This window comes from Lithobates pipiens, unplaced genomic scaffold (assembly GCF_037356315.1).
Source record: "Lithobates pipiens isolate NorthernLeopardFrog02 unplaced genomic scaffold, aLitPip1_a1.2 Scaffold_8, whole genome shotgun sequence".
Lineage (NCBI taxonomy): Eukaryota > Metazoa > Chordata > Amphibia > Anura > Ranidae > Lithobates > Lithobates pipiens.
This window is the reverse complement of record NW_027507903.1, coordinates 675909759-675981847: the sequence shown is the minus strand read 5'-3', so window position 1 is coordinate 675981847 and position 72089 is coordinate 675909759. Positions and strand designations below refer to the sequence as shown.

Here is a 72089-nt window from a genome sequence, read left to right as displayed (position 1 = left end):
ACTGACCTCTGTACACTGCCCTACATACTACTGACCTCTGTACACTGATCTACATACTACTGACCTCTGTACACTGCTCTACATACTACTTATGTCTGTACACTGCCCTACATCCTACTGACCTCTGTACACTGCTCTACATACTACTGACCTCTGTACACTGCTCTATATACTACTGATCTCTGTACACTGCCCTACATCCTACTGACCTCTGTACACTGCCCTACATCCTACTGACCTCTGTACACTGCTCTACATCCTACTGACCTCTGTACACTGCCCTACATACTACTGATCTCTGTACACTGCCCTACATCCTACTAACCTCTGTACACTGCTCTACATACTACTGACCTATGTACACTGTTCTACACACTACTGACCTCTGTACACTGCCTTACATCCTACTGACCTCTGTACACTGCCCTACATCCTACTGACCTCTGTATACTGCTGTACATAATCCTGAACTCTGTACACTGCTCTAGCTGCTAGAAGACATGTACAGCCCCCTGTTAACAAAATCACTGTATTGCCAGCCCTATTGCTGTCCTTTTAGCAGAGTGAAATCCCATCCCCCCGTTTTACTTACCTGAGCCCCTTCATCTCTTCGGCAGGAACGTGCTCTCCCTCTCTTCACAGGGCAAAGCAACTTGTCCTCATGATTATGGGGACAGGGGCCTCTTCCTCATATTCATGCAGTGGTGGCTATGGGCATCTGTGAAGGGTGACTTTTTGCAATCTGGAAGCCCCTTAAAATAAAGGGGACTCCAGATATCTTCCCCTCCCTAAGTGAATGAGTAAGAGGTACATACAGTAGTACCCCTAATTATCCATTCACATTAACCACTTGCGCTATAACCAAAAGACAGCTACAACAAGAAAAAAGGGAGGCCAAAAGAGGGCTGGGGAATCACCAACCCCCGGGACTTTAACAGTATCAAATCAAAGAGTATTTGCAGAGAAAAAATCTTAATGTATAAAATATTACAATTTTATTCAAGCTACCGTATATACTCGAGTATAAGCCGAGATTTTCAGCCTCTTTTTTGAGGCTGAAAGTGCCCCCCTCGGCTTATACTCGAGTCATCGCTGTCTGCCCGCTCGATCAGCGTGTCGAGCAGACAGACAGCGGCCATTCTATTCAAAAGCCGCGCCTCCGGCTCCGCCTTCGCCTGTGATAGGCGGAACACTGAATTTCCCAGCAGCCTGTGTTCCGCCTATCACGGACATCGTATCATCCTCGTACTACGGACGAGGATGATACGACGTCTGTGATAGGCGGAACACAGGCTGCTGGGAAATTCAGTGTTCCGCCTATCACAGGCGAAGGCGGCGGCGCAGCTTTTGAACTTTACAATGGCCGCCGACGAAGAGGGCACGGGACAGCACGGCACGGGACGGGACGGGACGGGGGCAAGGCAAGGCACGACACGGGACGGATGCAAGGAGGCAAGGCACGGCACGGGACGGAGGCAAGGAGGCAAGGCACGGGACGGAGGCTCGGGACAAAGGTAGGCTGGACACACACACACACACACACACACACACACACACACACACATGGATGGAGACACACACAGGGATGGATGGATGGAGACACACACACACAGGGATGGATGGATGGATGGATGGAGACACACACACACAGGGATGGATGGATGGATGGATGGAGACACACACACACAGGGATGGATGGATGGATGGACACACACACACACAGGGATGGATGGACGGACACACAGGGATGGACGGACACACAGGGATGGACGGACACACAGGGATGGACGGACACACAGGGATGGACGGACACACACACAGGGATGGACAGGCATGTCTCACCCTCGGCTTATACACGAGTCAATAAGTTTGCCAGTTTTTTTGGGGGTAAATTGGGGGCCTCGGCTTATATTCGGGTCGGCCTATACTCGAGTATATACGGTATACACAATTTTAGACATTCATAAAAACGATGATTTGACATCAATTTTCCAGAAAGAGCATATTCATATTTAATCCCATTTTTCACCAAACAATATTATGTTATATGCTATATTATGTGGACTGTGACTTTGACCTACTTTGGAAATTTACATAATCTCTGTTAGTAATTTTCATTGATTCAACATCACTATCATGGTAATTCATCATATTCATGACACATTCATTTTAATTTTAATTCTCATAATTGGCCCTTTTTTGTTAAAGGGTCCAATTGGAGTTCCCTTATTCTTTTATATCTTCTGAATGTTTTATTTCTCTCTGCAGATTCCCATTAGGCGTCAAACTTCACCCTGATTTGTGCGTTTTTTCGCTATAACAAATATAGATTTTTTAACACTGTCTTATATTGACTTTTGTCTAAGACTTCGAATTCTTTGGAGCATTGGCAATTCCGGTGAGATACTTATTTATTGTAATCCATAATCCAATTATTCAAAATATATTATGTATCTGTTTTTATAATTCGACTTATGTAAAGACTATTTATATCAATTCATTGTCATTTACTTTATTGACTGTTGTTATTCTATGCACTAATTGATAGTAACATTCATTCTTTATTATCTATTACTTTAGCTCTGTTGGCTGCTCAATCAGTTTTTCCTGAAGAAGCCCACTCTGGGCGAAACATGTCGAGAATGATTGCAGCTTGCCTTTTCTTCACTCCTCTTGTTTGGTGAAAAATGGGATTAAATATGAATATGCTCTTTCTGGCAAATTGATGTCAAATCATCGTTTTTATGAATGTCTAAAATTGTGTATAGCTTGAATAAAATTGTAATATTTTATACATTAAGATTTTTTCTCTGCAAATACTCTTTGATTTGATACCGTTAAAGTCCCAGGGGTTGGTGATTCCCCAGCCCTCTTTTGGCCTCCCTTTTTTCTTGTTGTATTCATTAACATGGGGACGTGGTATCTTTAATCTGTTAAGATTCCCTCTCTCTCAAAATTTTTTTTCTCTTAACCACTTGCCGACCGCCTCACGCCGATGTACGTCATCAGAATGGCACGGGCAGGCATAAGCACATATATGTACGTCCTTTGCCTCCCGCGGGTCGGGGGCCCGATCGGGCCCCCGCCCGGTGCCTGCGGCGGTCGGTTTTCGTTCGGGAGCGATCCCGGACGAGGGGACGGCCATTCATTCATGGCCACCCCCTCGCGATCGCTCCCGACGAATGGAAATCCCCGGTGACATCACTTCCTCTCCTGTAATGTAAACACAGGAGAGGAAGTGATGTATTCTCTCCTCCGTGTCGGTATTTTTCGTTCCGACACGGAGGAGAGCGGATCAGTGAGTTGCACCAACACATCCCACACACAGTAGAACATGCCAGGCACACTCACACCCCCCCTTTACCCCCCGATCACCCCCCCAATTACCCCTGCCCCCCAGTCACAGTGACACCAATGTCATTTTTTTTTTTTTTTTTTTTTTTTTTGCATTGGTGTCATTTGTGACTGTAATAACTGTTAGGGCAGTTAGGGTTAGCCCCCTTTAGTTCTAATGTACCCCCCTAACCCCCCCAATAAAGGTTTAACCCCGTGATCACCCCCCGTCGCCAGTGTCACTAAGGCTGGGTTCACATTGCAGCGGTTTATGAGAACGAATGTGATTCGCACCGCACTGCAGTGCAAATCACATCCGATCTCTGTGCGATTCGAGTTCAGCCATTCGCCGCACCCGCCGCACCCGCCACACCCGCCGCACCCGCCGCAAATTCGCACGGGACCCTTTTTTTGGCCCGCAGCAGAATCGGATCGCATGGGTGTTCACACCATGCGATCCGAGTTTGCAGATCGCACTGCGATATGCGAACTGATCTGGGGGTGTCAGTAACATTTCACTGACACTCCCAGCAGTTCGCATAGGGCAGTGTGAACTGCCGCCGGGAGGCATGCGATGCGGGAACCCGCCGCGGATTCGCGGCGTTTCCGCATCGCTCCAGTGTGAACCCAGCCTAATAAGCGATCATTTTTCTGATCGCCGTATTAGTGTCACAGGTGACGCTAGTTAGGCAGGTAGGTATTTAGGTTCGCCGCAGCTTTTTATAGCGCTAGGGACCCCCATATACTACCGCATAAAGCCCCCTGATTGCCCCCTAGTTAACCCTTTCACCAGTGATCACCATATAACTGTTACAGGTGACGCTGGTTGGTTAGTTATTTTTTTATAGTTTCAGGGCACCCGCCATTTATTACCTAATAAAGGTTTAACCCCCTGATCACCCGGCAGGTGTCATTTGTGACTAATAACTGTTAGGGCAGTTAGGGTTAGCCCCCTTTAGTTCTAAGGTACCCCCCTAACCCCCCCAATAAAGGTTTAACCCCGTGATCACCCCCCGTCGCCAGTGTCACTAAGGCTGGGTTCACATTGCAGCGGTTTATGAGAACGGATGTGATTCGCACCGCACTGCAGTGCAAATCACATCCGATCTCTGTGCGATTCGAGTTCAGCTATACAGATAGTATGGCTGAATTCGTGTCGCACCCGCCGCAAACTCGCACGGGACCCTTTTTTTGGTCCGCAGCAGAATCGGATCGCATGGGTGTTCACACCATGCGATCCAAGTTTGCAGATCGCACTGCGATATGCGAACTGATCTGGGGGTGTCATTAACATTTCACTGACACTCCCAGCAGTTCGCATAGGGCAGTGTGAACTGCCGCCGGGAGGCATGCGATGCGGGAACCCGCCGCGCATTCGTGGCGTTCCCGCATCGCTCCAGTGTGAACCCAGCCTAATAAGCGATCGTTTTTCTGATCGCTGTATTAGTGTCACAGGTGACGCTAGTTAGGCAGGTAGGTATTTAGGTTCGCCGCAGCTTTTTATAGCGCCAGGGACCCCCATATACTACCGCATAAAGCCCCCTGATTGCCCCCTAGTTAACCCTTTCACCAGTGATCACCATATAACTGTTACAGGTGACGCTGGTTGGTTAGTTATTTTTTTATAGTTTCAGGGCACCCGCCATTTATTACCTAGTCTCACTAGTGTACCCCTAAATTTAGGGGTGTCTACTTTCTAAAATGGGGTCATTTGGGGGGGGGGGGTTTGTGCCATCTTGGCATTTTATGGCCTTCAAAACTGTAACGCCCTTAGAAAGCCTGAAGGCGGTGCTTGGTTTTTGGGGCCCCGTACGCGGCTAGGCTCCCAAAAAGTCCCACATATGTGGTATCCCCGTACTCAGGAGAAGCAGCAGAATTTATTTTGGGGTGTCATTTCACATATGCCCATGGCATGCGTGAGCAATATATCATTTAGTGACAACTTTGTGAAAAAAAAAAAAAGTTTGTAATTTTCCCGCAACTTGTGGCAAAATATAAAATATTCCATGGACTCAACATGCCTCTCAGCAAATAGCTTGGGGTGTCTACTTTCTAAAATGGGGTCATTTGTGGGGGTTTTGTGCCATCTTGGCATTTTATGGCCTTCAAAACTGTAATAGGTAGTGAGAAGTGAACTCAAAAAATTACGCCCTTAGAAAGCCTGAAGGCGGTGCTTGGTTTTCGGGGCCCCGTACGCGGCTAGGCTCCCAAAAAGTCCCACATATGTGGTATCCCCGTACTCAGGAGAAGCAGCAGAATTTATTTTGGGGTGTCATTTCACATATGCCCATGGCATGCATGAGCAATATATCATTTAGTGACAACTTTGTGAAAAAAAAAAAAAAAAAAAAAAAGTTTGTAATTTTCCCGCAACTTGTGGCAAAATATAAAATATTCCATGGACTCAACATGCCTCTCAGCAAATAGCTTGGGGTGTCTACTTTCTAAAATGGGGTCATTTGTGGGGGTTTTGTGCCATCTTGGCATTTTATGGCCTTCAAAACTGTAATAGGTAGTGAGGCGTGAAATCAAAAATTGACGCCCTTAGAAAGCCTGAAGGCGGTGCTTGGTTTTCGGGGCCCTGTACGCGGCTAGGCTCCCAAAAAGTCCCACATATGTGGTATCCCCGTACTCAGGAGAAGCAGCAGAATTTATTTTGGGGTGTCATTTCACATACGCCCATAGCATGTGTGAGCAATATATCATTTAGTGACAACTTTGTGTAAAAAAAAAAAAAAAATTTTTTTTTTGTCATTATTCAATCGCTTGAGGCAAAAAAATAAAATATTCAATGGGCTCAACATGCCTCTTATCAATTTCCTTAGGGGGTCTACTTTCCAAAATGGGGTCATTTGGGGGGGTTTTGTACTGCCCTGTCATTTTAGCACCTCAAGAAATGAGATAGGCAGTCGTAAACTAAAAGCTGCGTAAATTCCAGAAAACGTACCTTAGTTTGTAGATGTGACAACTTTTGCGCAAACCAATAAATATACAATTATTGACTTTTTTTTTACCAAAGACATGTGGCTGAATACATTTTGTCCTAAATGTATGACTAAAATTGAGTTTATTGGATTTTTCTAATAACAAAAAGTAGAAAATATCATTTTTTTTCAAAATTTGCGGTCTTTTTACGTTTATATCGCAAAAAATAAAAATCGCAGAGGCAATCAAATACCATCAAAAGAAAGCTCTATTTGTGGGAAGAAAAGGACGCAAATTTTGTTTGGGTACAACATTGCATGACCGCGCAATTACCAGTTAAAGCAGCGCAGTGCCAAAGTGTAAAAAGACCTCTGGTCATTTACCAGCAAAATGGTCCGGTCTGAAAGTGGTTAATGTCTGTTAAACTTTGGGTGTTATCCACCCTTCACCTTAGTAGAGAGTGGGACTCTTTCAGTTAACTTCTTTTACTGTATTATGATCTACATATATATAATAACTTGATTAACAGATACAATTTGATTTATATATATGCATGATTATCTATATACCTGTTTACAGACCTACTGTGGTTTTTTTTTTTTTTCTCTTTCAGTATGGCTCAATATTGTGGAAGCGCCTTTGCCGGCTTAATGGACTCCTTTCAACAGTCTCAAAATGCCACAATGGGGGGTCTGTCGATGGATCGTTTCTTTCAAAGACTCCAGCGAATGCTGGAAAAAAAATCTCGCATTTATTGGAACAAACAATATTTCCTCAAATACATAGATGATCACATGACTCCTTGGGGTTTGAGGATTCAAATTTTCCCTACCATTCATAAATTGGAAGCAGACATTAAGATGCAGTGGGAAGCAAATTTACAACACTGCTCAACAGTTATGATGCAATTACTCTGCACCCACTACTCCCTGGAGTTGGGAATAGTGGACGCAGAAATTAAGAAATGATATGAGGAGAATCAGTCTATCACTAATGAAACACTTTTTATTGAACGGGAAAATACATTAAGAATCAATTTAGTATGTCGCAGATCTTTTGAAAACCAAAGAAAATAAATTTATGAGGGATAAACTGGCTTATGATAATCATCAAGCCTACAATTGGACACCACGCAATAAACCAAAGAAAACTTTGTTTCCCAAAAGATCTTCTAATTCAAAATCTGGTAGGTCCGATTTTTCGGACTCGGACACATCATCTCAATCATCTGTTTCTGTTTCCTTTTCACAGGCTACGGAGCAATCCGGTACATCTCGTCAACATGTACCCCATATTCACAATCGCACGAACGGCACTGGAAAAGATCTAAGTGGCAAGCCAAGGCCTATTCAGAATCGCATGCCTATGAACACCCGTGCCGCACTCGCTAAATCGACCGGTAACGTGAAAACACACACTTCACTTGACACATCTATCGGTACACTTGATTCGGCGCTATCTGCGACTCCGCCCGATAGAACCGCGGCTACCGCTGACCTGGGTTTTCGTACAGCTCCAATATTTACTCAACCGGTACACGATCCAAAAAAAGACCTAATGGGGACTGTCCCCAAACAACCCAAAGCCATCTTGAAATAATTAACTTATCCTCTACTCCCTTAACAAATGCCCAAACTTCTGTACTGCAATTAGGATTAACTTTTTGTCCTACTCAAAATATTGATAAGTTTGAATTAGTAAAGGATCTTAATCTTTTCGCTCGCAAATTGACTTTCCGTGTCCTTTATGATCAATCAGGACCATCCAATTCTTTACCACAACATTCCACTTTTCCACCTTCCACTCCGGTACCTACCCTTAAAGATATTAAGGCTATGGAAGATCTGATGGAACTGTGGATGGAGGGACACATCGATGAGACAGATCTAGAGGAGGCGGATACTTTAGCCCGTGATGGCTCTGACCCACACCGTCTCACTTTACCATCTCCCTTGTTAGCTGCACCACGCCCTAAAGATTATAGACCCAAGTCAACTAAGTTCCCTTCTCTGCAAGGGAACCCTAATATATGGGCCTTTACGCAGCAGGTAACAAATGAGATCTGTAAAACTCAATGGTTGCCCTCAAAAAAATCCAATTTATCTATCCAACAGAAGGCAGCTTTGACTGCTTTACAAAATCAGTCCCATCTAATTATTAAACCCTCTGATAAGGGAGGTAATTTGGTGGTCATGGACACAGTCCAATATTAACAAATGGTTAATAATATACTTCTTAATAAGGAGTGGTATAGAAGAATCCCAGAGAGTCATGTAAATTACATCATCATTCAATTTCGAAAATTAATTGGAACATTTTACCATCAGGGAGTTATAAATAAAAAAACATGGGAATATTTAAATGTAATTGATCCAAAGACCCCTACTCTATATGCGTTACCGAAAATCCACAAAAACGCCAAAAATCCACCAGGTCGCCCCATAGTCTCGGGCAATGGGTGCCTCACTGAACCCGCTAGTGCTCTTGTGGATGATTACCTTCGCCCTTTTGTGGAGAGTTTATCCTCTTATTTACAAGATACTAGAGATCTACTTAGAGCACTAGACGGAATGTGTATTCCTGAGAACTCTTTGCTCGTCACTCTCGATGTGGAGGCCCTCTACAACTCTATACCTAATGACCTTGGTTTAAGAGTTGTTGAGGGCTTCCTTTCCGAGACTGGTGAGGTACAAACCAACTACAATCAGTTGGTTTTAAAATTGCTTTCTTTCATTTTGAACAACAACATTTTCATTTTTGGGGGCTCCCACTACCTCCAGGTGCAGGGGGTGGCTATGGGGACCAAATGTGCCCCCTCCTATGGTAACCTGTACCTGGAGGGGTGGGAGCGCCACATTTTCCATCGTGAGGACTTAGCTGAATATCTCTGCCAGATTCCGGTCTGGCGCAGGTATATAGACGATATTTTCCTCATTTGGACAGGAACTGAAGTTGAGCTATCCAATTTTATGGAAGCGCTCAAAATTAATACTTATAATTTGAAATTCACTATGGAAAAAAGCAAGACGTCCATTACTGGACTTTCTGGACATTCAAATTTACGCCAATGAGAAAGGGGAAATTGGCTCTACTCTTTTCAGGAAACCCTCGGCTGCGAACACCGTCTTGCATGCTTCTAGTTCGCACCCAAAACCATTGGTGACCAGTATTCCCTATGGACAATATCTCCGTCTCAAACGTAATTGCAGCAGCGCAGCTGATTTTGAACATGAGGCCAAACAACTAAAAAAGCGCTTACAGCAGCGTGGTTACAGCAATAAGTGTTTGAAAAAAGCTTATGCTAGAGCCAATAAACATGTTAGATCCTCTCTTCTACATGACAACAAACCTATCCAATTAAATGAAGGAGTGAGATTGATCACTCGCTACTGCACTCAGCATTCCCAGATACGTGAGATTTTAAGTAAATACTGGCATCTTTTATTGGGTGACCCAAAGACTTCAAAATTCTTAAAGGCTTATCCAGAAATAACCTTTAGGAAATCGCGATCAATTAGAGACACACTGGTCAGGAGCCATTATGTACCTCCAACCTCTATACCTTCTAAATTAACTTTGGGGTCCAGGCCGTGCCATAAATGTAGTTTCTGTCGGCACATTTTTGCCTCTGACTCAATTTTGTTACGGAATGGTCGAGTGTATAAACCCAAATTCTCTGTCACTTGTATATCGGTGGGCATCGTATACATTATGATGTGTGAATGCGGTGCCTACTATGTAGGCAAGACAAAGAGGCCTTTCTTTCACCGCATCAGGGACCATGTTTCCCTGGTGCGTGGAAAGAAAATGGAGACCCCCATCAGTCGCCATATGGGCCTCTTCCATAACTTTGACGACACCAAAATGCATTTTTTTTGCTCTGGAACACGTCGGTCCAGGTGACAGAGGGGGCAACTATAATCAGATTCTTCTGCAATGAGAGGCCCTCTGGTTCTTTGACCTTAGGGCCACAGATGCACCGGGCCTCAATGAAGCCTTTAGTTTCAAACCCTTTTTATAAGGGTTTTTTTTTTTTGTGTCTTCATGTTTTTGTCTGTAAATCTCTCCGAACTTGCCAACAGCTCCACCCACTAAAAGATTTTTGAATAAAACTATTCTATCAATTACTCAACCTGCAACTGGAAGTTTGCCGCCTATATTTTGAACTGGGTCTCTGTATGGGCGCCCCGGGGAACTAGAAATATTTCTGTTGTGACCTGTCAATCAATCAGCGTCTCAACCCTTTAGGTTCCCCTTATCAATGGGACTGTGTTTGGGCTGTTCACTGTTCTCTTGTATTTTATTTATTTATTACTCCTTTTTTCATCAACATTTGTTTTCATTATAGCTATAGTTCCAGGTTTACAATTTTTGCTGGCTATTCATATGCTTGACTTATATTTCTTCTAACAAGTATTTTTTGACATGACAATGATATTCTTTGGCTTTGTTGCCAAGATGCAAACCAGTGTTTGCGAGCGGCTTTTTTGCTTTGATTGCCTTCATCTATTCAGTACTCCGGTGAATAGTCATAGGTAATGAACATGTATAATATGTTATTTGAGATATGCATTTTTTCATGTTGGCCGCATTTTATTGATCTGTTTGATTTAGGCAGGTTACTGGCTCCCTATTAGGAGCCCAAGAACAGGCGTACGATAACATTACTCCTTTGGAGATATGTGCCTTTCACATTGGTGACATCTGCTCCCTATCAATTTGCCTGTCTTGAGTAGATCATTTGCCTTTTTGTAAATGGCCGCTCTGGCTTCGCACGCCGTGCGGAACACTGCTGTGTAACCGTACGAGCTTATTGTCCTGTAGTTTCCAAAATGGCCACCGAAGCTTCGGCACGCAATGCGTCCTATGCACGGAGCCGCGACGCGATGTCCGCGCATGCGCACTTCTCTCTAATCGCAAGAAGACCGGAACGAGCCCTTTCTTCCTCCTGTTTTGTTTCCGCCCGCAGCTCGGCAGTGACGTCAGACGCCGCCGAGCTGGAGAGGCATAAAACCTTTCATTTCCATCAGTTGCCTCTTGGCAATTGATGGAACTGGATGCATAGTTTGCACACATTAGACAGCCAACTATGGGTAAGCTGACTCTCTATATCTTTAGTCATGGCTCTACGAACCAACCCATATTAGTGGGTTTTATTTGATGCTTTTCTCTTTTGATAATACTATTTACTTCTCTGATATATTGGACTCCTTTCCTAATAGCATTTTTTTATTTTTATTTCAGCTTTAACTACTACGTCTATTTCCAACTATATTATATGTTCAACCTTTATTGACTGTGTCTGTTGTGAATCATACAGGGTGGAAGAACGGAGGTATGTGGAGGTATGTTAGCAGTACTGTATGAACTACCCAGCAGCTCCCAAGGGAGTAGTGCACTACAAAAGGGAGGAATTTTGGGACTTTAATTGAGGGTACCTCATGTTAAAGTACAGTACATTATTTATTTACTACAATCTAGAATATATCAAAACAAAAAGGGTATATTTTAAAACCGGCCTATCATATACCTCTCTGCGCCAAACTAAGACCTTCACACACTCCCTCAATATATATATATATGTATATGCACCAATCTATATGGTGCACCCACATATATAAAAACAAAGATTTTACTATATGCAGATGCCTGCAATAATAATACTTATAAAACCACAGTAAACTAAATAATGACTGCTAAGTGTATTAAAACCTAACAGTCCGGACAAAAATAGCAGCCGTTAAAAAGTTAACATACAAATACATAAAAAAGTAATACAAACAATTCATCAAGATAAATCTGAGAATATCCGCATTAAAACAGCGCTCTGTAGAAAGTCCTTTACAGAAATAGCAATGTACGAGCAATCACTAAAAAGTTCTTAATGTGCAGATAAGGTGTCTATAGTGATCTAATCAGCATTGCACGGTGATCAAAGTGCTGTCGACCTTTCTTCCACCATAAACCGGGAGTGCGTCACCACATGCGATGCGTACCCCCTAGGGGGTTAAACTCACCAGACACTGCTGAAAACACAAGCCTTAAGGAGTAGTCACTTCCTTGAGTATGGTAATATATCACCTTAGCGTTGCAGTTCCAAACAGTCCTCCAAGTTTGCCATAAAAATAAAACAAAGTGTGCACATAGCATAATACTGTTTTATTTTTTAAAAGATTCGCACAAAATAATAAAATCACCCATTTAAATATCTGCGTACATTGTTTAAAACATCATCAGCATTTCAAAATTGTGTACTTCACCGATTATTCAGATCCCCGAGCCATCCACAAGTGTTCCTCTGTGTACACTGTGCATCACTTCCTGGTCTGTGGTCAGCGGTGGAGCGCACACCTCACTTCCGGTAGCGTCGTGTAGGCCACGCCCTGACGCGTTTCGTCACTTCCGACTTCAACAGAGGGCGTGGCTACACGACGCCGACGGCCAATATATATTCAACAGTCTCACACCCTGTCAACCAATCACGTAGCCCTGCACTATCCAGCCCACATGACGCTGCACATCGTCATGGTAACCGGACGCGGCCAGCTCGGTTCTCAATACAGGGGAGAGATAATTGAATGAACACAAACGATCGCCGAACTACTGGCGACCTCCTTAGCAGAACAGGCAAAATGAACATTACGCCAAAAACAATACATGAAAGAAAGAAACATAGACCTCCTAATTAAAATTACCCTTAATATACACATAAATAAAAATATAAATACAAAATTACATAGTACAGGAAGATAGTGAACTACCCATTAGATCCTCACATGATCCATGTATGTTTGTGTAATATGTGAGCAAGGACCTATATACACATACAAGGTCCATAAGCTGTCTCCCTAAGAAATACATCCTATTTAGAAAAAGCTAGTGTGTATGTCATGTGCATCATCCAAAATATACCTATACTTATACATGTATATATCGCTAATGCATACACTAAATGCACCCCATATAACGCTGAAGTTATAGTGGCAATGAGCAAAGAGTTGTGAATATATACCATATATCCACCACCTCCGAGATTTTTATCTCTATGAGGTGTCATTTCGGTTGAAGGGAGCTTCTTACTAAAATAAAATCACAGGCGAGAACCGACGCAAAAACCTAAAATTATTTAAAATATATAAAAAATATTAAAAATATTCAAAATAACGTAAATATTGTGAGTCAGCACATATTTGAACATGATCCTTCTATAATAGCCTTTATAATAGTATTAGTCAACTCATGTCAAAAATTTAATCATTAGTAGTGTATCAGCCATAGAGTGATTATAATTACCAAACCACTATATGTCTATAGTATTTATATATAAAATTGGTACAGATATGCAATGATGCAAACATCAAAGACCGTACCGTGAATGTCTTCATTACTCCATACACTATATCACCTACATAAGCATCTACCTAGATACTACTTAAAGGATTACTACTTAAAACATTAAAATGTTTAAATATTAAGAGGAAGGGATCGTAAACCAGACAATTTAATAATCACTAATGAAACAATTAATATCTAGGTCCACATTTAACCCCTTTGGTGTTAAAGTGTCAATCAAATATATCCATTCCGTTTCACGTTTGGATAACTCTCGTACCATATTTACCCCTCTCCAGGAGGGTTTCATATGTTCTACACCCCAAAATCTGAGTCCAGAAGGATCCTGATTATGGTAAAGCTTAAAGTGTAGGGATACATTATGATCCTTAAAACCCAGTTTAATATTAGCCACATGTTCCGCTATTCTTATCCTTAGAAGTCTTTTAGTCCGGCCTATATAGATCAACCCACATGGGCATTGTAAAGCATACACAACATACGATGTATTACAGGTAATAAACCCTTTGATTGTAAATTCTTTATTATTCTCTGTTGCTAAAAAGCGTTCCATTGCTCTTATTGGTGTGTTTACTTCTTTACACGCCCTGCAACGTCTACAAGCAAAAAACCCTTCTTTTTCCCACAAAGTGGGAGGATGAGTAGGTGGGTCAATCACTTTTTTAACTATCTTATCAGCATAGTTAGGGGCTCTTCTATATATAAACCCGGGTTTTGCAGGTAGCACTGGTTGTAATGTTTTGTCCATCAAAAGGATGTGCCAGTGTGATAAAAAGATATTCTCCACCTCCCTATATTGTGAGTGGTACCCTGATATAAAATTCCAATCGTGACTGTTGGAGGTGTGATTGCCCTTATTATTATTACTCAAGAGATTATCTCTTGATGTGGATGCTACTCCTTCAATCACTTTGTCCAGTTGTTTATCACTATAGCCCTTTTCTAGGAATTTTTCTTTAATCCTATTCGCCTGGGAGAAGAAATCATTATCATTGGAGCAGTTCCTTCTGATTCTGGTCATTTGACCTTTAGGGATATTCTTTAACCAGACCGGGTGATGCCCACTCTGTATCGGTAAATAACTTCCACTCGCCTGTTGCCATACATAGATGGAATTTGTCTGAAAATCACCCAAATCCCTATGGAATTTCTTAATTTTCTTTCTTTGTGTGTCTTTGTCTACTTTCTCCAATTTCTTTTTAATACGTGTATTAAAATCTATCAATTGTTGTGAGTCTTTGATAGGTTCTAATTGTGTTTTTAACTCATTAATTCTCGCCTCTAGTTTCGCCATCTTCCTATGTTTCCTTTTTAAAACTAAATCCTGCAATCTAAAACCACTATACTTGGTCACAGCGGATGTCGCGTCTTTATATACTATCATCCAACATGATGATGCTATTTTGGCCCTTAATTGGGCGCTTAGTCGGAGAGATGATCTAAAACATAATCAAAAAATCTTTTTGAGAAATGCTCTTGATTTCTGTTTAGGTCATAACTATTTCTGGTATGGCGGAAAGTTCTACTCCCAAAAACGCGGCGTCGCAATGGGCGCTAAGTTCGCACCTAGTATAGCGAACCTTTTTATGGGAGAGTGGGAAGACAAGAAAATCTTTTCTGTTAAGAGACAAGAGTTATTGATATACAGACGTTATATAGATGACCTGATCTTTATCTGGTCTGGAACAAGATCTTCCCTTACTGACTTCCTGGCCGAATTGAATAATAATACTAGTCACATTAAATTGACTAGTGAAATAAGCACTGAAAGTATCAATTTTTTGGATGTTAACATCTACAGACATGGAGAAAGACTTGGTACCAAGGCTTATTTCAAACCTACAGACGCAAATAGTTATTTACCGATACAGAGTGGGCATCACCCGGTCTGGTTAAAGAATATCCCTAAAGGTCAAATGACCAGAATCAGAAGGAACTGCTCCAATGATAATGATTTCTTCTCCCAGGCGAATAGGATTAAAGAAAAATTCCTAGAAAAGGGCTATAGTGATAAACAACTGGACAAAGTGATTGAAGGAGTAGCATCCACATCAAGAGATAATCTCTTGAGTAATAATAATAAGGGCAATCACACCTCCAACAGTCACGATTGGAATTTTATATCAGGGTACCACTCACAATATAGGGAGGTGGAGAATATCTTTTTATCACACTGGCACATCCTTTTGATGGACAAAACATTACAACCAGTGCTACCTGCAAAACCCGGGTTTATATATAGAAGAGCCCCTAACTATGCTGATAAGATAGTTAAAAAAGTGATTGACCCACCTACTCATCCTCCCACTTTGTGGGAAAAAGAAGGGTTTTTTGCTTGTAGACGTTGCAGGGCGTGTAAAGAAGTAAACACACCAATAAGAGCAATGGAACGCTTTTTAGCAACAGAGAATAATAAAGAATTTACAATCAAAGGGTTTATTACCTGTAATACATCGTATGTTGTGTATGCTTTACAATGCCCATGTGGGTTGATCTATATAGGCCGGACTAAAAGACTTCTAAGGATAAGAATAGCGGAACATGTGGCTAATATTAAACTGGGTTTTAAGGATCATAATGTATCCCTACACTTTAAGCTTTACCATAATCAGGATCCTTCTGGACTCAGATTTTGGGGTGTAGAACATATGAAACCCTCCTGGAGAGGGGTAAATATGGTACGAGAGTTATCCAAACGTGAAACGGAATGGATATATTTGATTGACACTTTAACACCAAAGGGGTTAAATGTGGACCTAGATATTAATTGTTTCATTAGTGATTATTAAATTGTCTGGTTTACGATCCCTTCCTCTTAATATTTAAACATTTTAATGTTTTAAGTAGTAATCCTTTAAGTAGTATCTAGGTAGATGCTTATGTAGGTGATATAGTGTATGGAGTAATGAAGACATTCACGGTACGGTCTTTGATGTTTGCATCATTGCATATCTGTACCAATTTTATATATAAATACTATAGACATATAGTGGTTTGGTAATTATAATCACTCTATGGCTGATACACTACTAATGATTAAATTTTTGACATGAGTTGACTAATACTATTATAAAGGCTATTATAGAAGGATCATGTTCAAATATGTGCTGACTCACAATATTTACGTTATTTTGAATATTTTTAATATTTTTTATATATTTTAAATAATTTTAGGTTTTTGCGTCGGTTCTCGCCTGTGATTTTATTTTAGTAAGAAGCTCCCTTCAACCGAAATGACACCTCATAGAGATAAAAATCTCGGAGGTGGTGGATATATGGTATATATTCACAACTCTTTGCTCATTGCCACTATAACTTCAGCGTTATATGGGGTGCATTTAGTGTATGCATTAGCGATATATACATGTATAAGTATAGGTATATTTTGGATGATGCACATGACATACACACTAGCTTTTTCTAAATAGGATGTATTTCTTAGGGAGACAGCTTATGGACCTTGTATGTGTATATAGGTCCTTGCTCACATATTACACAAACATACATGGATCATGTGAGGATCTAATGGGTAGTTCACTATCTTCCTGTACTATGTAATTTTGTATTTATATTTTTATTTATGTGTATATTAAGGGTAATTTTAATTAGGAGGTCTATGTTTCTTTCTTTCATGTATTGTTTTTGGCGTAATGTTCATTTTGCCTGTTCTGCTAAGGAGGTCGCCAGTAGTTCGGCGATCGTTTGTGTTCATTCAATTATCTCTCCCCTGTATTGAGAACCGAGCTGGCCGCGTCCGGTTACCATGACGATGTGCAGCGTCATGTGGGCTGGATAGTGCAGGGCTACGTGATTGGTTGACAGGGTGTGAGACTGTTGAATATATATTGGCCGTCGGCGTCGTGTAGCCACGCCCTCTGTTGAAGTCGGAAGTGACGAAACGCGTCAGGGCGTGGCCTACACGACGCTACCGGAAGTGAGGTGTGCGCTCCACCGCTGACCACAGACCAGGAAGTGATGCACAGTGTACACAGAGGAACACTTGTGGATGGCTCGGGGATCTGAATAATCGGTGAAGTACACAATTTTGAAATGCTGATGATGTTTTAAACAATGTACGCAGATATTTAAATGGGTGATTTTATTATTTTGTGCGAATCTTTTAAAAAATAAAACAGTATTATGCTATGTGCACACTTTGTTTTATTTTTATGGCAAACTTGGAGGACTGTTTGGAACTGCAACGCTAAGGTGATATATTACCATACTCAAGGAAGTGACTACTCCTTAAGGCTTGTGTTTTCAGCAGTGTCTGGTGAGTTTAACCCCCTAGGGGGTACGCATCGCATGTGGTGACGCACTCCCGGTTTATGGTGGAAGAAAGGTCGACAGCACTTTGATCACCGTGCAATGCTGATTAGATCACTATAGACACCTTATCTGCACATTAAGAACTTTTTAGTGATTGCTCGTACATTGCTATTTCTGTAAAGGACTTTCTACAGAGCGCTGTTTTAATGCGGATATTCTCAGATTTATCTTGATGAATTGTTTGTATTACTTTTTTATGAATCTAGAATATATATCAGATATTTTGTATCAAATAGATAGGTAGTCACCAGACTTACACTAAATATGCTGCTCATAGCATGCAATACAAATAAAAAGTAGACATGGCATAGTTATATGTGTAAAGTTGTAAAAGTAATGGGGCAAAAATGTCTATGTGTTCCCGCAAAGGGACTACATGAGGGAGTGTATGTGAAATAAAACCAAGTAAGGGGAAAAAAACATAACAAAAAACAAAAAACATAGCAAAAGTGGATGGCTGATCTCCCAGCAAAGAGGATAACCTGTGTGTGGGATCAGGATGTGCTTCCTTCTGATGGAATCAAGCAAATGAATCACCAACTGCTCCAAGGCTACTATATACTCTCTTTCCCAGGGAGAGGCTCCATTAGCGTCATGCCTGATTGGCCAAGTCCGCACAAGAGAGGTGGGGAGAGTATTCCCAGCTGCATGTGGAGGTACCATCAGAAGTGGGTCCCCACCCCTCTCGTGCGTGGCTAAGGATGGAAAAAAAAGATGTTAAATCAACATCAATGACACCACTGGTTGCGGCATCGAAGCTTGACTCTGATGAGCAGGAGGCCAAACCTTGCCTCCACCTAGGGGTGGGGGGGTGAGCTGCTACACAGCACAACCCCGAAGACAGAGAAAAAAACATGCAAACCCCCTAAAACAAAGCTGAACCGGACAAGGGGTTGGGAAGTGGTATCATACTACATCATACTACATCATACTGCAACAAACTTGAATCACTTTATCTGATGATCTGCTCACTTTACAAATATAACCTCCACTTTTTTCTCTAGTTTACAACCAGATTTGCCGACATTTAGAAGAGTAGCTCCATGAACCATATCATCCACAATTGATTTATTAACTACTTGCTGACCGTGCTATATCTTAATGACGGCTACAGCACTGCCGGCCGACCAGTTCTGGGAGGGTGTCCTATGATGTCCTTCCGTGATCGTGCCCACCAAGCACTTGCTGCGACGCATGTGCGGCGCGTTCTGTGATCAAGGATTGGGGTAAATCGGCGTCTCTTTACTACGTGATTAGCTGTGTCCAATCACAGCTGATCATGATGTAAACACAAGCCGATTATTGGCATTCCTTTCCTCACACTGACAGCATGAGAAGAGGATAGTCGATAATTGGCTTGTGTGCAAGGGACATATACACTGATAATCAAGGAATTGATTATCAGAGTCCTGATTATCAGTGCAGTCCCAACAGTGCCCACCAGTGCCGCCTATCAGTGCCCAACAGTGCTGCATCTCAGTGCCCATCAATGCTGCCTCTCAGTGCCTTCAGTGCCACATATTCGTGCCGCTTCATCAGTGTCCATCAGTGAAGGAGAAAAATTACCCATTTGCAAAATTTTATAACAAACTTTTATTGTTTAAGAAAAAAATGAAAACCCCAGTGCTGAATAAATTCCACCAAAAGAAAGCTCTATATATTAGACATGTGCAATTCGTTTAGTTCCAAATTTGTTTTTTAACAAATTTTGACAAATTCAGTAATTCAGAAATATCTGAATTAACAATTTTTTTATTCATAAATTCGTAAATTAGAAAATTCGTAAATTAGAAAATTGGAAAATCTGAAATATATATATTTATATATATATATATATCTGAGTGCAGGCCATTGCTGATGTACGTTTTCAAATACAATTTCAGGCAGGCAAGCGATTCCGTGATCTGCAGTGCATTAAATATATATACATTCTCCAACATATATATATCCACTGCATTCTAGACTAGCCAAGCCTATATCTGACTGCAGGTGATTTCTGGTAAACATTTTCAAATACACTTTCAGGCAGGCAAGTGATTCCGTGATCCACAGTGCATTAAATATATGACAGTCTCCGACATATATGAATCCACTGCAGTCCAGTCTAGCAAAGCTTATATCTGACTGCAGGCCATTGCTGGTGTACGTTTTTAAATACACTTTCAGGCTGACAGGCAAGTGACTCAGTGACTCGCAGATCATTAAATATATATACAGTCTCCAACATATATATAGCCACTGCATTCCAGTCTAGCCAAGCCTTTATCTGACTTCAGGCCATTGCTGGTGTATGTTTTCAAATACACTTTCAGGCAGGCAGGCAGGCAAGTGATTCAGTGATCCGCAGTGCATTATATATATATATATATACAGTCTCCAACATATATATATATATATATATATATATATATATATATATATATATATATCCACTGCATTCTAGTCTAGCCAAGCCTATATCTGAGTGCAGGCCATTGCTTGTGTACATTTTCAAATACACTTCCAGGCAGGCAGGGAAGTGATTCAGTGATCTGCTGTGCATTAAATATATATACAGTCTCCAACATATATATATATATATATCCACTGCATTCTAGTGTAGCCAAGCCTATATCTGACTGCAGGTCATTGCTGGTGTACATTTTCAAATACACTTTCAGACAGGCAGGCAGTTGATTCAGTGATCTGCAGTGCATCATATATATATACTGTATATACTGTCTCCTACATATATATCCACTGCATTCTAGTCTAACCAAGCCTATACCTGACTACAGGCCATTCTTGGTATATGTATTAAAATACACTTTCAGGCAGGCAGGCCAGGCAGGTGATTCAGTGATTTGCAGTGCATAAAGATATATATATATATATATATATATATATATATATATATATATATATACAGTCCCCTACATATATATCCATTGCATTCACGTCTAACCAAGCCTATTATCACAGTCCCTACCGTGTCTTTTAGACGGCCAGGCATGGTCGCGCCCCAAGTGGCTCTGGGTGGTATTGAACTAATGACTGTTTGTTCTTGCTCCGGTTTCTTTACCCCTGAGCCACCCCTCAGTTCTATTCTGCCTGCTTTCCAGCCATGCCTAGTTTTGCATAAAGTACTGTGGGCAATTCTGTTTGTACCTGTCACTCTTGGATCAGCTGTGGTAGGTTACCTAATCAGCTGGGTATAAAACACTGCCTCACTCTGAGGGCTTGGTCAGTTCATTTTCTCTTTTCACCAAAGGTTCCTATGTTTTTGTGTTCAAAGTTACAGTGTTCCAAGACTGACCCCGGCTTCTGACCCTGGCTTGTATTTCGTTTATGCTGACTTCTGGAATCCCGGACAACGGCTTTACTTCGACGATCTCTTGGCTTTTCCTGTCAAGCCCCCGTGCACAGATTCACAGCCCAGGTAGCTTATCTCTTTTTTACCGTGGGATGTGTGTATTTGCAAGGGTGAGCGTACATCTCTGCACCACGGACTCCAACCTAGGTAAGCCCTCACACCTATACCTGACTACAGGCCATTCCTGGTGTACGTTTTCAATGAAACTTTCAGGCAGGCAGGTGATTCAGTGATCTGCAGTGCATACATATATGTAAATATATACAGTCTCCTACATATATATATACACTTCATTCTAGTCTAGCCAAGCCTATACCTATACCTATAGGCCATTCCTGGTGTATGTTTTCAATGACACTTTCAAGCAGGTGATTCAGTGATCTGCAGTGCATAAAGATATATATATATATATATATATATATATATATATATATATATATATATATATATATATATATATACACAAGTCTCCTACATATATAGCCACTGCATTCTAGTCTAGCCAAGCCTATACCTGACTGCAGGCCATTCCTGGTGTATGTTTTCAATGACACTTTCAAGCAGGTGATTCAGTGATCTGCAGTGCATAAAGATATACATATATATATATATATATATATATATATATATATATATATATATATATATATATATATATATACACAAGTCTCCTACATATATAGCCACCTCATTCTAGTCTAGCCAAGCCTATACCTGACTGCAGGACATTCCTGGTGTAAATTTTCTAGTAAACTTCAGGCAGTGTTTTGCTAATCCAATTTTACAGCATGTCAGGAAGGCCACCAAGGAAAGGCAAATGCTCACAGGCCACTAAAAGAGGGCAAGCAGGCTCTGTGTCTGCAGCCAACAGTGCTGGTCATGGACACTGTGCATCCTCAGCACATGGCTGTGGGGAACACTTGTCTTTTTTTTGACAGCTGGCTGTGTTAAGCCACAACATGCAGAAGAGTTGGTAGAGTGGATCACAAAGCCACAATGCAGCTGCCAAAGCGGCCTATTCCATCGGCTCAATGGCATCAGTCACTCCTTCGCTAGCCCCACCATCATGTCCTGAGGAGTCCCCCGAACTGTTTGACCACAGTGTCGGGTACATGCTGCAGGAGGATGCGCAGCATTTTGAAGGCTCCGATGATGGTACCCAGGTTGAGGATGAAGGCAGTAATGTGAGCCCAGAGAGAGGGGGTGCCCAAGAAGGACAAGAAACTGGCAGTCATGTTCCCCCCAGATGCAGCATACTGCCAGGATTGCTCCAGTGGCGAGGAGGGATGGGATGATGACGTTACTGACTCTACATGGGTGCCTGATAGAAGAGAGGAGGAGGAGGAACATGTCTAATGAGGCAGGATGCCCTCCAGGGGCCAGCTTAAGGACTGCCTCACACCACAGAGCTCTGCATGTGCAGGGCGCTGCTGACTCAGCATGTTTTTTCAAAAGTTCTTTGGTGTGGGCCCTTTTTGAGATGTGTGCAGCAGATCGCACCGTTGCTGTTTGCAATATATAAAGAATTGTGGTTCGGTCCGCGCAGTGGAACTGTTATAGTACAGAAACAATAAAAGTCTAAAGTTCAGCCAGAACTGCCGCCCATACTTCCTACGGCTCAAAGGTGGAGTAAAAAATGAAAAAAAGTGTGATATAGTAGGTCTTGGCGCTGCTCCTTATAGCTGGTAAAAATGTATTATATCCTCTGTAAATGATAATCTTATACGAGGGAAAGAAAAGTCCCCTAAATTCAATTAGGTAAGATCACTTGGACAAAACTACTGACTCTGGGACTGTATATGTCTTTATCTTACTCCTATAATAAAAAAAATAATAAAAATATATACTCTAAAGTGAACGTATTCTTGTTTTTATTTGTGTGTTAGAGACTCGGCCTATATTTAACTGTTACCCATATGGTCTTCTAAAACCTTTCCCCTATTTCGGCCTAATAATGACACCAAATACTCCTTCGTTTTCGAAAGGAAAAAAAAAACTTTTTGACATTAATCTGTGTTAGAACCTCTGAAGTTTTTTATGTGAAACCCCAATTTTTATTTTTTTCATATTTAAATGTGCCCTTTATGTTGGTTAAATGATTTGTACTGCTAAATATCTCCAAATAAACCAAGTGGTCCTAAAACCTGCCAAAATCTGATTGATGAAATTAACAAACCTTGTGAAAAAATTATAACTATATTAGGGCTGTGTAAATTAAAGATGAATTCCTCGATTAATTGTTAATTTTTTGATTGATCAAAATACTCACCTCTCCACAGGCTTCCGGGTCTTCAGGGAGTTCCATCGGACATCCTGTGACGTCACGGACCAGACTCCTCCCCCTTCCCCAAGTGCCTCCATCTGCTAACGAAGGGAAGGGAGGAGGAGTCTGGTGACGTTGAAGTCCTGATTGAATGTAACGCGTACGGGGGAGGAGCTACGCATGACGCCACCCGCTGCTACCCTACGGAACTAACGCGATTGTCGCCTTTACATGCTGTGATTTTATCACCTTTATGTGAGTAGTTTTGTGTTTGAACACAAAAATGAAATCTTATACTTAAGCGGTGAGCACTCAGATCTTTTCTTTCTACCCATGACCCGGCGTCCTTGCTGAGATCTAAGGAGACGTGAGAGAGGGTTTATGGTCCGTGTTAACCCTTTTGATACCCGCTTGCATGGCCACCTGTTTGCACAGGGGTCCGTGCCATAAGGTGAGAGTGATTAGTTAGACCGGAGGTGGAGGGACTGTCACGCTACTGTGGGAAAAAAAAAAATTACGTCAGTGCTACAGTTTGAATTTAAAACGTATTTGTGTGAACTGTGAAGTTAAGTCATGGATTGTGGAAACTAACTAGTGTCAGGTGATTGTATATAGTGTATACCACATTTACCACTGACTAATGCAGAGTTGCAATGCAAGGAGATCAGCTAGTAGTTGGATCTGTATGTGCGTTGTAACTAATCGAAATTAGTCGATGAATCGATTTAAAAAAAAAAAATTGATTAATCGAACACAAAATTTTTAATCAGTAACAGTCCTAAAATATATATATAATTACAGCCGTGAATTAGTGTCACCTCTGCTACTCTATCTCCATATATATATAAAATGACAAATGCTTCGATATAATGGACAAAGTGACTGCGTGCCTCCATGAAAAAACACAGCTGATGTTTCAACACTTACATAAATATACCATATACAAAACCATAAAGTGACTAGTGCTCACACAAATGTGACTGGTGCTCTATGTAATAAACAAACAAAAAGTGACTTAGTGCTCTAAGAATAGTCCCATAAGCAAAAAAAAAAACAGCTTCTTGGGGAGGATTCTTTCACATATGAATGGTGCGTGGTGATGTGATCCGTGCTCCTATTGCCAATACACTCACCGGGAACCTCTAAGCCCTCCCGGGGTATTGCACAGTCACAGTATGTGCCACTGTGTAGCAATTCAAGGACTCCCAGACTTCGATGCAATGGCGCTATTAGGTATTGATCTCATATATTCACCACATAAAAGAGAAGGGAATGGTCATTGTATAATTCCGTTTTAAAATCCAAATTTTTATTGTAACAAATAGTCTACTCACATTTCCATGAGAAATATACAAGCGAAAACCAAACATACACGCTGTGTCAGCGAAAAACCGGAAGTGACACAATTATTAATTATTAATTTGTTCCATTCCATTTATTTAGATGCAGCATTCGTTATTTCAGATAATTCGTAACTTTGGATCAATTTGTTATGTTCAATAACAGACACATTTTAAAGGAGATTCCAATACCTATAATTTTATAGTTAGTTACATAGTAGGTGAGGTTGAAAAAAAGTCCATCAAGTCCAACCTATGTGTATGACTATATGTCAGTATTACATTGTATATCTCTGTATGTTGCGGTCATTCAGGTGCTTACCTAATAGTTTCTTGAAACTTATCAATGCTCCCCGCTGAGACCACTGCCTGTGGAAGGGAATTCCACATCCTTGACGCTCTTACAGTAAAAAGCCCTCTACGTAGTTTAAGGTTAAACCTCTTTTCTTCTAATTTTAATGAGTGGCCACAAGTCTTGTTAAACTGCCTTCTGTGAAAAAGGTTTTTATCCGTATTGTGGGGTCCCCAGTATGGTATTTGTAAATTGAAATCATATCCCCTCTCAAGCATCAGTCCAGAGCTCACAACTTTTCCTCATAACTAATATTCTCCAGACACTTTATTAGATTTGTTGCCCTTCTTTGTACTCGCTCCATTTCCAGCACATCCTTCCTGAGGACTGGTGCCCAGAACTGGACGACATACTCCAGGTGCGGCCGGACCAGCGCGGGAGAATTATTGTTTTATCTCTGGAGTTGATCCCCTTTTTAATGCCAATATGCTGTTTGCTTTGTTAGCAGCAGCTTGGCATTGTATGTCATTGCTGAGCCCATCATCTACTAGGACTCCCAGGTCCTTTTCCATTCTAGATTCCATCAGAGGTTCTCCCCCCAGTGTATAGATAGCATTCATATTTTGGGCACCCAAATGCATTATTTTACATTTTTCTACATTGAACCTCATTTGCCATGTAGTTGCCCACCCCATTAATTTGTTTAGACCTTTTTGCAAGGTTTCCACATCCTGAGGAGAAGTTATTGCCCTGCTTAGCTTAGTATTGTCCACAAATTCAGAGATTGAACTATTTACCCCATCCCCATCCTCCAGGTCGTTTATGAATAAATTAAATAGGATTGGTCCCAGCACAGAACCCTGTGGGACCCCACTACCCACCCCTGACCATTCAGAGTACTCCCCATTTATCACCACTCTCTGAACTCGCCAGTGTAGCCAGTTTTCAATCCATGTACTCACCCTATGGTCCATGCCAACAGACCTTATTTTGTACAGTAAACGTTTATGGGGAACTGTGTCAAATGTTTTTGCAAAATCCAGATACACCACGTCTATGGGCCTTCCTTTATCTAGATGGCAACTCACCTCCTCATAGAAGGTTAGTAGATTGATTTGGCAAGAATGATTCTTAATGAATCCATGCTGATTACTGCTAATGATACCGTTCTCATTACTAAAATTTTGTATAAAGTCCCTTATCATCCCCTCCAAGAGTTTACATACTATTGATGTTAGGCTAACTGGTCTGTAATTCCCAGTTATGTATGTTGGGCCCTTTTTAAATATTGGTGCTACATTGGCTTTTCTCCAATCAGCTGGTACCATTCCAGTCAGTAGACTGTCAGTAAAAATTAGGAACAATGGTCTGGCAATTACTTGACTGAGTTCCCCAAGTACCCTTGGGTGCAAGCCATCTAGTTTCGGTGATTTATTAATGTTAAGTTTCTCAAGTCTAATTTTAATTCTGTCCTCTGTTGATCATGGAGGTGCTTCCTGTGATGTGTCATGAGGATAAACAGTGCAGTTTTGGTTACTGAAGCCCCCAATTCCCTCGTGAAGACTGAGGAGAAGAATAAATTCAATACCTTTGCCATCTCCTCATTCTTTGTAACCAGATGTCCTTCCTCATTCTTTATGGGGCCACTATGGTCTGTCCTCCCTTTTTTACTGTTTACATACTTAAAGAATTTCTTGGTATTTTTTCATTGCTCTCCTCAGCTATGTGTCTTTCATGTTCTATCTTAGCCTTTCTTATTGCACCCTTACATTTCTTGTTGAATTTTTTATAAAGTCTGAATGCTGATGATGATCCCTCAACCTTGTATTTTTTGAAGGCCTTCTCCTTTGTTTTGCTTTTATATGCATTTTTACATTGGAGTTAAGCCATCCAGGACTTTTGTTTGCTCTTTTAAATTATTATTATTATTAGTTAGTTATTATTTCGAATTTTGGGATTTTCGTTCTTTCGAATCTTCGTATTTTCTTTCTTATTTTTGTATTTTTGAATCTTTCAAATTTACAAATTTAAAAAATTACAAATTGCGATCATAATGAATGACCCAAAAAAACTACAAAAAAAAAGAGAAAAACAAACACATTTTTGGAATATTTATGTGAAAAAAATATATATAAAAATGTTATATGTGTACAGTGTTGCATGACTGCACAATTGTCATTTAAAGTGTGACAGTGCCGAAAATTGGCCTGGGCAGGAAGGGGGTAAAAGTGCCCAGTATAGAAGTGGTTAAAGTAAGCACTGGCAAAAATGTAGAATAGTGACCCTGCTACAATGGGTGAAATCTCATCTTTGCCATGACAGACTCACATTCGGAGCACCTAAGATAACACCCACATGGAATGCTGAGCCTCCATGGTTGAAAGAACGGAAATCTATTAGATTAATTGTGGTTGGGTTAGATGACACTGGACCTCCTCCAGCCAAGAAATTAAGAAGACTCTTTTTGACTCTCTGTAGCTTCTAAAGCACCTCACAGTGTGCGGTGAAATGTAGGACCCTATAAAACTGTGCAAGACTAAAGAAAAGGTTGGAGTACAGCTTGAAATCTGCAGATTGGACACTCTGAGATCCTCCCATTCTAGAAGAATAACAAGTCCCAGCATATCCTGCAGCAATATTTTATGCAGTAGTAGATTCTTTGTGATGGAGAAGGAGAAAAGGCGGACAGAGATATCAGTGTCCTTTGAAGTCCATCAGTGCAGATCAGAAGATGATCTTCTTCTCACAGACATATGAGTTGTTCAGGGAACAATGAACATCATTCCAATCATTACTCACTAGCCTTAACACAGCACAGTCTTCCCCTCCTCCGTAAGCATGACCCTTAAAATCATCAGGCTGACCCTTCCCCCAGAACCTGAAGGACAAAAGAGACAATAGTGATTAGACCAAGGCAGAAACTGAGCAGAACTGGGACCTAAGAAATGCTTTAAAATGTGATTTTCAAATTGTGAGCCCAACAATTGTGATGGATTGTAAGAGAGCTGACCACATGTTACAATTTAATCGTACAATCCACTGAGGTTAGATCAGTTGGGGCCAACCACACGTGAGGATTTATTTCCCTCACCTCGTTCCCTAATTGGCTATGTGAGGAGTAGGGATGAGCCAATGGTTTGGCCTGGACCTAGGCTGTTACCCCCTGTACACACGGGCGGACATTCTGCAAACCAAATCTGTCGGATTTTGTCCGTCGGATTTTGCCTGCCGGATCTTGTCAGAAACTGTTGCATACACACGGTCGGACTAAGTTGTCGAAAAATCCGATCATTCAGAACGTGATGACGTAATTTCGTTACGATGGGACTACATTCAGGCTAGTAGCCAATAGCTTTGATGTAGGAATTTGATCTGAGCATGCGTGGCACTTGGTCCGATCAAAATTCTCTACACATGATCGGAGTATGTCCGATCGAACCAGTTGGTCGGAAAATATTTCCAACATGTTGGAAAATTGGGTCCGACGGAATCAGTCCGATGCATACCACACACAGTCGGATTATCCAACAACATGGTCCGATAGGACACATTCCGACGGATTCCCCGACCATGTGTACAAGGGCTAAGGCCGCGTACACACGCGCGGACTGTTCGCCCAACCTTGTTCGTCAAACAGTTTCGGCAAACAGTCCGCTCAAAATTTGCATGAGCGGACTTGCCCACACACGAGCGGACTGTTTCAGCGAACTGTTTGCCAAACAGTTCGCTCAACTTTTGAAATGAACGGACTCGCCCACGTAAGGCGGAGCCAAGTCCACCCATTTCGAGCGCGTGTACAGGTAGGCGGGGCCCGCGAAGGAGACGTCGCGGGATCCGCCGCCTGGAATGGGCTTAAAGGGGAACCCCAACGCCGGAAAAAATCGGCGTGGGGGTTCCCCCAAAGTCCACAACAGACCCTTGTCCGAGCACGCTACCTGGCCGGCCAGGAAAGGGGGGCGAGCGAGCGCGCCCCCCCTCCTGAGCCGTACCAGGCCGCGTGCCCTCAACATGGGGGGTGCCTTGGGGAAGGGGGGGCCGCGCGGCCCCCCCACCCCAAAGCACCTTGTCCCCATGTTGATGAGGACAAGGGCCTCTTCCCGACAACCCTGGCCGTTGGTTGTCGGGGTTTGCGGGCGGGGGGCTTATCGGAATCCGGGAGCCCCCTTTAATAAGGGGGCCCCCGGATACCGGCCCCCCACCCTATGTGAATGAGTATGGGGTACAATGTACCCCTACCCATTCACCTGTGAAATAAAGTACAAAAAAAAAACACAACACAGGGAAAAAATATTTTATTGCACAGCTCCGGGGGTCTTCCGTCTTCGGGGGTCTTCTCGCCGGACTCCTCCGCTATCTTCGTGTAGCTCTTTTACTAGCGGAGGAGCCCGGCTTTCTTCCTCCCCACCGCCGGCCTCTTCTCCCGACTTTGGGGGTCTTGTCCCCCTCTTCGGTTCTTCTGCCGGGCCACCGCGCCTTCTTATAGCTCTTTTACAGGCGGTGGCCCGGTCTTCTGTCGCCGCTGCCTTCCGTTCTTCTGTCGCCGCCTTCGGTTCTTCTGCCGGGCCACCGCGCCTTCTTGTAGCTCTTTTACAGGCGGTGGCCCGGTCGTCTGTCGCCGCTGTCGCCGTCGCCCCCTTCCGTTCTTGTTCTTCTTCTTGTTCTTCTTCTTCTTCCCCAGGAGATGTTGACACGTCGCTCTCTCCGGCCGGAATGCCAGAGCCGCGCTGTGCGGTCACTTATATAGTGACAATGGGGCGGTGTCACATGGTATATGTCACATGGGTTGGTCACATGGGTTGATGTCACCATGTGACCAACCCATGTGACATATACCATGTGACACCGCCCCATTGTCACTATATAAGTGGCAGCGGAGCGTGTCTCTGGCATTCCGGCCGGAGAGCTCGTCGAGTCAACATCTCCAGGAGAAGAAGAAGAAGAACAAGAACGGAAGGCGGCGGCGGCGACAGCGGCGACAGAAGACCGGGCCACCGCCTGTAAAAGAGCTACAAGAAGGCGCGGTGGCCCGGCAGAAGAACCGAAGGCGGCGACAGAAGAACGGAAGGCAGCGGCGACAGAAGACCGGGCCACCGCCTGTAAAAGAGCTATAAGAAGGCGCGGTGGCCCCCTTCCCCAAGGCACCCCCCATGTTGAGGGCACGCGGCCTGGTACGGCTCAGGAGGGGAGGCGCGCTCGCTCGCCCCCCTTTCCTGGCCGGCCGGGTAGCGTGCTCGGACAAGGGTCTGTTGTGGACTTTGGGGGAACCCCCACGCCGATTTTTTTCGGCGTTGGGGTTCCCCTTTAAGCCCATTCCAGGCGGCGGAGCCCGCGACGTCTCCTTCGCGGGCCCCGCCTACCTGTACACGCGCTCGAAATGGGCGGACTTTCCGAGCGGGAACAGTTTGCTCATTTCGAAAGTGGCCTACACACGGGTGGACTGTTCGCTCAAACACAGTTTCAGCGGACAGTTTTTCGGAATTTCCGAAAGACTTTGTCCGTCCAACTGTCCGCTGAAACTGTCCGCTGAAAGCCCACACACGGGCGGACTGTCCGCCCAAACACTGTTCAGCGGACAAGGTTGGGCGAACAGTCCGCCCGTGTGTACGCGGCCTTAGAGTGTTTCAAAGAATGCCCAAACTTTTGCAGGTTTGGCCCCCTGTTCGGTGGGAGGTGAGCATCATCTATAGAAGTGGTATTTCTACCACTTCTATATATATATTAGCTTCCTGCTGTCAGTGGTTCCTAAAGAAGCAGGAAGTGGTGAAACCTTTGTGTCCCTAGAAACCACCTCTGACACATTACTTACATGGGCGGGAATCTCTGGGTACTTAAGCAAAGGGACGGGGATAGCAGCAACATCGCTGCCCAAATATGGTCACTGGTCAATGATGTCATTACTCTCCCCACGCCTTCCCATATATAGCTGATGACAGCATGAGGAGCTGTTATTTGGTGAGCAGTACCATTGGGAATGGCAATATGCACTGGGTGAAGTTTTTAATTCCAGCAATTTGGCAGGTTTTGGGCATCATGATTGATTATAGATTTACAATGATGGACTCTTGCTTTTTTGTTTTGTTTTTTTCTTTTTGGGGGGACGTGGTGGTAAAAAAAGGACTTGTGGATTTGTGGATGTCTTTAATTCTACTGTATGTACCCATTCACATGGATGGAGGGCAGTATGGGTAGGCCCCAATATTTTTAACGGTGTCCTCTAGACTCTGATAAGCCCCACTAACTCATAGATCATGCATACATTAAGGCTTTCTGTATGAAAAAGTGTTGTAAAGCGCTAGGTGGAGTGAATTTAAGTCTCAACAATGCACTTCAGCTCATGGATTAGCCACCTTTTCAGATCATTTTGCCAGATCTTAAATTTAGGAATGTGTGAGAAGGATTCTTAAATTTGAGGTTTCGGTGTCTTACATTGGAGTGTTGTTATAAGGAGTTCCATCCACCCATTTCCAGGTTCCATGCAAATCCGTTAGACCGAGCCACGTAAATCTCTTGTTTGCAATCCCACTCAGAAAATTCTTAAGAAAGACAAAAGATAGAAGTTGTGTGAATATTAAATAATATGCATATATACTTTTCAGCCAATTTGACGGGCACCAGGAGGAAACCAACTTAAAGAAACTCTGCTGCCCGGCTGTCATTGGCTTGTTTTGGCTACAGCTTTAATACCTGCATCTGAGCGTTCCTGTGCTCCAGCATTCACAACATTTCAGTGGTATCCAGACTGTCATCTGACCATCCACAGGGCCAATACCTACCACAGGTACCTGTGCCACTCCTCATCCGGCTACACACTGTCATTAACTCCAGGGGGTATTGGACAGGAGATGTAAGGGAAGCCCTTGTCAGATGTAAATATAAATGTATTTAAGATACAGTAGTTACCAATATGGGGCCCTTTGAGTAAGTGGGGCTGTTCTGCAACACCCATTAATGTTACAAGAAAAGATGGCTGTCCCCACAGCTCTGAGCTCTTATCATAGAGACTATGAAGGAGTATGAAGAGTCATTTATGAGGATCAGTGACTATGAAACGCCAGATTGGACTTACTCTCCAATAGGGATGAGCCGAACACCCCCCGGTTCGGTTCGCACCAGAACTTTCGAACGGACCGAAAATTAGTGCGAACTTTAGAACCCCAATGAAGTCTATGGGACTCGAACGTTTAAAATAAAAAGTGCTAATTTTAATGGCTATTAAAGTGAAAAAAAAATGTTAAATATTCCTTTAAATATGGTGCCTGGGGGGTGTCTATAGTATGCCTGTGAAGTGGCACGTGTTTCCCGCGTTTAGAACAGTCCCTGCACAAAATGACAATTAACGGAAAAAAAGTCATTTAAAACTGCTTGCAGTTTTAATGTTATATCTGGTTCCAGCAATATGGATGAAAATCCTTGAGAAAAATGGCATGGGTAGCCCCCCCCCCCCCCCGCCTATTACCAGCCCCTTTGGGTCTTGTATGGATATTAAGGGGAACCCTGTACCCAAATTAAAAAAAGGAAAGGTGTGGGGCCCCCAGGCCCTATATACTCAAAACAGCAGTATACAGGCGGTGCAAACAAGACAGGGACTGTGTAGGTTTGTTGTGTTAAGTAGAATCTGTTTGTAATTTTGAACTGGTACATTTTGAAAGTGGAGCTCCAGTCAAAAAATCTATTTTTAAGCTTTTTGGAAAACATGGGAAGGGTTATCACCCCTGTATAATTTTTTTTGCCGTCCATCTTTTTTCGTCTCACTTCCTGTTGTCTCCCTCTGTTTGCAAGCAGGAGACGTTTGTAAGTTGGATGTTTGAAAGTAAGGGCCTGCCCTATATGCTCTGCAGAAATGGGGGCCTAAGGTGTTGGTGTTGCCACAACACTGTAAGCCCTCAAAGTGACCCTTTTTGGGGAGCGCTGGAGTTCCCTGCTGGGAACGATTATATCAAGAATTGTAATTACATGCCATTGTTGAACAGTGGTAGAAAAATTGGGCCTTTGGTCGTTGTGGTGGTGGTGCTGGTGCCACGACACTATAAATCCTCAGTTACTCTTGCTGGGTGCAGGAAAGGGCCCTGCTGTGAAATATTATATCAAGAATTGTAATTACATGCCCCTGTTAAACAGGGGCTGAAAAATAGGGCCTTAGGCACTGGTTGCTGGTGCCACGACACTGCAACCTCTCCCATATACTCTAGTTGTAGTACAGGAATGAGCCCTGCTGCAAAGAATTGCATCAAAAATTGTAATTACATGCCCCTGTTAAACAGGGGCTGAAAAATTGGGCCTATACACTGCAACCTCTACCATATACTCTAGGTGGAGTGCAGAAATGAGCCCTGCTGCAAAGCATTGCATCAAAAATTGTATTACATGCCCCTGTTAAACAGAGGCTGAAAAATTGGGCCTTAGGCACTGGTGCTGGTGCCAAGACACTGCAACCTCTCCCATATACTCTAGTTGAAGTGCAGGAATGAGCCCTGCTGCAAAGCATTGCATCAAAAATTGTATTATATGCCCCTGTTAAACAGAGGGTGAAAAATTGGGCCTTAGGCACTGGTGCTGGTGCCACGACACTGCAACCTCTGCCATATACTCTAGTTGGAGTGCAGGAATGAGCCCTGCTGCAAAGCATTGCATCAAAAATTGTAATTACACGTCCCTGTTAAACAGGGGCTGAAAAATTGGGCTGGTGGCACTGGTGCTGGTGCCACGACACTGCAACCTCTCCCATATACTCTATTTGGAGTGCAGGAATTAGCCCTGCTGAAAAGTATTGCATCAAAAAATGTAATTACATGCCCCTGTTAAACAGGGGCTGAAAAATTGGGCTGGTGGCATCACCCAGAACCAAAAATGTTCTTCCAAGATATCAGCGGGATCATTGAGGAGGAAGAGGATAGTCAGTCAACATAACAGGACAGTCACTCAGCATCAGCATAGGCAGTCTTGAAGGGATGTGACATTTAAAAAAAAAATATTCAGTTTCATCAGCTTCAGGTGCTTGGTAGCTGGCGGTGATTAGGGATGAGCTTCGTGTTCGAGTCGAACGTACGTACGACTCGAACATTGGCTGTTCGTCCGTTCGGCGAAATCCGAACTCTTGGTCCGTTCGCATCAAAATTCGTGTGGCGCTCACGGCCCACAATGCACTGCGATGGCGCAGTGCATTGCTGGCTCATGATTGGCCAAGCATGCACTGTGACCCCGCATGCTTGGCCAATCGCAGCGCCAGCAGCGAGGAGAGCCATGATTGGCCACAGGCTTAGCTCAGGCTGTGTAGTGCACGCCCCACACTATATAAGGCCGCCTTTGAGGCGGCCTCGTGTAGTGTGTTGGCATCTGAAGCAGTGGGTGTTCTGTGTACCTTCAACACAGTTACACACCGATCGTTTTTGGCTGATTTCCTATCTTGCTCTTGTGTAGTGGTTATTGTCTGTGCCCTGACCGCAGTATACACCACTATATTCACCTCACCTATATAGCTAGTGATCTATCTTTTATAATAGAGCTTGCAGTCAGTAGTGTCAGGAGAGTGCGTGCTGTCTGCGTGCTCTGTACCCAGTACATACCGCTATAATCCACCTACATAGCTGTTCTCTATTTGAGCCCAATTGCCATCTGCAGGAGTTATTGGAAGTTGTGTGTGCCTCCAGCACAGCACAGTATACATCTGTATATACCCCTTTATCTCTGCTGTTTTCTGGTTATTGTCTGCGTGCCCTGACCGCAGTATACACCGCAATATTCACCTCAGCCTAAGGCCCAATTTTTCTTCCCCTGTTTAACAGGGGCGTTTAAGTACAATTTTTGATGCAATGCTTTGCAGCAGGGCTAATTCCAGCAAAAAAACTAGAGTATATGGAAGAGGTTGCAGTGTGGTGGCACCAGCAGCAGTGCCTAAGGCCAAATTTTTCTGCCCCTGTTTAACAGGGACATGTAATTACAATTCTTGATATAATATTTCACAGGAGGGCCCCTTCCTGTGCCCACCCAGAGTAACGGTGAGGACTTATAGTGTTGTGGCACCAGCACCACAACCACCAAAGGTAAATTTTTCTACCACTGTTCAACAATGGCATGTAATTACAATTCTTGATATAATCGTTCACAGCAGGGCGCTCCAGCGCCCACCAAGAGTCACTTTCAGGGCTTACAATGTTGTGGCAAAACCAACACCTTGTTCCGCCATTTCTGCAGAGCATATAGGGCAGGCCCCTACTTTCAAACATCCAACTTACAAACATCTCCTACTTGCAAACGGAAGGAGACAGCAGCAAGTGAGATGAAAAAAGATGGACGACAAAACAAATTATACAGGGGTGATAACCCTTCCCTATGTTTTCCAAAAAGCTTAAAAATAGTTTTTTTGACTGGAGCTACACTTTAAAAATGTACCAGTTGAAATTACAAACAGATTCAACTTAACACAACAAACCTACACAGTCCCTGTCTTGTTTGCACCGCCTGTATACTGCTGTTCTGAGTATATAGGGCCTGGGGGCCACACGCATTTCCTTTTTTTAATATGGGTACAGGGTTCCCCTTAATATGCGTACAAGACCCAAATAGGCTGGTAATGGGCAGGGAGGGCTACCCATGCCATTTTTCTCAATGATTTTCAACCATATTGCAGGAACCAGATATAACATTAAAACCGCAAGCAGTTTTAAATGGTGTTATTTCCGTTTAATGTCATTTTGTGCAGGGACTGTTCTAAACACGGGAAACACGTGGCACTTCACAGACATACTACAGACACCCCCCAGGCACCATATTTAAAGGAATATTTCACTTTTTTTTTCACTTTCATTGTCAGTAAAATCAGTGCTCCCGCCAAAACGGCCATTTTTAAAAACATTTTAGGCATTGACCCATGTCCCCTGGGGCAGGAGGCAGGTCCCCAAACCCTTTTTAGGACAGTATCTTGCATATTAGCCGTTAAAATTAGCACTTTCCATTTTGAACGTTCGAGTCCCATAGACTTCAATGGGGTTCTAACGTTCGTAACGAACATGGGGTCCGTTAGAAAGTTCTGGTACGAACCGAACCGGGGGGTGTTTGGCTCATCCCTAGCGGTGATCCAAGAATGATTCATCTTTATGAAGGTCAGCCGATCAACCGAGTCAGTGGACAGGTGCACCCTGTGATCAGTTACAAAGCCACCAGCAGCACTGAAGGTGCATTCTGAAAGAACGCTTGATGCAGGACAGGCCAGTAGCTCAATTGCATACTGTGCAAGCTCTGACCAGTGATCCATCCTCAAGACCCAGTAAGCCAGAGGATTTTCGGTGGGAAAGGTGTCCAAGTCTGACCTTGCCCCTAGGTATTCATGCTCCTGTAAATCAGACGCTGGCGATGGTTGCTGGAACCGATCATACCTTGGGGCTGCGGACTAAAAAATTGTCTGAACGCATCGGTCAGACAGCCACCTTCTCCACCACTCCTTCTGTGACTGACTGGAGGCTCAGCAAAATGTTGTCCAGGACCAGGAGTTTGTAACCTCCCAGTCTCTGGGAACGCGTTACACAGACCTTTCTGCAAGGCCTCCCGGAGATGTCTCATCCTCTGCTCCCTCTGCGATGGCAAGATAAGGTCGGCAACCTTACCCTTGTACCGTGGATCAAGGAGAGTGGCCAGCCAGTAATGGTCCCTCTCCTTGATCCGAAGAATACGAGGATCCTTCCGCAGGCTTTGCAGGATCAGGGAGGCCATGCAGCGTAGGTTAGCTGAGGCATTCGGTCTGGAGTCCTCTGGGTCACTAAGGACAACATGATCTGCAGCCACCTCCTCCCAGCCAATGATTTTCAGCCACATAGAAGTCCACAGGTTTCTTGGGAGTGTAAATCGTCCCTAAAAGACTGCTGCTGCTGATGCTGAGTGCGAGGCTCCACCTCCATGCTGACAAAATCCTCCTCCTCCTCCTCTTCCTGTGTGATGGGTGGGACAGCAGGAACACTGTCTAGATAAAGGGGGCCTTGAGAGGCAAGGAAGTCCTCCTCTTCCTGCCTCTGTTCTGCCTCAAGTGGCCTGTCCATTATTCCACGCAGCGTATGCTCCAACAGGTGGACAAGAGGTACAGTGTCACTGATGCATGCACTGTCACTGCTCACCATCCTTGTGGCCTCCTCAAATAGTGACAGGACAGTGCATGCATCCCTGATCATGCCCCACTGGCGTGGTGAAAAAAAAAACAAGCTCCCCTGACCCTGTCCTGGTGCCGTAGTTGCACAGGTACTCAATGATGGCCCTCTGCTGCGTGCGCAGCCGCAGCAGCATGGCCAACGTTGAGTTCCACCTGGTGGGCATGTCACATATAAGGCGGTTCTTGGGCAGGTTCAACTCCTTTTGGAGCTCAGCCAGCCAAGCACTGGCATTAAATGATCGACGGAAATGAACACAAAGTTTCCTGGCCCACCTCAGGACATCCTGTAAGCCTGTGTACCTGCCCAAGAACGGCTTCACCACCAGGTTAAGGACGTGAGCCACACAGGGCACATTGGTCAGTTGTCCTTGTCCGAGGGCGGAGAGGAGGTTGGTGCCATTGTTGCAAACCACCGAGCCGGAATTGCCTTTCGTAAGAAAAAGTGGCGTTTGGGGACCTGCCACTGAGGAATTGCACATTGCAAAAACTCACGGAAAGGGGCGGAGTTTACCAACTGAAAAGGCAGCAGTTGAAGTGCTAGCAATTTAGCCAAGCTAGCATTCAACCACTGGGCATGTGGATGGCTGGGAGTGAACATCTTTTAACGGTCCAGCAGCTGGGGCAGGGAAATTTGCCTGCTACAATCAGACGTGGGTGTACTGCTAGCAGAGTGCCTGCAAATACTTGGCTGTGACACACCTAATTCCACACCTTCATTCCTCTCAGTGCAGGTTTCAGAGAGGACTGATCCTGCCTGCAGCCAATTATGGCTCTCCTCACTGCCGGTGCTGTGATTGGCCAAGCAATGCGGGGTCACAGTGCATGCTTGGCCAATCATGAGCCAGCAATGCACTGTGATGATAAGTGCATTGTGGGCTGTGAGCGCCACGCAAATTTGGAGCGAATGGCCCATAACATTCGGTATTCGCCGAACGTGTGAACAGCCAGTGTTCGACTCGAACACCAAGCTCATCCCTAGTGGAAAACCTGTAGCCGTGTCCAGCATTACCAAAACGCAGTGTCCTTGTGGGATCAAGAGATGGAGAAAATGTGATCTGTCCCAGGGAGCTCGTTAAGGCGGTTTATTATTATTATTATACAGGATTTATATAGCGCCGACAGTTTACGCAGCGCTTTACAACATTGGTTTATATTCCTCATTGAGGTAAGAGCTCATTGAGGAAGATCACATATAGTAGAATCATTCATTACAAGAATTGTTTTTCACGAGATTTGTAGATCATACGGATTTTGTCACATTGTTTGAAAAGGACTTTCTTTCACAGCAATTGAACAATCGTTATCATTATAATTTTTGTGCATTTTTTGATGGATTTTGTCACAGTAATCATTTCAGTGTAATCCAATTATAGGAAGTTGCGCTGATCACTATTACATTTATACCCATTTTTTGTGCACTGTCTACACTAATGGTCTAGCAGCAACTTTCACATATATTCTATTCACTTATATTTGATTTTATTTGTTTGTTCACTTAGTGGCGCGAGGGATTACACTATTTTTCCAGTGAAGTGAACAGCCTCAGATGATACACAGAGATGAAACAAATCCTCCTACATACGTTTTACATGTATATCTGCTGTCTTTCCTGTTATATATTCTTTAAAAAGTGCATATTGTGTTTCAAATCTTTCTTCCTGTTTCAGCAGTAGGAGGGGAGTCTGGACATACTCTGTGTGTGAGCTGATTGGAGGAGAGGTATCCCCCCTCCACATAGGCAGGGACAATGAAACTTGCAAATATGCAGTCTGAATAGACAACTCTCTGCTAATCTATCCCTAAGCTCCCTTGTGACACAAATTTTAGGCTGCTTTTATCTTGTGTGTTGGAGAACTTGTCAAAAGTTCTCATGCTGATAACAGAGGAACGGAGCAGCAGAAAGACACTGCACTTAGAGCTTTGGAGAGAGATAAGTAAACACTGCAGATATATGTGCCCAGGTCAGATTTCATGAATGGGGTTTACAACCAGTTTAAACACTTAAGGACCGACCCCACATACATATACTGCGGCAGGGCGGCCCTTAAGTGCAAAATCACTTACCTGTACGTGATTCCTTGGATCGGCTCTGGGGCGCGTGCGTGTGCCGCTGGAGCCGTGCTCCCGCTGTGATTGGACACAGCAGGAGCCAATCAGCGGGTCCAGAGGCTGCGGCGGCTTCCGGTCACCCGTGATTGTTGAAGAGGGGCAGAGCGGCGGTCTGCTTATGAAAAGACGGCAGGCCGCCATTCTGTCAGAGAGGAAGAGAGAGATCTTGTGCTCCGGCTAATCAGGAACACAGATGCCTCTTTTCCTCCAGTCAGTCCATCCCCCACACAGTTAGAAATTATTCCCTAGGAGCACACTTAACCCTTTGATCGCCCCTGATGCTAGCCCCTTCCCTGGCAGTGTCATTTATACAGTGACAGTGCATTTTTTTTAGAACTGATCACTGTATTGGTGTCACTGGTTCCCAAAAAGTGGTGGCAGATTTGTCCTCCACAATGTCGCAATCCTGCTAAAAATCGCTGATCGCTGCCATTATTAGTAAAAGCAATAAAAAATAAATAAAAAGTCCATAAATATATCCCAAAGTTTGTGGATGCTGTAACTTTAGCACAAACCAGTCGATATACGCTTTTTGGGATTTTTTTTTTTTAAACCAAATATACCGTATGTATCGGGGTATAACACGCAGCGGCGTATAACATGCACCCCAAGTTTAGGAGGGCATTTTAAGGAAAAAAGTTTTAGGAGGGAAGTTTAAGGAAAAAAAAACTTACATTTAAATGCCAGTCAATGCAGCCTTATCAGTGTGCATCTGCAGCCTTGTCCATCATTGCAGAATGATCAGTGTCATTTGCAGCTTGCCCCACGCTGTTTGCAGCTTTGCAGTGTCATTTGCAGCTTGGCCATGTTTAAATTTCCCGCTGCCGAGACAGACCGAGCGAGCGCCGCCGAAAAATACCGAGCCGACTTGCTCGGCTCCGCTCGTAGTCCCGCCTCCCTGCTGTTTCTCTAGCGAGCGCTGCCGAAAAAGACCGAGCCGCCTGTACTGTGTATTCGGCTGGGCTCCGCTCGCAGTCCCGCCCAGTATGGGCGGGACTGCAAGCCGAGCCGAGCCGAGTACACAGTACAGTTGGCTCGGTCTTTTTCGGCAGCGCTCGCTAGAGAAACAGCAGGGAGGCGGGACTACGAGCGGAGCCGAGCAATCGGCTCGGTATTTTTCGGCGGCGCTCGGTATTTTTCGGCGGCACTCGGAATTTTTCGGCCGCCCACGGTATTTTTCGGCCGCGCACGGTATTTTTCGGCTGCGCTCGGTATTTTTGACTCGCAGACAGTGGGGATCGGCGTATAACACGCACCCACAACTTTCCCCCGATTTTAAGGGGGAAAAAGTGCGTGTTATACGCCGATAAATACGGTATGTAGCAGAGTACAAATTGGCCTAAATTGATGAAGAAATTTGATTATTTACTTCTTTTTTATTGGATGTGTTTTATAGCAGAAAGTAAAAATATATATATCTTTTTTTTTTTTCAAAATTGACGCTATTTTTTTTGGTTTCGCAAAAAATAAAAACCACAGAGGTGATCAAATACCACCAAAAGAAAGCTCTATTTGTGGGAAAATATTGAGTACAGTGTTGCATGTCCACACAATTGCCAGTTAAAGCCATGCAGTGCCGTATCGCAAAAATGGCCTGGTCAGGAAGGGAGGAGTAAAACCTTCCGGAGCTGAAGTGGTTAAGTATTTTTCCACTTTTAAACCCTTTATTTTACTGTTATTTATGTCTATTTTTTTTAAACATATTTTCTGTAAATATTTTAATAAATTATCAAATATTTTTTACATTATTACCATTTATTTAAATATTGTAATTTTTTTTCTGCACCTCTTTTTTTTATTTTCGCTGAAGAAATGTTTAAAAATCAGCGAAGGAGAAAAACCCCCTCGCTCATCAAAACAATCCCTATATTTCTCCACAAAATAAATAATCAAATAAAGTGATAAATAAACAATCAGGTAATAAAGGAGGCAGCTATTACCTGAAAATGCACTCATTAAACTGTAAAAAAATGTTTAAAAATCATGAAGCTGGACCACTGAATAATTAGAAATGAAATAACATTGTCTCTGTGAAGAATCTATAGCAGTGTGAACTCTGTTACATTCCTGTCTGGATGAGGCAGCAAGCAATAAATACTTTTTTTTTTTTTTTTAGATGTCAGAGTTACACCAACAGATTCTTTAAAAGGTGCAGGTTTCTGTTAAAACACATAGCGGTGTGTGAGCAGAGGTTTAATTATTCAGTAAACCTTCCTCAGTCATAATCACTCTCAGTCTGCCACTGCTTAAATTGTTGTCCTGCAAACTGAAAAATCTCTTCACAGGGTGAGGCTGTGAGCATAATAATCAAATACTGCTGGCAGTGATGTGATCGGACAGTGGAACTATCACAGTTGGACATGTCTATCTGTTCAGCATTCATACCATCTCTCCCTCGCTATTAATGACTATCAGGTGGGCCTCCCTCTCCTCACAGTCTTTCTTGGAGACGTTCCATGGTCGTGAGTCTGAAGACAAGTAGTAACAGCTGATTCCATACCGCCTCCATTCCTCATTGCATAATGGATCATAAAATCCTGAGGGAGCAAGAAAGAGGATTATGATGAGGGTCATGCTAGATTGTCATGGTTATTACCGGACCATTCAGCCAAGAGGGTAAAATTATAATAAAAGGAAATCACAGATAAAAGACATCACATCCCTGAGTCAGACCCTGGAGTCTTATATGTCTCAGAAATGCCATCAATGAGATCTCCCCGTTAGCCCTTGTACACACGGTCGGAGAATCCGTCGGAATGTGTCCTATCGGACCGTGTCGTCGGATAATCCGACTGTGTGTGGTATGCATCGGATTGATTCCGTCGGAATATCAGTCGGACCCAATTTTCCAACATGTTGGAAATATTTCCCAACCAACTGGGCCGGTCGGACATACTCCGATCATGTGCAGAGAATTTTGATCGGACCAAGTGCCACGCATGCTCAGATCAAATTCCTACATCAAAGCTATTGGCTACTAGCCTGAATGTAGTCCCGTCGTAACGAAATTACGTCATCACGTTCTGAAAGATCGGATTTTTCGCCAACTTTGTCCGACCGCGTGTATGCAACAGTTTCAGACAAGATCCGACGGACAAAATGCGACGGGCAAAATCCGACGCATTTGTTGTGGAAATCTCCGACCGTGTGTACAGGGGCCTAGAATTATTGGCTCTGATCCTGCACATCCGGGAGTTTTTTGTCTCCACCCAACTTTATGTGTCACAACTTTTCTTACATTCTCCATGATATAAAATACATACAAATTCCATCAGAAATACTGGGGGACCATTAAAATGGGCACAGCAGGCAGACTTAGGAACTCAGAGCAGGAAATGGTGGGACTCACCTATAATGATCACTGCAGGTCTACATACCAATAAACTCAGCACCGTGATGGTGGGAATTTCTCATAATGGACAACATAGGTTTTACAAATCTGGGAATTAACTGCAGTAGTGGTGGGAACTCCTCATAATGGGCAAATCAGTTGCTCAGACCCAGGTACTCATAAAAGGGTGTAGCAGAGCGTTCCAGAGAGAAGTCTTGTTCGGGGTTTATACATCTCGCAGTCTCCTTTCATACACATTCGGGGATTTTTGATCCATGGTCCAGTTACGGATCTTAGTCCTCTCCCCCAGGCCAATTTAAAGTCACCTGAGACAGACAACCAGTTTGGCCTAGGAACCTTAGCCCTTGTACACACGGTCGGAAATTCCGACAACCAAATCCGTCGGATTTTGTCCGAAACTGTTGCATAAACACGGTCAAAGTTGTCGGAAAATCCGATCGTTCAGAATGTGATGACGTTATTTCGTTACGACGGGACTATGATCAGGCTAGTAGCCAATAGCTTTGGTGTAGGAATTTGATCTGAGCATGCGTGGCACTTTGTCCGATCGGAATTCTCTACAAACGATCGGACAAAGTTCACGTTGTCGGAAAATTTTACAGCCAAGCTGGAAAACGTGGTCTGTCGGATATTCCGACGGAAACAGTCTGATGGAGCCCACACATGGTCGGATTATCCGACAACACGGTCTGATCGGACATTTTCCGTCGGAATGTCGGACCGTGTGTACAAGGGCTTAGACAACTTCTGTCTAGGAGAGCAAAAGGTTGGTAAAAGCTATTAAGCTGCGTATGTGGAAGCTGACAAGCTGTAGGCTTTCTCGGCCTGGTAGTTGGGACCTGTAAATATTGTGTAATTAGTGCTGAGACACGGCTAGGTTTTTGTTCGGCTATTTTTGTTCCTATTTGTTTTTTTGGAACACTATACAGCACCTGTATATAGACTTGTATATATCACAGATAAACATTGCAGTGTTTGTCACTACCTCATTGGATTTGGTATCTGTGCCTAAAAGACTGCTCATCCCAGGGAGCTTTGTACCTGATACCTGTCCCCCAGGTTAAATATGGTGGAGACTGCGACCAGCATTAGTAAGTTACTACTTAAAGGGCCAGTACCTAAAGTGACTAAACACGGAATCCTCAAACAAATGGTGCTATCCAATGCTGCACAACAGCAAACTAAATCTATTATACAGGAGCAATCATAGAGGCTGTTTGAACAGCTAGCCACTGAAGCAAGAGCAGATAGGTAAACCCTTACTAAGGTTGTGGAGACTCTAGCACAGTGATCACCTGCTAAAATTGATGACGTTGGAGACAAGCCCTCAGTCATCCATGTATGTCGATTTCTTTCCAAGATGACTGAAGATGATGATCCAGAGGCCTTTTTGCTAACATTTGAACGCATCGCTGAAAGAGAACGTAGGCCTAAAACCCAGTGGGCAGGTCTGGTCACCCCCTTGCTTTCTGGAGAATAGCAGAAGGCCTACTATGATCTGGAGTCGGCAGAAGCAGGAGACTATGAGAAGGTCAAGCAGGAAATATTGGTGCGACTCGGTGTCACATTGGCAGTTCGAGCACAGCAGGTCCACAGCTGGTTCTTCCAAGACGAGAGGTCCCCAAGATTGAAGATGTTCGACCTAATCCACCTGGTGGGGAAACCGGGCAGTGTCCCTGTCTGGGCCACAAATAGTGGAGCGTGTAGCCATGGCCCGATTCCTGAGATCACTACCAGTTCCCCTGCAGAAGTGGGTGAGTCAAGGAGACCCCAAGTCGGCAAACAACCTGGTGGAGCTCGTGGAGAGATACTTTGCTGCAGAGAGCCTGGTCACCCCCCCCTACAGCCACACAAACTTTCCACCCAAAGCCACGGTCTCACCAGGCAACAGGTAAGAATGTTCCAGGGGGAGTGGGTGGTAAGCATGGCAAGGAGATGGGGGGGGGGGGGGGGAGAATTTTTGGTGCCAGAGTTGAAGTTTGATGTCCCAAACAAGGGAAGCCATGGCCTGTCAGCAAATCAAATTGGGTCAACATCAGGTGTTTCCATTGCCAGGAACTGGGACATGTTGCAACAAACTGTCCATTGACAGATGAACTTATGCAGTGTGATGTATATTATAGAAGGCAGTCTATGTTTTCTGCTGTTTCATGCGCTGCAGTGCCAAGTGTAGGAAGACACATGTGCCAAATGACTATAAATTATAAGCCTATTATGGCATTTCTGGACTCTGGAAATCTAGTGACTTTGGTTAAAGCTAAGATGGTCGAAAAAAAAGTTTCTGTGATCTGTGTACATGGGGATACCTGGGAGTATCCTACAGCCACTGTAAACTTTAAAACTGACTTTGGTACAGTGACACATCCTGTCGGACTTGTGCCCCACTTGGTGCATGAAGACATCATTGGTAGGGAATGCCCTAAGTTTTCAGAACTCTGGGATCGTACCAACTCGGTCACAGTAACTGACTCAGTAGCAGAGGCAGAACTCCTGGACAGCACTGACAATGTGGGTTCAAGAGACTTCTCTCAGGGTTCCCTGTGTCTTCCTTTCTCAATTATGGCAGGAGAACTGGAGGAGCCTGAGGAAGTCCCCACAAGCAGTGAAAGTGGACAGCCGTCTGCTGACTCTGAGGCTACATTAGAGTTTGCTGACCTTAATGTGCACAAGGAAAACTTTGGTACCGAGCAGAGAAAAATCCCTACCCTTGCCAGGGCCTGGGAAAATGTAATAGTAATTATGATATACCTGTTGAACCAGGGGGCAGGCCCTGTTTTCCTTATTTCAGCAGAAATTAGGTTGACCGCACGCTCCACTATTTGTGGCCCAGACAGGGACACTGCCTGGTTTCCCCACCAGGTGGATTAGGTCGAACATCTTCAATCTTGGGGACCTCTCGTCTTGAAAGAAACAGCTGTGGACCTGCTGTGCTCGAACTGCCAATGTGACACGAGTCGCACCAATATTTCCTGCTTGACCTTCTCATAGTCTCCTGCTTCTGCCGACTCCAGATCATAGTAGGCCTTCTGCTATTCTCCAGAAAGCAAGGGGGTGACCAGACCTGCCCACTGGGTTTTAGGCCTACATTCCCTCTCAGCGATGCGTTCAAATGTATGGTGCATGCAAAAAAAGATGACATTTTTGAACAATTGGTAGTCCCTAAGCCATACAGACAGGTGATGTTGGAACTTGTCCATGGGCACTTGCTAAGAGGTCATTTAGGGTTTGAGAAAACCACGGAAAGGGTGTTGCGCAGGTTTTACTGGCTTGGGATACAGAAAGATATTGAGAATTATTGTCAATCCTGTTCTGTGTGTCAAATGTCAGCCCCACTACCCCACTTCCAAAGTCCTTTAGTGCCCTTACTAGGGATGAGCTTTGAGTTCGAGTTGAACTCCTGTTCGACTCGAAAATTGCCTGTTCGCCGAACAGTGAACAATTTGGAGTGTTCGTGGCAAATTCGAAAAGCCGCGGAACACCCTGTAAAAGTCTATGGGAGCAATCTAAAGTGCTAATTTTAAAGGCTAATATGCAAGTTATTGTCATAAAAAGTGTTTTGGGAACCTGGGTCCTGCCCCAGGGGATATGGATCAATGCAAAAATACGTTTTAAAAAACTGTAGTTTTTTCAGGAGCAGTGATTTTAATAATGCTTAAAGTGAAACAATAAAAGTGTAATATTCCTTTAAATTTCGTACCTGGGGGGTGTGTATAGTATGCCTGTAAAGGGGCGCATGTTTCCTGTGTTTAAAACTGTCCCTGCACAAAGTATAATTTCTGCAGGAAAAAAAGTAATTTAAAATCACTCGCGGCTATAATAAATTGTCGGCTCCCCGTAATACAGAGAAGTCATTGATTAAAAAAAAAAAAAGCGTGGGGTTCCCCCAAATTCAATTACTAGGCCCTTCAGGTCTAGTATGGATTTTAAGGGGAACTCCAAGCCAAATTTTAAAAAAAATGGCGTGGAGGTCCTCCCAAAAATCCATACCAGACCCTTTATCTGAGCACGCAACCTGGCAGGCCGCAGGAAAAGAAGGGGGACGAGAGAGCGCCCCTCCTCCTGAACCGTACCAGGCCACATGCCCTCAACATTGGGAGGATGCTTTGGGGGTCTGTGACCCCTCAAAGCACCATGTCCCCATGTTGATGAGGACAAGGGCCTCATCCCCACAACCCTGGCTGATGGGTGTGGGGGTCTGCAGGCGGGGGGCTTATCAGAATCTGGAAGCCCCCTTTAACAAGGGGACCCCCAGATCCTGGCCCCCCCCAGGACTTTTCCCAATGGTGTGTGTTTTTTAACAATTTTTTTACACTTTCTTTGTGAAATGGTAGGGGTACTTTTGTACCCCCTTACCATTTCAAACAGGGAGGGCGGGATCTGGGGGTCCCCTTGTTAAAGGGGGCTTCCAGATTCTGATAAGCCCCCCGCCCACAGACCCCCACTACCCCCGGCCAGGGATGTGGGGATGAGGCCCTTGTCCCCATCAACATAGGGAAATGGTGCTTTGAGGGGTCACAGACCCCCAAAGCATCCTCCCAATATTGAGGGCATGTGGTCTGGTATGGTTCAGGAGGAGGGCGCTCTCTCGTCCCCCACCTCTTTTCCTGCGGCCTGCCAGGTTGCGTGCTCGGATAAAGGGTCTGGTATGGATATTTGGGGGGGGACCCCACGTCATTTTTTTTTTGACACAGGGTTCCCCTTAATATCCATACCAGACCTGAAGGGCCTGGTAATTTAATTTGGGGGAACACCACGCTTTTAAAAAAAAAAAAATGGTTTAATGATTTTCAATGACTGTTCATTATAGCTGCAAGTGCTTTTAAATTACTTTTTTTTCCTGCAGAAATTGCACTTTGTGCAGGGACAGTTCTAAGCACGGGAAACATGCGTCCCTTTACAGGCATACTATACACACCCCCCAGGTACGAAACTATACACACCCCCCAGGTACGAATTTTTTTCTGTGCTTTTACCTGCATTTTATTTTATTTTTTTAATTGGTAACAGTCTCTAATTTAAGAACCCAGAAATGTAGCTGGAACTCTCACTTATGCCGCGTACACATGATCAGACTATCCGGCGGACTTAGTCTGGCGGACAAACTGCCGGAAAGTCTGCCAAATTTTCCGAACGAGCGGACCTGCCCACACATTTTGAAATGAATGGTCTTGCCCACACACGGAGGAAATTTTGAACACGGCTCCAGGTAGCCGGGACTAGCGAAGGAAGCCTTCGGCGGCGAGATTGACGCATCGCTGGCCCCGTCACCTGGTATGGACTTAAAGGGGAAGCCCTACGCCGAAAAAACGGTGTGGGGGTCCTCCCAAGGTCCATATAAGACCATTATCCGAGCACGCAGCCCGGCTGGTCAGGAAAGGGGTGGGGACAAGCGAGCGCTCCCCCCCTCCTGAGCCGTACCAGGCCGCGTGCCCTCAACATGGGGGTGCTTTGGGGAAGGGGGGGCCGCGCGGCTGCCCCACCCCAAAGCACCTTGTCCCCATGTTGATTAGGACAAGGGCCTCTTCCTGACAACCCTGGCCGTTGGTTGTCAGGGTGTGCGGGCAGGGGGCTTATTGAAATCTGGGAGCCCCCTTTAATAAGGGGGCCCCAGGATACCGGTCCCCCACCCTATGTGAATGAGTATGGGGTACAATGTATCCCTACCCTTTCACCTGTGAAAAAAATGTAAATAAAACACAACACACAAGGGTTAAAAATAATTTAACGCTCGCTCGTCCCCACCCCCTTTCCTGACCGGCCGGGTAGCATGCTCGGATAAGGGTCTGATATGGACCCGGGGGGGGGGGGGAACCCCCAAGCCGTTTTTTCATTTTTTCATTTTTTCCAGGTGACGGGGCCAGCTACTTGTCAATCTCGCCGCCTGAGGCGGCGACATTGACTTCCTTCACTAGTCCCGTCTACCTGGAGCCACGCTCAAAATGAATGGACATTCATTTCAAAAGTACGGCGGACTAGCACACACACAGCCGTATTGTCCGGCGGACTGCGAGTCCGGCAGACAGTTTTTGAGTCAAAACTACTTTCTAAGTCCGCCGGACTTTTGGGTAAAAAAAAGTCCGCCGGATAGTTTGATCGTGTGTACACAGCATTAGAGGAGGCTCAGCTTCCTTTCTGCACTGGCGTTACAGCATTGGAATGCAATTGTTTCAAGGTGAGAATCACCCCCACACAACCCCCCTGAAACAGGGTTCCACATATCATTTTGAGTTTGAATATTTTAGGAAATGTTTTCTTGTCCCTTTCTGTGGTGTACAACATACAATTATAAATTATTGGTGATTTTATATTTATCTGGAAATACATAGGTGCAGCCCTCAGTGGATCATTTGTGGGCCCTTGAAGAAATTGTGGATGAAATAATTTAGGATAAACATACTTTTCATGTTCTGGAGATCTTCGACCACTTTCTCCCGCAACTCCATAATCCTCTGATTGTGGCTGGAGTTAAAAGCTGAATAATCTGAAATACACAGAAGAGGAAATAACTTACTTCCTTTATACCAGAGGTCTCTAAACTATGGCCTGCTGCAAGATTTAATCTGGCCCGTAGCTAGAGTTTGCGGTCCCTCACATGCCTACAGTCTTCATTTCTTACCAACATCCACCCATCCCGGTCCCCGGTGCAGGTTCTCTCGGCTGCACTGGACTGCAGTTGCTAGGACTGCTTGTGTCCTAATAACCAATCAAATGCTAGTATTCACAGCAGGAGCACACTTCCTCCATCTAGACCTGCTCCCCCTGCGGCTACAGCCACACTCCTGGCCCTCTAGGCTCCCAGTCATGCTATAAGCATGTGAGATAAGGGTGGACTCTAAAGTACGGGAGACTCTGATGGTCATCCTGATGTAAGGAAGGACTCCAATGGGGACCCTTATGTAAGAGGGAATTCTGATGGAAAATGGACTATAATGGGAACTTTTTAAAAAAAAAAAAAGCCTGCGGCGTGTGAAACACACCCAAAAACTCCACCTGGTGCCAAAAAAAGTGCACAAACATAGAGTGACACAAAATGTGCAACGGGTGTTACACTGATCCTCCCTGGGAAGGACCTTACCCTGATCCCCCGGGGTGTGAGGTACTTCACTGGGTCCATCTGGCCAAAACCAGATGGACCCCCTTTCTCTGGAAGGTCTGCCGAAACAGACCCACCCAAGTACTCAGTTGGACTCCCACCAAAGGGTGACCCCATGAGAGAGGGCAAACCAAGCCAGAAGGCCATGTCTACCCTCTCCCAAGACTTTCAGGGTAGGCCCAAGGACCCACACCCTACTCATCACACTGTGACAAACGTGTAACATCAAACAAAAAATACAAAAGAGTTACAAACACAGGAGTAAAATAAATAGGAATGTGGGTAGAAGGAAGTGGGAGAAGCGAAAGAGTGGCCATAGTGCAGTACAATGACTGGCACTTCGGCCAGAAATAAAAAATCCCTCTGGTCCTAGCCAAAAGGCTCAGCCAAACTCTGGTATATGGGGAAAATCTGATACTCTCACGGGGCCTTTAATATAAGGGGTAATGTAAAGGGGACTCTGATGGGACTCCAATGTAATGGGGAAAACTTATGGAGACCCTGATGTAAGGAAAGAATGCGAAGGGCAGACTTTGATGGAGATTTTAAACCACACTTCGGAGTACCATGTTGAGGAGATGTTGCTGAGGCTTTTTCAGGCATGGTATCCTAAACATGTGTGGTTGGTTTAATTTTTAATCGAAATTCAGACACATTTTTTTTTTTTATTCGGAAATTTGAATGTATCTGACTTTTTCTGACACAAAGGATGGGGTTACGCAACAAGAACAGGATGGTTCTGCAAACTTCACACCTCCCATACTTTGGAACCTTGCTTTGGACCCTGCTAGAACCAAACCCAGATGTCTTTGGCTTATCGCTAACAGAGGCGAGTCTAGTTTAAGAATACGCCGCTATCCATTAAGAAGAATCCTCAATACATTGAAGCAATGACCAAAGCTCCCAATCTTCTACATGCTTCAGAAAAACTCCCCCATTCTTTGTGGGTTCATGAATAGGGACTGGATACAGAAGGTGATTTAGAATATTTAGATAACAGCTACCAAAACTTTCCTAATATACATGAGTAGTACATAATTACTCATGATTTGATCTGTTAAATTATGCTTCACGTTAGACTCTGAGAAAGAGAGGAAAACCAATATCAATTAGTATATTCAGGTTTATCATTATACACCCCTCTATACTCTACATACATTCATTCAAAACGCACCCACTACCCTGTAGGCAGGGGCCTAATTGTGGAGCACCTACTTTGCCAAGTTCTACCTCATGTTGTATTTCTGTACTGTTTTTACTGAGCAATTCTGGTTAGTGGGTTTTATCTATTAAGCTGCCTAGAAGTCAGGCTGGGGTTAAGATGCCCGCTCTCAAGTGTTATCGTGGCTCTGCCCCCTTATGGAGGGCTGTAAATACAAGAGGAGGCAACCTATCAGAGTCCTTTTGATGGGGAATTGCACTGTAGGGACTGCAGACACGTGTACTGTATGTCTGCTATAACTTTTGGGGGCTCCCCCTTGGTGGGTAATCAGTCGGAGTACCATAGACGGGTTCATGGTCTTCACTCAGAGCAAAGTTCTTATTTGAAGGTATGAACTGGGGCAGACTGAAGTTAGGATGAGCTAGAGTTGTGTATGGAAGAATCCGTGAAAGACTGATCTTTATATTGTTTTGTACATGCACAAGTTTCCGATAAAAGTTCTAAAGTTCTAAGAAAGTGTCTGGCCCGATGCTCATTCAAAAGAAATGCATGCATAGCATATCAAAAGAGCAGGGCTGAAAATAATTTGGTGTGAACACATTATGATTTTTTTTCTGCAGTGGAGTGGAGAAGGTGATATTGCAGCTGTCAAGTGTAACTGGAGTTATGTTGGGTGATAAAGTAGCCAGTCAGAAGGAAATGGTGGTGACCTGGCTTGGGTGACAGAAGTCCCTTGTGGTGAGGAAGTTTGTGAGTTTAACCCACTTCCTAGCGAATTATGGCCCACATCCAGGGACTGATATTGCGACACAGGGTACCCCATGTACCCAGCCTGGAGGTCACCGAAGACTAGAGGAAAGGAGGGCCCTTGGGCGTGGAGAAGCTTGGAAACATGTAAAGAAATGATCTCTGTATGTGTCGGGGAGAAGCCTCGTAGTGGGAGTGAGGCGACATATCGGGCTGTGCTGGTGAGTAGGTTACAGGCTCCCCGGTACCCACTCAGAATTGCAGCATCCATTGGGAGAAGTCAGAGTACAGTTAAAGTGAAGTGTGGGTCACTAAGGAGTGTGACGTACCCAAAGAGTTTACTGTGCAAGCCAGACATGCTTGATTCTAAATTAGAGTGCAATCTTAAGACTGTTTTCCAGTGACCAAGGCCTGTGCTTGTGAGCACAGGCATTAGCAAGCACCAGGAGCACGTTAAGCCCTGACCACAACTCTACTCACCCCAATCAGGGGTCACACTCTTCTACTAAAGAGAAGAATCAAGCAGTCTGAACTCTGATTCTAGGGACTTAGACATGTGACCATAATGGAATTTTGGAGAAGCGGTGAACATGATTGTTACCATTTAGGATCACCATGAAACATGGTGTACTGGGCAGTGGACATCATATCTGATAATAGCTCTGCTTTAAAGCCCAACTTCAATTTAATAAAATACACTGCTGAGGACAAAAAAGGACCCATGATGTCAGGATCCACCCACTTCTGAAAAAAGGAGGGGACGTGTGATGTAATGGACCCATGATGTCAGAATACTCCTACTGCTGAGGAGAGAAGAGGATCCATGACTTCAAAGGTCCACGACATCAGGGCCCGCCCAATGCTGAGGGCAGAAAAAGGACTCTGATGTCCTGTAGCCAGATGGGAAACCTGACCTGCCATGTTTGAATGGTGTGGTGGCTTCAGATTGTGCAACTCTGTCTCCACCCTTGTGTACAGTAGGTGTTTGCCTATTGCACTACAGTATTGTAATAAACCTGTTTTGGTGGAGTAACACTATGCTGGCTTCTTAGGCACTTGTTTAAGGGATTCATATACTGCACAAGCCGCACTATTTACCCCTTAGTGTTGGGCTGGTTGGAGTTCCTGAGGACCACATCAGCTTGCATTAGTGACTACTAAAGACCTATACACATTGAGCGTTTTTTTTTTTTTTTTATCTCTTTAAATATTAGAGATGAACATCTTCTAGTAAGAGGCTGAGTGTTTTAGTGATGGGATCACATGGGGGAATATCCTTTTGTTTCCTCCTCCATAGAATTATGTATGCAGGGTCTCCTTCCACTACCTCCTCCTCCACAGAATTATGTATGCAGGATCTCCTTCCACTACCTCCTCCTCCACACAATTATGTATGCAGGATCTCCTTCCACTATCTCCTCCTCCACAGAATTATGTATGCAGGATCTCCTTCCACTACCTCCTCCTCCACAGAATTATGTATGGAGGATCTCCTTCCACTACCTCCTCCTCCACAGAATTATGTATGCAGGATCTCCTTCCACTACCTCCTCCTCCACAGAATTATGTATGCAGGATCTCCTTCCACTACCTCATCCTCTACAGAATTATGTATGGAGGATCTCCTTCCACTACCTCCTCCTCCACAGAATTATGCATGCAGGATCTCCTCCACTACCTCCTCCTCCACAGAATTATGTATGCAGGATCTCCTTCCACCACCTCCTCCTCCACAGAATTATGTATGCAGGATCTCCTTCCACAACCTCCTCCTCCACAGAATTATGTATGCAGGATCTCCTTCCACTACCTCCTCCTCCACAGAATTATATATGCAGGATCTCTTTCCACTACCTCCTCCTTCACAGAATTATGTATGCAGGATCTCCTTCCACTACCTTCTCCACAGAATTATATATGCAGGATCTCCTTCCACTACCTTCTCCACAGAATTATGTATGCAGGATCTCCTTCCACTACCTTCTCCACAGAATTATGTATGCAGGATCTCTTTTCACTACCTCCTCCTCCACAGAATTAAGTATGGAGGATCTCCTTCCTCTACCTCCTTCTCTACAGAATTATGTATGCAGGATCTCCTTCCACTACCTCCTCCTCCACAGAATTATGTATGCAGGATTAGTGATGGCCGAACGGTTCGCCCGGCGGTCGTTTCGTGGCGAATTTCGGCTGTTCGCGATTCGCCCGATCGGCGGACTATTGCCGCCGTTCGCCCGGCGGACTTCCGTGTTTTTACTGTATAAAAGAACTTTGACCTATGATGACACATCCATCATGGGGTACAGGACAGCCAATTGAGACATTACAGCACATGGACACTTGGACATTCCGCCTAACTTATAAATACACCCGATCCGGCGGCCATTTTACATTCTTTCTTCTGTCACTATAGGGAGAGGTTGCTGTGTGGAGCAGGGAGAGATTGCAGTGACCCAAATCGCTAGCTATTTGGTACACAAAAGTTCTTTTCAGGACTGGTATAGGTGTTAGGTGTATATAGGTTTGCTGTGCTACTGATTGTTGCAGCAGCCTGAGCGTCTTTTGTCAGTTTAGAGAAAGGGACAGGACGGTGTGTCTGCTGTAGGGACAGTCAGTTTAGTCATCATCATTAGCTGTTACTATCAGGTCCACAAAAGTGCTATTCCAGTTATTGTTCCAGTAGCCTCTGTTTTGTCAGTTTATATAGGGACAGGCAGGAAGCAGTTTGTGAGGCAGTGAGGGTCAGTTTAATCAGTAGCTGTTACTATATTAGGTCCACAAAGGTTCTTTTCAGGACTGGTATCAGTGGTATGGTAATAGGCTTGTACATGTATAATATTCTTTCTTCCAAATATAGAAAGAATATTATACTTGACTGCTGCCCTTCTGCTGCAGTCTGCTAATCATTCAAACCTACTTGTTCCACAAAGGTCCTTTATAAGGACTGGTAATAACCTGGTGTAGGGTTCTACAGTACATAGGGTTGAGTGAGGTACAGTCTGCCATTCTATAAGGACTGGTATAGGTCCACAATACATATGGTTGAGGTGCACTACTGCTGACCGCTGCCCTATACTGCAGCAGTCATTCATCGGTATAGGGACTGACGTACAGTATGCTAATCACTCACAACCTACTTGTTAACTTGGTCTGTCTAGGGTTCTATACTGCAGCAGTCCTTCATCGGTCTAGGGACTGACAGACAGTCTGCTAATCAGTCACAACCTATTTGTTCCACAAAGGTCCTTATAAGGACTGGTAAGGTATAGGGTACTACAGTACATAGGGTTGAGTGAGGTACAGTCTGCTATTCTATAAGGACTGGTATAGGTCCACAATACATAGGGTTGAGGTGAACTACTGCTGATCGCTAGGGATGAGCTTCGAGTTCGAGTCGAACTCATGTTCGACTCGAACATTGCCTGTTCGCCTGTTCAGCGAACAGTGAACAATTTGGGCTGTTCACAGCAAATTCGAAAAGTCGGAACACGCTATACAAGTCTATGGGAGAAATCTAAAGTGCTAATTTTAAAGGGTAATATGCAAGTTACTGTCCTAAAAAGTGTTTGGGGACCCGGGTCCTGCCCCAGGGGACATGGATCAATGCAAAAAAAAGTTTTAAAAATGGCCGTTTTTTCAGGAGCAGTGATTTTAATAATGATTAAAGTGAAACAATAAAAGTGTAATATTCCTTTAAATTTCGTAGCTGGGGGTATCTATAGTATGCCTGTGAAGGGGCACATGTTTCTGGTGCTTAGAACTGTCCCTGCACAAAGTGTCATTTGTGAAGGAAAAAAAGTCTTTTAAAATCACTTGCGGCTATATTGTCGGTCCCGTAATACAGAGAACACTCAATGAGTGTTCTCTGTATTAGCCGACAATTCATTCATTCATTGATAAAAAAAAAAGCGTGGGGGTTCCCCTAAATTCAATTACCAGGCCCTTCAGGTCTGACATGGATATTAAGGGGAACCCAGTGTCAAATTAAAAAAAAAAATTGACGTGGGGGTCCCCCTAAATATCCATACCAGACCCTTCAGGTCTGATATGGATATTAAGGGGAACCCCGCATCAAATTAAAAAAAAAAATTGACGTGGGGGTCCCCCTAAAAATCCATATCAGACCCTTTATCCGAGCACGCAACCTGGCAGACCGCAGGAAAAGAGGGGGGGACGAGAGAGCGGCCCCCCTCCCTCCTGAACCGTACCAGGCCACATACCCACATACCCTAAACATTGGGAGGATGCTTTGGGGGTCTGTGACCCCTCAAAGCACCTTGTCCCCCATGTTGATGAATGAATGAATTGTCGGCTAATACAGAGAACACTCATTGAGTGTTCTCTGTATTACGGGGAGCCGACAATAGCCGCAAGTGATTTTAAAATACTTTTTTTCCTGCACAAATGACACTTTGTGCAGGGACAGTTCTAAGCACGGGAAACATGTGCGCCTTCACAGGCATACTATAGACACCCCCCAGCTATGAAATTTAAAGGAATATTACACTTTTATTGTTTCACTTTAATCATTATTAAAATCACTGCTCCTGAAAAAACGGGCGTTTTTAGAACTTTTTTTTGCATTGATCCATGTCCCCTGGGGCAGGACCCGGGTCCCCAAACATTTTTTAGGACAGTAACTTGCATATTACCCTTTAAAATGAGCACTTTAGATTGTGAACGTTCGAGTCCCATAGACTTTAATAGGGTTTTAAAGTTCACACGAAGTTTAGGTCTGTTCGCAGGTTCTGGTGCGAACCGAACAGGGGGGTGTTCGGCTCATCCCTACTGACCGCTGCCCTATACTGCAGCAGTCCTTCATCGGTATAGGGACTGAGAGTTTTGTCACAGGGTCATTTAAAAAATGACAGGCAAAGGAAGAGGCAGGCCCTTCCGCAGGGGTGGTATACAGGAGTGGGTCATATTTCTACTGGGGCTGCTTATTATGAGGGGCTCCCACCATCCCTGTGCTGTGCTGACTTCCTCCTGGGCCTGCTTATTATGAGGGGCTCCCACCATCCCTGTGCTGTGCTGACTTCCTCCTGGGGCTGTACCTCTGCTGTGCATATTATGAGGGGCTCCCACCATCCCTGTGCTATGCTCATTATGAGGGGCTCCCACCATCCCTGTGCTATGCTCATTATGCGGGGCTCCCACCATCCCTGTGCTATGCTCATTATGAGGGGCTCACACCATCCCTGTGCTGTGCTGACTTCCTCCTGGGGATGCTTATTATGAGGGGCTCCCACCATCCCTGTGCTATGCTGACATCCTCCTGGGGCTGTACCTCTGCTGTGCATATTATGAGGGGCTCCCACCATCCCTGTGCTATGCTGACTTCCTCCTGGGGCTGCTTACGGTGCAGGTGTCAGTGATGTATATCACGGTGCTGATGTCAGTACTCTCTATCACGGTGCTGCTGTCAGTGCTGTATATCACGGTGCTGGTGTTAGTGCTTTATGTCACGCTGCTGATGTCAGTGCTCTCTATCACGGTGCTGTTGTCAGATCACTCTATCACGGTGCAGGTGTCATTGCTGTATATCACGCTGCTGATGTCAGTGCTCTCTATCACGGTGCTGCTGTCAGATGACTCTATCACGGTGCTGGTGTCATTGCTGTATGTCACGCTGCTGATGTCAGTGCTCTCTATCTCGGTGCTGCTGTCAGTGCTGTATTTCACGGTGCTGGTGTTAGTGCTTTATGTCACGCTGCTGATGTCAGTGCTCTCTATCACGGTGCTGGTGTCAGATGACTCTATCACGGTGCAGGTGTCATTGCTGTATGTCACGGTGCTGGTGATCATCTCCTGCACCCTCTTCTTTGCCTACCCTGGTCCCTGACCTCCCCTCTCCTCCATTGCCTTCATGCGCTCCACAGTCCTGAATTGTCACAACAATTTCCCATATAAAAAAAGAATGCTTGTATTTGTCGATCCCAGATTCACCTCATACATGTGTTATGTCATTGGCCATGTGGTGGGACTATGTTTGCACAGCTATTAATTATTTTGTGGCTGAAAATTTGACCTGTAGGTTTGCAAAGTTCGCCTCCCATTGAAGTCAATGGGGCCCCCCGCGAACGTTTCCTGTTTGCGAACTATCGGCCGCGTTCGCGGTCCGCGTTCGCGAAACGTCCCATCGGAAGTTCGTCCATCAATATGCAGGATCTCCTTCCACTACCTCCTCCTCCACTAAAACATTTTTGCATATATTGGAAGCAACTTCTGAAGCCACTCAATAGCAACCCTGAATTCCTAAACACTCACCATTCTTCAGCTGTAGAATTTCCTCTTGGAAACTTTTATCTAATGAGAAAATAGAAAATCATGTCAGAAAAGATCCCTTGACTGTTGGGGAGCTCAGAAAAGAAAATGCAGCTAGAAAAAAAAAAAACATCTAAAGGCATTATCAACAGATTGCACCGAAGTCTGAATATGGTAGATCTTTTCCTCGTAAAATATAAAAGATGAGCTTGCGCTTAGTAAATGGATACCCAACATGTCAAGCTTTAAAACTGTGTACATGGGGTAATGCCGTTGCTTTTAATGATTTCCTAGAATTTTATTATATTTTTTTTAACATGCTTTTTATTTTTTTTGTTTAACTTTATTATTATCACAAGGGGGCTAACAAGCCACTTATGTAATAGCATGGGCACGTTCTCTTTTTGGAGACATCGTGGGTCTATTAGAACAAAAGTTTCATAATCACCTCCAAAATGATTTCAGTAGGGTGTGCATTAACATTTGCACTTTGAGGATATTTTGCTGCGTTCTCTGGATGTGAGTCAAGTTCAAGCACAACAAAGGTAGAGGAAATATTTTATATCTGTAAGCAAGCGGGACCGTATGATGCCAATGGGTGCCTGCCCCAACCACATCCTTAGCAACCATTGGCATCACCCTGTCCATTCATCTACATGGCCACAAATGCTATGCTCATGGTGGGTGCCTGCAGCTGCTGCTCCCCTAGCAACCATTAATAGCAGGAAGCTGTCATGTTTATCCACAATGAACAACCTAAACCTTTTGGCTTACAGCTAGTAGACCTGTACAGGGTCCCATGATTTAGTGGTGGCCCTGTATTTCTTTCTACATCCCATACACGCCCCTTCCTCTTACATTCCTTTCAACTTCCCTCTTTACTACTCATCTCCTGAACCCTACATCTCCTGTGTGTATTTCACCCTAACGTCTCTTACACCCGTTTCCCTTACATCCCCTGCAAGCCCCCACACACCCTCTGCACACCTTCACATTTTCTTCCTGAATACAATTGTAGCGGATGACATTTGGGATCAAATGTCACTCGCATTGTAAATTTAGTTTTTAGCCTCAGGACATTAAAGGTTCTGAGGGGTAATTATTATAGGTAGGCCTAACACCAGTCTGGCCCGGCCATGTTTAGAAGTTCTAGGGTATAAAGTGTAAGCGCCAAACTTATATAGTTATTAAACTAAAAGTGAAACAAGGGAACAGTAAACACCAATATGTGCACACGCCTATAACAGATGAACACAACGTGACCCCAAATATGGGGATAATTATAACATATGATTGGAAAACCAGAAGTTCTGCCTGTTCATGTGAATGGTGAGGTGCACATGACAGGCCAGAACCAAGTCAGGTTGGATGTTTTGGTATCGGCCCTCTCGGAGCCAATCAGTGGGAGTGCCAGGCCCACAGAGGAGTCTGGGAGGGGTACTTAAACAGGTGTGGGTCACGTGTTCAGGGTTCTGGAGTTGTTTGTGAGACCCATTTGGTCTGTTCTGGTTCCAGGACTGGGGTAGCCCCGTGAGGGGTCCCGGTCACAGGGTGCTCGACATCCCCCAACATGTTCCTGTCAGAGGCCCCTGTTAGACCCATCTGGTCTGGGGTAGGGATCCGTCTGTTCCCGAGTCTCGGAGCCGGCTGTTCCGAGGCGCAGTAACTGAGGGAGGATTCAAAGTGTCCGGGTGTGCTCTTGTCAGCTCGTGGAAGTGACCGGGGGAGGACTCTTCGGAGGAGGGCCGGCAAGTGGCATCCTGAGAATTGCCTGGTTACTGGGTTGAGAAGAACATTGACGAATTCACACTTTTCCAGTACCATGGAGGAAGCGGGAACCATTCCAGGTACGGTTAGAAAAAGGTTCCTGTAAACTCTCAGCTGGTTGATAAAGTTTTGAGTCAACATGCTGACTGCCATGATCTCTGGCTAGAGGTCTGTTCAGCCTTGAAGTACCCAGCTGCGAGTGGCTACTCTCTGGGTGGAAATAGAGACTTTGTTAAACCTGCAGTTCAAGGTACCTGAGTTTTTCACTTGTGCCCTCTGTTCCCTAAGAGACTGTGTTTGTGAAAGTTTTACTGCAAAATAAACCTTTTTGAAAGCACTTCATCTGTGCCAGTGTGCAAGTCATTGGGTATCAACCCTGGGAACCCCTAGACACAGAGGAGCAGGCCAGGAGAAGGTAACCGGTAAGCCCATTAAGTCAAGGCCGCCCTGCAATGGGTTATGGCCGCTACACAATCATCAGTGTCCAGAGATGAACAAAACAGAAAAGAAAAATAAGGAGACATTATCACAATTTGTAAATTTTCAGGTTTGGTTCTGCCTCCTCTAGCCCCCCCAACCCCTGAATGCAATTATGGTAAATACATCCCTGCACTGCCAATGCTCAAATAGTAATACCGTTTTTTCCTTTTTTCTCTTTTTAGTTTCATGTAATAACCCAATTGATAATTATAATAGAGATACTCACTGTAAATGAAGAGGAAACTCACGAGGATGACCACAGTAATGAAGGCCAATATTAGGAGGACCCCCAGGATCAGTATCACCCGGTTCTTTGTACTCCTGGCAGCCGGAATCCCTACAGAGAGGATAGTAAAAAAATCCTGCGTATATCAGCCAGTATAATGATCCTCCAGAATTCTTATCTCACATAAAGACATTTTATATTTATCTGTGTTATGCAGTATATCTCTATCACATCATGTTATCTCACATCAATCAATATATTATGTCACGCAGCATACAGTATATCATATCTGGGTGTGGAATTTATACTGAAGCATGGCAACCAAGAGGTTATATCTGATTGGTTCATTTGGTTCCAGTACAGCAGTATTAGTAGACATATGTCCTATAAATGTAGACTCCGGTCCTCAGCTATAATGGATGAAGAGGATACCCCTCATCATAATAACTAACCTTTGGATGTTGATGTATTCCTCGTCCTCTGTACATTGCGATCACCTGTGTTGGCATATACAATGTCCTCACTAAGTGGATCTATAAAGGAACAGAGACCTTCATATGAAAACCTAAGATTCCAGGGAGAACATTCAGGCAATGCAATGCAGATATAATGGAGCTCTGTGAGAGCGATGTATACTCTCCATTCGATATTCCTTTTCCTCAAACTGGTGAAATCTCATCCTAGGCCATGGGTGCTCAACGTTTGGCCATCCAGCTGTTGTGGGATTGCAAGTTTCCTCATGCCTCTGCCCTTCGGACCCGAACAGCAAGCGACATACCTCAGCACCAGAAGAAAGCAGACGCCTTCAGCACATATTATAATTCCCTTTATAATATGAAAGAAGATGCAGGAACCACACAACCAGACCCAGACCTTATTAATGCCTTCTTAAAACAACACCAAATTTCCATCCCTACCAAATGAGCGACTAACCATGTTAAACAAACCCTTTACCCTAGATGATTTACTCCGCCATTGAATCTCTGCCAAACAACAAAACTCTTGATCCCGATGGGCTGCCAGGTGACTACTATAAGAAATACAAACTAATCCTAGCCCCATATCTTACCATATATCCCCCGGATACCGGCCCCCCACCCTATGTGAATGAGTATGAAGGCGGGTGGCCCGGCAGAAGAACCGAAGAGGGGGACAAGACCCCCGAAGTCGGAAGAAGAGGCCGGCGGCGAAGAAGAAGAAAGCCGGGCTCCTCCGCTAGCAAAAGAGCTAGAAGAAGATAGCGGAGGAGTCCGGTGAGAAGACCCCCGAAGACGGAAGACCCCCGGAGCTGTGCAATAAACTATTTTAACCCTTGTGTGTTGTGTTTTTTTTTACTTTTATTTACAGGTGAATGGGTAGGGGTACATTGTACCCCATACTCATTCACATAGGGTGGGGGGGCCGGTATCCGGGGCCCCCTTATTAAAGGGGGCTCCCGGATTCCGATAAGCCCACCGCCCGCAGACCCCGACAACCAACGGCCAGGGTTGTCAGGAAGAGGCCCTTGTCCTCATCAACATGGGGACAAGGTGCTTTGGGGTGGGGGGGCCAAGGCACCCCCCATGTTGAGGGCACGTGGCCGGGTAGTGTGCTCGGACAAGGGTCTGATGTGGACCTGGGGGGCCCCCACGCCGATTTTTTTCGGCGTTGGGGTTCCCCTTTAAGTCCATACCAGGCGGCGGGGCCAGCGACGTATCCTTCGTGGGCCCCACCTACCTGGAGACACGCTCGAAATGAGCGGACTTTCCTCCGCGTGTGTGGGCGAGTCCGTTCATTTCAAAAGTAGGGCGGATAGTACGGCGGACTTAGTACGCCGTATTAGTCCACTGAAAAAGTGCCAGGTGTGGGCAAGTAGCTCGTTCGGAAAGTCCGACGGACAGTCTGGCGGGAAGTCCGCCAGACTAAGTATGTCGGACAGACGGCTACGTGTGTACGCGGCTTAATGCTCACAAACCCTTCATCTTCCCTGGCTGCGGTACAAGATGTGCTGACACAGTTTGGCAACGTTTCCTATTATAAAGTGAACACAACCCAATGTCATATGCTGGACCTCAACATAGATGGTACAACACACAACCAGTTACAATTGAAGTACCCATATGTGTGGAATGATACAGGCATAGGTTACCTAGATGTTACTCTAACTCAGTGATTTTCAACCAGGGTTGCGTGGAACCCTAGGGTTCCTCCAGAGGTTGCTAGGGGTTGCTTCAGCATTGGGCAATTTCTGCCTCTCAGATAAGTTCCCACTCATTGATCTTTTTAGCTACCTGTAAGGGGGTAATTCTTCCCAATGACCACAAGTATAAGGACAATTCATCCCACTGACCATCACACTAATGTATCATGAGTTGTAGATTTCAAATTTTTAGAAGGGGTTCCCAGAGACCAGAGAACTATTATTAAGGGTTCCTCTATGTTGAAAAGGTTGAGAAAGGCTGCTCTAACTAAATAAGTCCACCATAGGACTGTACAAAGAAAACTATATACCCTTGAGATGACAAATTGTGTGAGACCTAGATAACCTAGCCCAATAAGAATTTTTATGGGCAGGCCAGCAGCGTTCAAAATGAAAATAGTTCCACAGCTATTGTACTTATTCTGACCTCTGCCTATTCATATCCCACTCTCCTACCTTTCCTCCTTACAAAAACACCTCAACCCTTATATATGGCAAAGGAAAACACCCCGCAGAGCGTACAGTATTCTCATCAAACACAGGTTAGCGAGAGGCTCTGGACTAGTGGAAATCAAAGACTTCTATCAATCTACAATCCTAGCACAGTTGAGAAGCTGGTTCTCATCAAATTAAAGGTACCCACTGGTGCGAACCTGAACAAACAATGGTGCCAGGGCACAACCTAAAGAACTGGCTATATAGTACAGGCCCTAGAGGCAATATCCCACAACATCTACCACTTACACTCAAAGCCGACACTCTTACCTGGTGGAAATTCATAACCTTCCAGTGGAAAATGACTCCCGCATCTTCACTGAAAATACCCATAACACTAAAGCGGATGATATCCAGCTTATGTCTTCCAGCATTGCTGGATGTCCCCCATAGATAGATAATTGACCTTCTATAATAGAGGTAAATTTAAATCCTTCCCTCAGCTGCAACAAGACTGGTTAATGGACCCCACAGACCTGTTCCAATACTTGAAAATTAGCCACTGTCTAGATAGGCAGCCACATCTAACAAAGGAAATTCCAACCCCAGCAATCACCAGACTATGGAAATACACCATCCACAGAGTCCATGGTTCAATTAACTCACACCCACTATTTATATGAAGCAATACTGTCCCCATCCAGGGCAGCTTACATCCACTCCCATAGAGCATGGTCTCCTTGGATGGACTGGTACTCGCACCACTTCCCCATTCCCCAATACATTACTTCTAAGTAATACCCATAGGTACTATTCCTCCTCTTCACTCTTCTTCCCACTTTAACTGTTCTCCCATCTCTTACTCTCCCTTCCTATTTGCTGCTTGTACTATTTGCTTGTACTTCAGAGCACTCACAAAGCCTTTATTTCAAGTATGGTTTTAGATTATTGCAGGTTACACTGGTTGTTTCCTTTTGATATATGCCGACTAGGGATGAGCTTCGAGTTTGAGTCGGACTCATGTTCCACTCGAACATTGCCTGTTCGCCTGTTTAGCGAACAGTGAACAATTTGGGCTGTTTGCGGCAAATTCGAAAAGCCGGAACACTCTATACAAGTCTATGGGAGAAATCTACAGTGCTAATTTTAAAGGCTAATATGCAAGTTACTGTCCTAAAAAGTGTTTGGGGACCCAGGTCCTGCCCCAGGGGACATGGATCAATGCAAAAAAAAGTTTTAAAAAAACGGCCGTTTTTTCAGGAGCAGTGATTTTAATAATGATTAAAGTGAAACAATAAAAGTGTAATATTCCTTTAAATTTCGTACCTGGGGGGTGTCTATAGTATGCCTGTGAAGGGGTGCATGTTTCCCGTGCTTAGAACTGTCCCTGCACAAAGTGTAATTTCTGCAGGAAAAAAAGTCTTTTAAAATCACTTGCGGCTATATTGTCGGCTCCCGTAATACAGAGAACACTCAATGAGTGTTCTCTGTATTAGCCCACAATTCATTCATTCATTGATTAAAAAAATAAAAAAAAGCGTGGGGGTTCCCCTGAATTCAATTACCAGGCCCTTCAGGTCTGGTATGGATATTAAGGGGAACCCCGTGTCAAATGAAATTTTTTTTTTGACATGGGGGTCCCCCTAAATATCCATACCAGACCCTTCAGGTCTGGTATGGATATTAAGGGGAACCCCGCATCAAATTAAAAAAAATTAAAAAAAAAATTAATGTGGGGGTCCCCCTAAAAATGCATACCAGACCCTTTATCCGAGCACGCAACCTGGCAGGCTGCAGAAAAAGAGGGGGGACTAGAGAGCGCCCCCCCTCCTGAACTGTACCAGGCCACATGCCCTCAACATTGGGAGGGTGCTTTGGGGGTCTGTGACCCCTCAAAGCACCTTGTCCCCATATTGATGTGGAGAAGGGCCTCATCCCCACAACCCTGAGCGGTGGTTGTGGGGGTCTGCGGACGGGGGGCTTATCAGAATCTGGAAGCCCCCTTTAACAAAGGGGACCCCAAGATCCTGCCCCCCCTGTTTGAAATGGTAAGGGGGTACAAAAGTACCCCTACCATTTCACAAAGAAAGTGTAAAAATGGTTAAATAAGACAAACACACTTTTGAAAAATTCCTTTATTAAAAATAAAAAAAAGATTCCAGCGGTGCTAATCCACTCTTGCTATCCAGCGACGGGTCTCCAGGGTCCAGCGATGGATGATCATATCCAGCGACGGGGGATCTCTCAGTCCAGTGCTGTCCATGCATCCGCCTTCTGTCTCCACTGCGGAGACACTGCGGGGATCCCAGCGCTGACGTTTTTTATATTAGGAGGGCGGGGCCACCCATCACCTGACCCGCCCCCTCTGACGCTGCTGAGAAAAGCTAAGGGGTTACCCGGTGACGTATGGGTGACCCCGCCCCCTCTGATGTAACGCAGGTTTCCGTTACATCAGAGGGGGCGAGGTCACCCATACGTCATTAGGGAATCCCTGGCTCCTCTTACCAGTGTCAGAGGGGCGGGGTCAGGTGACGAGTGGCCCCGCCTTCCTAAAATAAGAAATGTCAGCGCTGCGATCCCCGCAGTGTCTCCGCAGTGGAGACAGAAGACGGATGCATGGAGAGCGCTGTACTGAGAGATCCCCCGTCGCTGGATATGATCATCCATCCCTGGACCCCGGAGATCCATCGCTGGATAGCAAGAGTGGATTAGCACCGCTGGAATCTTTTTTAAATTTTTTTTTATTTTTAATAAAGGAATTTTTCAAAAGTGTGTTTGTCTTATTTAACCATTTTTACACTTTCTTTGTGAAATGGTATGGGTACTTTTGTTACCCCTTACCATTTCAAACAGGGGGGGCGGGATCTGGGGGTCCCCTTGTTAAAGGGGGCTTCCAGATTCTGATAAGCCCCCTGCCCGCAGACCCCCACAACCACCGCTCAGGGTTGTGGGGATGAGGCCCTTCTCCACATCAACATGGGGACAAGGTGCTTTGAGGGGTCACAGACCCCAAAAGCATCCTCCCAATGTTGAGGGCATGTGGCCTGGTATGGTTCAGGAGGAGGGGGGCGCTCTCTCCCCCCCTCTTTTCCTGCGGCCTGCCAGGTTGCGTGCTCGGATAAAGGGTCTGGTATGGATTTTTAGGGGGACCCCCACGTCAAATTTTTTTAAAAATTTGATGCGGGGTTCCCCTTAATATCCATACCAGAACAGAAGGGTCTGGTATGGATATTTAGGGGGACCCCCACGTCAATTTTTTTTTTTAATTTGACACGGGGTTCCCCTTAACCACTTAAGGACTGCCGCATGCCAATGTACGTCATCACAATGGCATGTACAGGCACAAGCATGTACATGTACGTGCTTGCCTTCCAGCGGGTGGGGGGTCTGTTTTGCTTCAGGAGCGATCCGGGATGAGGGGATGGCCGTTGGTTGGTTTCTGGCCATCCCCTCTCGATCGCTCCTGGCGAATGAGAAGCTTCCTCCCACTGTGTATAGTAAACACAGGCAGGGAGGAAGTGATGTCATTCTCCTCGGGCGGTCTTTTTGAACGGACTACAAGGAGAAGTGAAAGTAAGTGTGCACCAACACTACACTAACATGTAGGCACACATAGGCACACAAACCCCCCCCCGATCATCACCCCCCGATCGCCCCCCGATCCCCCCCGCCCCCCCTCCCAGTCACAGTGTCACTGATTGCAGTGATCATTTATTTACTGCTCACTGCATTCAGTGTCAGTTGTGACAGTAAAAACTCTCAGGGCAGTTAGTGTTAGGTCCAGGGTAGCCCCCTACCACCCCCAAATAAAGGTTTAACCCCCTGATTGCCCCTAGAGTTAACCCTTTCACCCCCTTTTGCCAGTGTCACTAAGCAATAATTTTTCTGATCGCTGCATTCGTGTCACTAGTGTCGCTAGGTAGCTAGTTATTTTTTTAGGTTCACCGCCAGGTTTTTATAGCGCTAGGTACCCCCATATACTACCCAATAACGATTTTAACCCCCTGATTGCCCCTAGTTAACCCTTTCACCCCCTTTTGCCAGTGTCACTAAGCGATCATTTTTCTGATCGCTGCATTTGTGTCACTAGTGTCGCTAGGTAGCTAGTTATTTTTTTAGGTTCACCGCCAGGTTTTTATAGCGCTAGGTACCCCCATATACTACCCAATAATGATTTTAACCCCCTGATTGCCCCTAGTTAACCCTTTCACCAGCGATCACAGTATAAGTGTCACTGGTGACGCTGGTTAGCCAGTTAGTTATTTAGGTTCCCCGTCAGGTTTTTATATAGTGCCAGGGACCCCCATATACTACCTAATAAAAATTTGAACCCCCTGATTGCCCCTAGTTAACCCTTTCACCAGTGATCACCGTATAAGTGTTACGGGTGACTCTGGTTAGTTTGATTTTTATAGCATCAGGGCACCCACCATTTATTACCCAATAAAGGTTTAACCCCCTGATCACCCGGGGGGTGATATCAATTAGGTTTTAGGGTCAGGGTCTGCGTCGCCCCAGGCAGCGCTAGGTTAGTGCCAGTACCGCTAACACCCACGCGCAAAGCTTGCACCTCCCGTAGTGGTATAGAATCTGAACAGATCAATATCTGATCTGATCAGATCTATACTAGCGTCCCCAGCAGTTTAGGGTTCCAAAAAAACGCATTGGTAGCGGGATCAGCCCAGATACCTGCTAGCACCTGCATTTTGCCCCTCCGCCCAGCCCACCCAAGTGCAGTATCGATCGATCACTGTCACTTACAAAACACTAAACACATAACTGCAGAGTCAGGCCTGATCCCTGCGATCGCTAACAGTTTTTTTGGTAGCGTTCTATATTTAAATCCGGAAGGCAGTGCTTGGTTTTCGGGGTCCCATACGTGGCTAGGCTCCCAAAAAGTCCCCCACATGTGGTATCCCCATACTCGGGAGAAGCAGCAAAATTTATTTTGGGGTGTAATTTCACATATGCCCATAGTATGTGTGAGCAATATATTATTTAGTGACAACTTTGTGCAAAAAATAAAAAATAAAATTGTAATATTCCTGCAACTTGTGGCAAAATATAAAATATTTCATGGACTCAACATGCCTCTCAGTAAATAGCTTGGGGTGTCTGCTTTCCAAAATGGGGTCATTTGGGGGGGTTTTGTGTTATTTTGGCATTTTATGGCCTTCGAAACTGTGATAGGTAGTGAGGAGTGAAATCAAAAATTTGCACTCTTAGAAATCCTGAAGGCAGTGATTGGTTTTCGGGGTGCCGTACACGGCTAGACTCCCAAAAAGTCCCACACATGTGGTATCCCCGTACTCAGGAGAAGCAGCAAAATATATTTTGGGGTGCAGTTCCACATATAACTATGGCATGTGTGAGCAATATATCATTTAGTGACAACTTTTTGTAAACCTTTTTTTTTTTTTTGTGTCATTATTCAATCACTTGGGACAAAAAAAATATTCAATGGGCTCAACATGCCCCTCAGCAATTTCATTGAGGTGTCTACTTTCCAAAATGGGGTCATTTGGGGGGGGGGGGGGGGTTTGTACTGCCCTGCCATTTTAGCACCTCAAGAAATGAGATAGTCAGTCATAAATTAAAAGCTGTGTAAATTCCAGAAAATGTACTCTAGTTTGTAGACGCTATAAATTTTGCGAAAACCAATAAATATACACTTATTGACATTTTTTTTTTTACTAAAGACTTGTGGCTGAATACATTTTGCCCTAAATGTATGACTAAAATTGAGTTTATTCGTTTTTTTCTTATAACAAATATAGAAAATATCTTTTTTTCTCAACATTTTCGGTCTTTTTCCATTTATATCACAAAAAATAAAAATCGTAGAGGCAATCAAATACCATCAAAAGAAAGCTCTATTTGTGGGAAGAAAAGGACGCAAATTTCGTTTGGGTACAACATTGCATGACCGCGCAATTACCAGTTAAAGCAGTGCAGTGCAAAATTGTAAAAAGACCTCTGGTCCTTAGGCTGAAAATTGGTCCGGGGCTGAAGTGGTTAATATCCATACCAGACCTGAAGGGCCTGGTAATTGAATTTAAGGGAACCCCTGCGCTTTTTTTTTTTTTTTTTTTAAATCAATGAATGAATGAATTGTCGGCTAATACAGAGAACACTCATTGAGTGTTCTCTGTATTACAGGAGCCGACAATATAGCCGCAAGTGATTTTAAAAGACTTTTTTCCTGCAGAAATTACACTTTGTGCAGGGACAGTTCTAAGCACGGGAAACATGCACCCCTTCACAGGCATACTATAGACACCCCTCAGGTACCACATTTAAAGGAATATTACAATTTTATTGTTTCACTTTAATCATTATTAAAATCACTGCTCCTGAAAAAACGGCAGTTTTTAAAACTTTTTTTTGCATTGATCCATGTCCCCTGGGGCAGGACCCGGGTCCCCAAACACTTTTTAGGACAGTAACTTGCATATTAGCCTTTAAAATTAGCACTTTAGATTGTGAACGTTCGAGTCCCATAGACTTTAATAGGGTTCTAAAGTTCACATGAAGTCTGTTCGCAGGTTCTGGTGCGAACCGAACAGGGGGGTGTTCGGCTCATCCCTAATGCCGACTACATTGTGGTCATACCTTTTGGATTGCTCTGTGTATCCATGCTTTACCGTTATGTTATGCAGACATCCCAACCTACAAAAACTAATTTCAGGGAGGTGGCACTTCGTACCCGCAACACCCCCCCCCCCCCCCACGGCAAAATATTTTTTTATATCATCTTTTTTAATATTTTTCCACAGTGCTTCTGGGGAAGGGAGTGGGTGCTAGGTGGCAGTGGACGGTGCCAGTAGTTTTTTTATTTTTAATAATTCATTTTTTTTCACAATGCCTCTTTTTTTTTTGGGGGGGGGTGTTGCAGTGGACAGTGTTGGTAGGGCAGGGCAGAGTGGCGTCAGTAGTTTTTTTGTTTTTTGTTTTTTTTGGGGGGGGGGCTTTGATGAGATGTCAGCATGTACACTTGTTAATTTTTTTTATTTCAAAGCCGATATATATATATATATATATATATATATATATATAGATCTTCTCTGAAATACAGTAACAAACATAAGGAATAAACAAACTGTGTGTGTGTGTGTGTGTGTTTGTTCTCTAGCATTTGAGAATTCTCCCATTAAAACCAATGCAATATGGTCCACCACAAAATGGCTGCCAGCTGGAGCCCTAAGGCCAGATTGTTTAGTGTTGATGGGGATGCTAGGAGCGGAAGCTGTTTGTGGAGATGTCTGCGGGGGACAGAGTCGGTCTTCACAGCTGTTCCCCGCCACACTGATCATTCCCGGGAGATCAGGAGGCGCTTGCGGGTGTGCGGAATTCGCTGCAGTAATGCGGGAGTCTCCTGCACCTCGCGGGAGACTTGAGATGTCTGTGTTATGTACTTCAAAATTTTCTCAATAAAAATGTATTGAAATGAAAAAAAAAAAAAGAAAGAAGGATAGAAAAAAGCGAGGGGGGTGGAGGGAGGAAAAAAAAGGATAGAAAGAAGTGCCAGCAATCAGTGCCCATTAGTGTTGACCATCAGTGCCACCCATCAATGTCCATCAGTGTTGACCATCAGTGCCACCCATCAATGCCCATCAGTGTTGACCATCAGTGCCACCCATCAATGTCCATCAGTGTTGACCATCAGTGCCACCCATCAATGCCCATCAGTGCTGCCTATCTGTGCCACCTATTAGTGCCCATAAGTGCTACGTCATCAATGCCCACCAGTTCAGCCTATCAGTGCCCATCAGTGCCGCCTCATCAGTGCACATCAGTGAAGGAGAAAAAATGACTTATTTACAAAATTTACTGACAAACTAAGAAAAAAAAATTGTATTCAAAATATTCTGTCTTTTTTTTGTAAAAAATAATAAACCCGGCAGCGATTAAATACCACCAAAAGAAAGCTTTATTTCGATGAAGAAAATAATAAAAATGTAATTTGGGTACAGTGTTGCACGACCGTGCAATTGTCATTCACAGTGTGACAGCGCTGAAAGCCGAAAAATGGCCTTGGCAGGAAGGGGGTAAAAGTGCCCGCTAGTCAAGTGGTTAAACTCAATGGACTTTTCTTTTAACCTAACCAACTATTTACAGTAACTGATGGCATCAATATGATTTTTTTTTCTTTACTCTAATTAAAAAGACTTAAATTATTTCATGGGAATATTTAAGGATATTACATGTTATTTTTGCCGAGTCTCCCCCCCCCCCCCCCCAATATTAATCAATGGTCACATCTACCACCTACCTGTTTCCATCTCCAGTTTCTGAGCTCCTCTCATTGTACGATGCGGTCAAACCCGATTCCGATCTGCGTCTTCAACATATGTTGTTTTTTTTATAATCTTCTTAAAAGAAGGTGTTGCCCTGCTTTTTTTTTTTTTTTTTTTAATTTCGCAAACTTTAAAAAAAAAAAAAGCCAAAAATAAACAAAGGGGAAGTGTGTGAATTCCTGCAATATTCTGTATAATATTACTGCAGAAAAATGTCTTCCGCTCGTGAACATGATATGTTATCTCAGCGGGTTCTGCACTCTGATTGGTTTATAATAAATGATCGTGCATTACTCCTCATCATAAATAACAATCAAGAAATAGATAGAGTTGCGCTGTCCCTTTAAATCATAAATATTTATAAAACATTCATATAATGAAAATAATAATATGAGCCAAGTGAAAAAAATGTCATCCAAGAGATTAATTAGGAGCTCCCACACCGTGTGATGTAAATACCGTCCAATAAAAAATGGTGCCGGGGCTTCTCTCTTCCACCTAATCCACACACAAAGCCCCTTAGCAGATCCCCGGACCTTGTGATCGCTCTCAATGGGGGGGATTTACTAAATCTGGAGAGTGAAAAATCAGGTGCAATTCTGCATAGAAACCAATCAGCTTCCATGTTTTATTGTCAAAACTTAAAGGGGTTGTA

The 72089-nt window shown here is 44.3% G+C and overlaps 1 protein-coding gene across 1 annotated transcript; it reads right to left on the bottom strand.

The window, feature by feature from the left end:
* Positions 1–24851: 24851 nt before the first annotated feature.
* LOC143962524 (asialoglycoprotein receptor 2-like) lies at positions 24852–71443 on the bottom strand. The gene is made up of 8 exons (XM_077471798.1): positions 71410–71443; positions 60976–61056; positions 60524–60634; positions 58054–58092; positions 49182–49265; positions 41818–41969; positions 31614–31720; positions 24852–28065 (listed from the first exon to the last, which is right to left on the bottom strand). The coding sequence occupies exons 1-8, from the start codon at positions 71441–71443 to the stop codon at positions 27912–27914; spliced, it is 762 nt and encodes a 253-aa protein (XP_077327924.1). The 3' UTR covers positions 24852–27911.
* Between the last annotated feature and the right edge of the window lie 646 nt (positions 71444–72089).

What these genes read in the sequence shown, in the direction of transcription:
- LOC143962524 (XM_077471798.1), bottom strand. Translation starts at nt 71,443, where the DNA reads ATGAGAGGAGCTCAGAAACTGGAGATGGAAACAG. An exon ending in GAAACTGGAGATGGAAACAG is followed by an intron (nt 61,057 to 71,409) that starts GTAGGTGGTAGA and finishes GTTCCTTTATAG; the next exon opens with ATCCACTTAGTGAGGACATT. An exon ending in TTAATAGCGAGGGAGAGATG is followed by an intron (nt 31,721 to 41,817) that starts GTATGAATGCTG and finishes GTCTTTCTTAAG; the next exon opens with AATTTTCTGAGTGGGATTGC.